Source organism: Lytechinus variegatus, chromosome 6 (assembly GCF_018143015.1).
Source record: "Lytechinus variegatus isolate NC3 chromosome 6, Lvar_3.0, whole genome shotgun sequence".
Lineage (NCBI taxonomy): Eukaryota > Metazoa > Echinodermata > Echinoidea > Temnopleuroida > Toxopneustidae > Lytechinus > Lytechinus variegatus.
The window spans coordinates 11,808,749-11,871,496 of NC_054745.1; the positions used below are offsets into that span (position 1 = coordinate 11,808,749).

At 36.8% G+C, this 62,748-nt stretch overlaps 3 protein-coding genes across 3 annotated transcripts; 1 reads left to right on the forward strand and 2 right to left on the reverse strand.

Moving 5' to 3' along the window:
- The first annotated feature begins 11,511 nt into the window (after positions 1-11,511).
- On the forward strand, positions 11,512-17,794 carry LOC121417006 (ephrin-B2-like). Its single transcript, XM_041610543.1, has 4 exons — positions 11,512-11,795; positions 12,374-12,475; positions 13,483-13,659; positions 13,961-17,794. Exons 1-4 carry the CDS (start codon positions 11,525-11,527, stop codon positions 14,098-14,100), a joined length of 690 nt encoding a protein of 229 aa, XP_041466477.1. The 5' UTR covers positions 11,512-11,524; the 3' UTR covers positions 14,101-17,794.
- A 7,142-nt stretch (positions 17,795-24,936) lies between these two features.
- Positions 24,937-29,053, reverse strand: LOC121416834 (galactosylceramide sulfotransferase-like). The gene is made up of 3 exons (XM_041610351.1): positions 28,911-29,053; positions 26,700-26,885; positions 24,937-25,950 (listed from the first exon to the last, which is right to left on the reverse strand). The coding sequence occupies exons 1-3, from the start codon at positions 29,051-29,053 to the stop codon at positions 24,969-24,971; spliced, it is 1,311 nt and encodes a 436-aa protein (XP_041466285.1). The 3' UTR covers positions 24,937-24,968.
- A 14,325-nt stretch (positions 29,054-43,378) lies between these two features.
- On the reverse strand, positions 43,379-44,344 carry LOC121416835 (galactose-3-O-sulfotransferase 3-like; the record flags this gene model as incomplete). Its single annotated transcript, XM_041610352.1, has 1 exon — positions 43,379-44,344. A coding segment is annotated over exon 1 (966 nt), but the record flags the coding sequence as incomplete, so codon positions are not given.
- Positions 44,345-62,748: the final 18,404 nt, after the last annotated feature.

Consider the following 62,748-nt stretch of genomic DNA (forward strand, 5'->3'; position numbering starts at 1 on the left):
TTTTGGATATTTACGATCTGCGGACCTGAGATTGCTCATAAATTCATCCCAATTTACACCCCTGGTTTCGTTTGTTGATGTTGCCATCAGCCAGTTGCCCCCTCTCGAAACTAGACTTGACCCCAGAAGTTTTGTCTAAAAAGCAGGTTAGCATTAATGCATTGTTTGCATTGGTTAGAATTTATTAGCCAGGTTTAGAGACAAACACATCATCCTTTGTTTTGTGAAAGTTGTCATAGTGTATGAGGTTATTATCAGAGAATGTTGGCTTAATACTTTAAGTGGATGAAAATGCTTGTTCGTGTCACTGATGTTATAGAATTTTTTGTCTTTTCACTCATTTTTAAGTAGAAAATGTGATTCTTAAAAATTTAATTATAATTCATACCTAATATACAAAGCATTCAGATGATAATTATGACATGAACAGTATGCTATGAAAAATTAAACTTGAAAATCTATTTTGTTTCGACAAAATCTCAAGATAGTGCTAAGAAAAGGACACTAAAAAATTATCAGCTTGCTCTTACCACAAGTGAACGCAACAACCAAAAATTAAACGATTAAAGAAATATACAAAAAATACATTTTTTTTCTCTAGTTGGGGCAGTTGTTTGCTTTGCTATGAGATTCTTTCCCAACAGTCACTTATTCCACGATAGGTATTTTATCGGAGGCTGGAATTAGAAAAGGTTACAAGTTGGGAGACCTGGAACATTTCAAAACGGGCTATCTAGCTTGGATGACATTTATAAGGTGATTGGAGTAGCTGGTAGAGGGTTCATTATGATTCTACACATATCTGTTATTAGTCTGGTGGAGTGTATGGGGATGATATATGATGTGATTGACTGATAAAGAAACAGGGAGAAAGAGAGGAAGAGAGAGGGGAAGATGGAGAAAGGGGTGGGGGCAGAAGGGATGATGAAGAAGATGGGGGGTAAGAGAAAAACAGGAAAGGTGTGGAGGGGATAGATGACTGACATTTATATAGGATATAACAAGGAGAGAGGGGGGGGGGTCCAGCTGAAGGAAGATGGAGAAATGGGGGAGAGGAAGAGGGGGGGGGGTAAGAGAGAGATGATGGACTTTTATGTAGGCTGTAACTAGAGTGAGATAGAGAAATAGGGTATGTATGGAGAGAATGGGTGAAAGAGAGGGGGAAGAGGAGGGGATAGGAAGATGGAGAAGGGGGCGAGGTGAGAGATTATGGACTTTTATGTAGGCTGTAACTATAGAGAGGAAGGGAGAGGGTGTATGTGTGTGAGAGACGGGGGGGGGGGGGGGTACAGAAAGGGTGATAATGGAAGGGGAGGGAAGAAGGGGCGCATATGTAATTAGAAAGAGAAAAAGGGTGGGGATAGAGGTGTAGGGGAAGGACCTAGTGAGAGAAAATGGAAGTGGCTGTGGGGAGGGGTTGGGCATGGACGTTAATGACGCTTGTGAGTGAGAGATAGAAATAGAGAAAAACATAAGAGAGTTGGGGGAATGGGTATGACGTGTGTGAGAGAGTGAGAGAAAGATTTTTTAAAACTATGAGAAGGAAGAAGATAAAAACCCATCAAAAGAAATATGAAATTAAGGATGTATGGAATAACAGAAATAAGATGGAACAACAGTTTCTTACGTATTTATTCTGTTTTCCATCTAATAAAGCTTCCCTTGTTTAAATTATAACACAGTCTGTCAGTTCTGTGTCATATCTTTCACAAAGGTAAACAAAACTTTTTCAGAATTATGTGGGTCCATAACACAAGTTGAGATCCAGTTTATATTACTATGTTTAATTTGTGAAGACATTAAATCGTGGGGGCATGAATGTGGAGTTATGGTCTGCATTAATGTTCCATCACATTTTTTTTCTCACTTCTCAAACACATCTGCAAAATGTGACTTTTATTGCATCAGTGAATGTCATCTACGTGTCATTATTTTGTTCCACAAGGACATTTTTGAGATTGTGAATGATGTTGATTTTGTCTTCTTTTCCTCCGCTCCCCCTGAATATTCAATAAAGAAGCATCTTCTCATCTCAAAGGTATTCTCTACCTGTAGGATGTACATTCTGAAAGAGAGAGGTCATCTCCAGGTGTTACCCCCAAATCGATAAGTCCTCAGTCATTGATCTTTGGGAACTGGTTGAGGGGTAATGTGATGCGCCCTTATACCACCTGACGGGGGAGCGTACAGGCCACCTTACACCCCCGCTCATTAGCTTGTACTACGTGCCGTGCAAGTTTATGAATCAGAGATTGAGAAAAATGGGTCATGAGTGGCGGGGAAGGGGCACAGTTTTGAGGGGGAGGGGGTGATTGCATGTACATGTTGGTAGAAACAAGTTCATGGTGGAAAGAAGGGGAATGAATCTGTACTGTAAGGGTAATAAAGTGCGCCTCTCTGCCACCAGATTCTGACACCCTGGGGTGTATCTTGCACCTCTAATAATTACCTGGGTTTATTGTCTACCTGATTTGATTAGGATAGGGGTGGAAGAAATTAAAGATTCAAGAAGGAAGAGTGGATCATCAAGACGTTCCCCCTGTACACCTCCAATCCCAAGGTGTTTTCAACCAGTTAGCAGCTGTCAGTGTGTCCATACTCAAATTTTTATGTGTTTGAAATTCTTTAAAAACAAAACTTGGATGTGCTCAATATTTTGCTGTTAATGCCATTCTGAAATGCAGATATGCTCTTTTGATTTTATATATTGAGATCGGCATTCTCAATGAAACAATTTTCATTTTCTGTGAATAATCAATGATATATATATATATTTAAGAAAAATGATGATGAATTTGTCATTAAGCATATTGCCAGTTATATGTACAAAATGTAATGCTCTCTCCTTCAAATCCTTGCTCAGTAGACAAATATTTTCAGAAACTTATGAACAGCCATATTTTTAATCTGTGTTTAGGATGTACGATTCAAAACACTCTGCCCCAAATAAAGTCTTAACACCATTTGATAGTCTCACACATGTGCTTGCCTGAGGGATACTGCAGGTGCTAGATTTAAATCCATCCTCAGGTGTGTTGGGGTTCATGAATATTCATGAGTGACTCATTGCCTTATGAATTATTCAAAGCACTAGTCACCCAACTTGGAAACACTTCTCCTTCCATTCACAACTCTGGACTAGTCTCTGAAAAAAGACCCTTGTCATATAAACATCCTTAATTATCACCTTAAAAATTCAAACATCTGGAATTAAGACTCATCAAAATCAAATTGCTTTTGCCATTAAATACATCTTTTGCAATTATAAATCATATATTTCCATAAGCCAACTTTCAAGGCTCACAAAAACACTTTGTTCTCGAGAAATTGTTTCAATGAAAATGGAGTCTGAGAAACAAGTCTGAAGTGGTAGAAAGTATATTGGTTCGAAGTGGAGTTGGAATCGAAATTGACTTGGTAAGTGGAGAATTCTCTGGTTCAAAATTTAAAGGGAAATTCTTCCTATTTCTCCCCTTATTTAGTGAAGCTCTATTTAACCTCATCTATTGCCAATACAATTTTTGCCTTTTACATGACAAATGTAAAAATTACAGACGATTGTCTCATTTTGGAATCGAACAATGAAAATTCAATACGTGGATGGTTTAGTTATTTGTGGTCTTGTAGAAATTACCAACCATACTTGTATGCAATTTCATTTTGATTAGAGGAAAATGAGAATAATTTCAGTATTTTGTCGTTTATTTCAAATTTTAGTCCAAAAGTACAAGTGACACCCAATGAATTGATTTGAGAGAATTGTTTTATTGCTTTGCAATTTCATGCAAGTCTGTTTACTGGGTGATGCTATTAATGTATGAGAAAATGTTTGTGTTGAGAGCGAAAAGGGCAATTATGCCTATCCATGGTGGATGTTTTCATAAATTTGTTGATAAGTTAGGAATGACATTATGTACGACTGGCTAATCACCTAGGAACATGTTCCAGTTGTATGTAACTTTATGAACAGCTTCGTGATTACCAAACACCGATGGCATCACACACCTAGTATTTTTTTTGTTTTATATAAAATTTCAAATGTTTGAATTTTCATATATTTAATGATTAACAAGCTCTCTATTACATATTAATGAGAAGAAACTGTTCTACAGATGAAAGAATGCAAATCAATTTTCAAAGTTTTATTAGTTTTCTTTTTATATTTTGGCCGTTGGGTATTTTGACCAATATGGCAAATTATGAAAGTTGCCATTGAAATGAAAAAAATGTTCTCTAAAAAAATTTCTTCTCCCCCACCCGTAAGGTTTCGTCCATTTCCGAACAGTTTCATCCCATAGCCCAGGGTTATGACTTTGCGTTGGCAGAAAATGTTGATGGATGTTGTTATGGGTTTCATGTTTCTTATTAGCCGGGGCCATGTACTTTTCTTTATTTATACATTGAAAACTCTATTGCGAATGTTCTGTCTTTTTGCCACTGTTTTATGTGTATGTTTGTTGTGTCATTCACGTGACAATCAAAATTATAATTTAAGTAATAATCACTTCATGATAAATAGAAATAAATGTGAAGGGGGCATCTATAAATTCATTTGCTATGCCATGCTAGCTCATCAGAGTAAGTTGAACTTGCTTTAACTGATACAATGTGGTTCACTTCCATTGGAGCAATCTTGTATTGCTCATGACCTCTGACCTTTGCTTTCATTAGAGGTCGTGACCTTCAAATGAAGCTGTGTATGATTGAAACAGATGTCATCGGGTTTTCTGATCTTGGGAGTTCATAGAAAGAAATTGAACAATATGATTGTTGGGTATTTACATCAGGTGGGAGTTGGAGATTTATTGAGGAAGGTTGGGAGGATGAAGAGAGGAATGGAGAGGAAAGGGATAGATAGGAGAGAGGGAGAAAGAGGAAGGAAGAGGGTGGAGATAATTGATGAAGGTTGAGGGTGGAAATGGGAGAGGAGGGTGGTGTAAGAAGGGAGGGGAGACAGAGGGAGAGATGATTAGGGATGGAGAGGGAGAGATGGGGTGAAAGAGATGAATGGGGAGAGGAGAGGGATAGATAGGAGAAAGAGAAAGGAAGAGGGATGGAGATAATTGATGAAGGTTGAGGGGTGGAAATGGGAGAGGAGGGTGGTAAAAGAAGGGAGGGGACAGAGGGAGAGATGGGGTGAGAGAGAGGAGAGGAGGGAGGGAGAAAGAGGTAGATGGAGGGGGAAGACAGAAGGTTGGAAATTTATTGGTGAAGGTTGAGAAGATGAAAACCCCAGGATGGAGAGGGAGAAGAAAAGCTAGAGAAGGAGGGGAGAGGATGGGGGGGGGGGGGAGAGGGAGAGAAAGGGAGGGAGTGGAGGATGAGGATGGAGATGGAGATAACTGAAAGAAGTTTGGAGAAATAGGGAACGAATTAGTAATTGGGAAGAGAAACAAGTAAGAGGATTGTGACTTGAGAAAGAGAGACCAAGATATAATTATAGAGAGAGACAGAAACAGAGATTGGGGAGAAAGTGGTACAGATATATAAAGAGATATGCAGACAGACTGACTGACAGATAGCTAAAATTAAATAATGAGGAAATATGAATGAATAAGATTGAAGGTGGAATTAGAAGGGAATTATTTGAGGTATAAAGCATCAAGTTGGAAGTGGAGGAGGAAGGATGGAATGAAGGACAAAGGATGGATAGATGAGGATGGGGATGGAGAAGACGAGGTCAGAACCAAAGAAGACGGGATAGAGGAAGGCCCACAGAGTACACAGAGAAAGGTCGCACACATGATTTTGATTATATCAGCTAAATTTGATATCACTGATATTTTTTAGAGTATATCATATCACAGACCTCTAGTAGGTCCTTGATTATGTGCCTTATTTGTGTTAGCATGCATGGGCTGGCATCTTGGTAATACTAGGGAGTTAGGAGGCAAATTTTTTCGGAGGAAAATTTTGACCAGCACCCCCCCCCCCCAAAAAAAAAGGTTTTCAACCACAAATTAAGGATATTTCGTACCCCCAAAAAATTTGGCAAGCCCCCCAAAAAGGGTTTTTGAACCACAAATAAAGGATTTTTCGTACCCGAAAAATTTGACAACCAAAAAAATATGGCATTTTTACATTACAAATTTTTAATTTTGCTTCTCAAAAGGGGGAGGGGGCATATGCCCCCTCCCCCAACTGGATCTGCACCTGGGTGGTTCCATGTTGAATACGTGCATGTGAATTGTACTTCACCAGCCTTGCTAGGTTTCAGTTTTGTTGCCCATCAAAAGTTTCTTTTGGGAATTTGTATTTGTACCCATTTACCTCACCTGGGTTGAGTGCAGCTCAGTATGGATGCATTTCTTGCTGAAGGAAATTAATTTTGTGGCTGGGATTTTAACCCGAAACCTGATTGCAAGGTGTGAGTCAGAACTACTATACTATGACACTACAAGGGTTATTGTAGCATGCAGATGAGTGGTAGAATTGTACACCATGAAAGCAAGACAAAGACCTAATAACTGTCTAATTCTATTTCAAGAAGCACACCTTTGCAGAATATCCCAAATTCCTTTCTTTTTCGATGAGATACAGAGTAAAGTGTGACATTCTTTCTAATCTACCAGACAAAACCAACCACTTGAGTGACTCATCCAGCTATTTATTTAGAAGGAAGATCATGTTTCTTTTGAAAACTTTTAGCCAGAGCCATGTTAAAACTCTCACAGCTTCATTTTCACACATTAATGAAAAGGTTTTGTTTGCAACATAGAGGATGCCATTTATTTTGTGTAGTACTTCCCCCCCCCCCACACACACACAGATTCATGCCCACACATACACACATCTATATAAATGCTAATTATGTTGGTAAACTGTTTTTTTTTTCTTCTCTTTTATCCTTGTTTTCTTCTTTTGAAGACACCATCTTTCCTTCTGTGTGGTAAACAGAAGCAGAATGGATGCAATGCGTTTTCACACCTTCCTCCTCTTGAACATTTCATAAAATAGACAGTGAACAGTGAAACAGTGAATATTTTCACTGACTGCTTGTTTTAAGCTACTGAAATCCTCTTATCTGATTGGCTCAGAGCATTTGTAACTTCTACCTTTTGCCAGTGTGAAAGTATAGTATTCATTCTATCCCATATGTAGGAACTTATCAATTTTAAAGTTTGTAGGAATGTAAAAGCAACTTACAAAAACTTTTCAATTCACTTCAATTCAATTAGACTCAAGTTTGATATAGGCATATACATCAAATCATTCCCTCCACTGGCTTTTACATGAATCATTAAAGGGTTGGTCCAGGCTGAAAGTATTTATAGCTTAGTAAATAAGTAGAACTCACTGAGCAAAGTGCTGAAAATTTCATCAAAATCGGACAACAAATAGCAAAGTTATTGAATTTTTAAGTTTAGTAATATTTTGTAAAAACAGTCCTCATGAATATTCATGAGGTGGGCTGATGATGTCACGTCTCCACTTGTTCTTTTGTATTTTATTATATGAAATTAGGTTTATTCAATTTTTTTCCTCCAAGAACTAGAAAAATTTGATTGACAACTGATTTAGTGCATTAGATATTTATTGCTGCAACTTATTTCATTATAAGGGAGACATATTATTCGCACAAGTATGAAATAATGAAAAAATTATCATTTTATGTAATAACATAAGAAAACGGAAAGTGGAGATGTGACATCATCAGCTCGCCTAATGAATATTCATGACGACTGTTTTCCCAAAATATTGCTAAACTTTAAACTTCAATAACTTTATTGTTTGTTATCCGATTTTGATGAAATTTTCGGCGTTTTGCTCAGTGAAGTCTACTCCGTGTATTGAGATATATTTTCAGCCTGGACCACCCCTTTAACATAAACATTACATACTTGGACATGTCTATACATATGATAAACGTAAGGACAGGAATTTTCTTGGCATGCTGAAAAGTTACCCCAATGAGAGTTACCCCAATCTCATTGGGGTAAGTGTGGATGCAAAGACTTTGAATATTCTGCTTGAACAGGATCTCTTTATAATATTGGCCCACATCATGTTTTTTTCCATATAGGTAAAGATGTGAATGCACCTATAGTGTAAAAAGAGGGGAAAGAATATTTGCAAACAAGCTCAGTCTGTTACATACTCCTCTTGATCACTGTTCAAATAAATTGACAAAACCCCCACTTACTTTATTACAGGACAATGAAGACTGGCTTTGTTTACAATAGCCCCCTACTTAGGGTTGTGTCTACTTGCAGCGTGCGACCTGTATTGCAAAGCTACACTGTTAATTCATGTCCACTGCATGTTTACCATGGTTTGTGGTGGAACATAGCTGTTAACAGTTACTGATATCATAGCACAAAAACCACAGTATTTTTTTCTTTTAAATTCCAATGTTTCCTTGGTAGTTTCCATGGAAACATGCTATAAAATCAATATTGTTAACTTAAAATGATAATGACCACATGATAGTTGTGTATTCATTAAAGAATACTGCATAGAATTATAGTGCTTCACTTGAGGATGTATTTTATAGCTAAGTCTTTCACTGTATAACAAAGTGAATACAAGCTAATACATACTTTTTATGGAAGACAGGAGAATTAATCTTTCATGTTAAATCAGTAGATCAGTAATTTCAAGTTGTTGTTTTTTAATCTCAATATGATTTCTTGCTCTTTTTTAAGAAAAGAGGTAAAAACCCTCTGAAATGCCATTTTTTTCTCTTTGAAACAACACTATCTGTGGCTAGAAAAACACCCCAAGATATTGTGGAAAACTGTATTTTGCAAACTTGGTTTTATTACATGGTTTTAGTGTAGGAGAATCTTATAAGAAATCTACAAATTCTAAGTTAGGATTAAATTGTGGACTTCATAGTTTCTTACAAGTGATATCGGGTAGGTTTGGCTATAGAAATTTTACCAAAAACAATCATTTTGGACTAGTTCGAATGCGAAAAGACTGTTAAGTTATTAAGATTATCTTACCAATAAATAACTAGTGAATAAAACTTTGATTCATGAGACCCACCTCTTTATTGATGGAGCTGCTGAAAAATGATTGGCATTGAATGAGCTGCAGAGGGCAGCATTCCACTTTATTCTCCTGTGCACACATCTTTTTGCATGCTTGAAAGTACATTTCGGGTTGCATTTCATTTTCCTACGCTCTCTCTCTTTCTTTCTCTTTATTTTCTTCCTCTCTCTACAATCAATCCTTCTTACCTCCTCTCTCTAATTATGCCTCACTCACAATTTTGATGTCTTTTTCTTCCTATCATTCCTATCATTATTCTTTTTTTCTTTTTTAAATTTTGATGAAAAATATTTTTGTGCACAAGCAAGAGAGGAAGACAGATTAGAGCCATACACAGAAGAAATGAAAGAAATGAGAAAAGGAAGCAGAGAGAGAGAGAAAGAAGGAGAGGGAGAGAAGAGGACAAAATGCAAGCTATAATCCTCCAATACCAAACACAGACAAATTATATTAACACAAGGAATAAACCCTCGGGCAAAGTCACCATAGAAAAAGGGGGCAAATTTCCTCCACGATAAAGGAATATTTTCTTTTAATCAAGTACCGACAAGCCCCGTGAATGCTAATGAATATAATTTAGTGGGTTTACCAGGGTGCCGGAACATTGTCAAGCGGTCAGATGTGACCCTTTTTCATTTTGCGGTAGGGTTTATCGGTTCATATCGGCATCACGTTTTGATAATACATGTACTTTACCGCAACTTCACACTCTAAACAATAGAAGAAAAGGCTGGAATATGTGGATGTATTGTATGATTGTTCAAGTTTCTTTCATCCAACTTGTAGTAAAAAAAAAAGAAGAAAATTGTTGAATATTTCTTCTTATTTTTTTGGGGGGGGATCATCTTTTGTTTTAATCTACCCCCCCCCCCTTGATTCCTGTTGATTTGACAACAGTTGACTTTGTTGTCGACGGCGAGTTGTGAGATGGGTTGCAGGTTGCTATTGAATTTGTCATTGATTTCAAGCATTTGTGATTCATTTCAATTGATATGATATTAGGCCTTGATCAAAGCAAGCCACCATGTTCCTTGGCGTGATTTTCACTGATTTTCAGAGCTTGGTCTGCGGTTTATTCTTAGTTTTGTCCTTGCCTCTTGTGAAACTAAACTCAATAGGCGACTCTCCTTAAAGGGGAAGTGTACCCTGACAAAAAGTTTATTGTAAAAATAGCAGAAAAAAAAATTATTGGCGAAGATATGAGGAAATTCCATCAAAGAATAAAAAAGTTATTAGAAATTTTATTTATGTGATTTGTGACATCGTATGTGAGCAGCTTTCCTAAATATCAACTGGTAAAAAAAGTTAATGAAATGTCATTTTCTCAGAAAATTGAAAATGGTTTTTATTGTAATTTCAGTATAACAATAGACAAATCATTTTGCACCTGTTCCTAAAAAGAAAACAAAATTAAGTCATAAGGAACCATTAAAAAAATTGAAATTTGTGCATTTAACATTACATAACATATGGGGCAGATGCCTGTTTATGACGTCACAAATTCAATAATCAAAATTCTGATAACTTTCTTAATCTTCAATGGATTTTCTTCAAACTTTCACCTGTATTTTTAATCATTTTTTTCTGCAACAAACTTTTATTCAGGGTGAGCTTCCCTTTAAACTCATGTTGATATTGAAATTCTGTCAAATTGTGTCCAAGTACTTTCCCCTCCTCCTCCTCCTCGGCTCACACAAAGAGCTTATCTGCTGAACTTTCTCGTTGCCGCGGGCTACGAACCGTGCCTTGATCAGCCAACCACAGGCTTATCGTCCTGCCCGATCCTTTGAAAATTCTATTGTATCCCTGACGGGGCAAATCAAATTAAACTCCTCAGACTTGGAGTGTATCCTTTTTAATTGAATTTTTCATAGTATCAGCCTAGTTGAAGAACATGTTATGCTGTATGTGGGACTGAAGTGAATCTAAGGCCAGTGTAGTTTTTAGGGGGCACGGGGAGGTACCCTTTGTGCCATTTTCAGAGGTGCAAATATATTTTTGAAAATTTTACTTTCAAAGTTGAATGTGATACGTGACACACAAATGTCGCTGTCTGAAGTTATAAAGACAGGCTGTTTTGCTAAGAATGAGGTACAATTTTTAGCCCTTGGCTAAAGAATTTTTATGTAGTAGATCATGCACTAAATATAAGCTATTTCTGACAAAATGCTAATAAAGGCTTAGGGATCTTTTAATGTTAGGTTATAGTCAGCATATGTTCACTGATTATTAGCATGAAAAGGCAGGGCCCCTGGAATGGTTTTGAAAGGGGGAGGGGGCTAAATATGTTTAAAATTTGAGGTTTTGGGGCATTTTCACATTTTGTTCATGTATTCAAAGAATGATACCCCTGACAGGTAACATTGATAGTAACAGAAGAAAACTTTGGTACAAATTATTAAATTGACTCATTGTTACAATCAGTTGTTTTTCTATTATGCAACAGGGCCATATCCTCCATAAAAATACCCAGTTATTAACTTTCTGTTTGTCTCATTTCTTCCACCACAGTTTCACAAGCACTGGGATGAATATTTCTGTCGACATCAACGACCTCATCGATATCCAATGTCCACAAACAACAAATACAACAGAGGGAAGATTAAAAGCGCAATACCTCAAATTCATGCAAGTCTCTTACCAAGGTTACGAGCAGTGTTCGTTATCAGCGAGAAACCGCCATCTATTGTCCTGCAATCGTCCTTTCGTCCAAAATAGACTGACGTTACTGTTTCAAGAACATACGCCGTACCCCCGAGGTCCAACGTTTAATCACGATGAGGAATATTATTTTATCAGTAAGTCTCGATATCCTGATCGATCTCTTAATGAAAATCTGTGATATCAAAACATACTGACTGATACTCTTTTCCCAGCTAAGAGAAAAATGATGATGATGATGATGATGAGGATGATGATGACGATGAGGATGATGATGATGAAGATGATGATGATGATGATGATGATGATAGAGTTGATGGTAATGATGATGATAATGATGATGATGATGATGATGATGGTGATGATGATGGTGATAATGATGATAATGATGATGATGATGATGATGATGATGATGGTGATGATGATGGTGATAATGATGATGATGGTGATGGTGATGATGATGATGGTGATGATGATGATGATGAATGATAATGATGATAGAAGAGTTGATGATGATAATGATGATTAGGAGGATGATCATGATGGTAGCCATTATGGCAGAGGTGGTGAAGATTATGATTTTTTTCTTTGTAAGTACATCACAAAATATCAATGATGATACCAGCTAGGACCAAATGTTTTTTTTTCATTTGTATATCACTTAAAGATGGCATAAAAAAGTAACCATTCTCTTTGTCTCATTTTATTTTTGCAGCAACTTCAAATGGCACAGAAAATGGCATTGATAATACAAGTGGGGGTTTATGTGCAACACACAACATGAAGTTAAGAGTTTATGTCAAACCTAAACCAACAGGTAAGAACTCGCCTTTAAACCATAATGGCATGATCCTCCTTTAAATGATGTATGCACAAATTGTGGGACTGTCGATTGTTGGGTGGGATGGTCAAGATGTTTGCAGGCCGATTGCACATAAAATCATGAATGAAGTCAAAAGTTGATGTCGAATCTTGATCAAATTTTGGCAGAATTATGCAGAGATTATAGATTTTTCTAATAAAAGATATAATCGAGAGGGCTGTATTATGATTACTTGTAGAAACAAATGTATGTTATATATAAATAGTTTTGATTTGTCATAATTTTAAGCAACTTCTTGATTAACATTACTATTCCATATTCACCCCAATGAAAAAGTATTAACTGAACGATGATATGACATTCGAAATAATGTAATAGCTTTGATTTGTCAGGACTTTTGTTGGTGTAACTGGTGTTAGACAACGTTAGCACCGGTAAATCACTCAAAGTCGTGAAACTAATTATTAAATGAATGTTAAAGAATGATATATTAGAGTAGTTGTATCACCATCCATCAAGGTACATTTGATACCATTTGATAAACATGTTATAATAACAAATTTGTGTGAACAGTTTTAAGGTACTGGAATCATTTCCTTTGATTAGCTGATAGTAAACTTGGATATTTTTTATGAAACTGGACCCTAAGGTTTAACCATTAACTGATGTTGTTTATCATGTTAACTGTGTAGTGGAAAGAGTTTCATTACCCACAATGCACTGCATATTCCACACAATGCCTTGCATGTTAAAGTCATCATTTCACTGAAGGATTTCGGGTACCTTTGATGGGAGTTAGATGTTCCTCACCGATATAAATTTTATCAGATTTTTTCAGAATCACAGAGTCGGTGAATCATGATCCTGTCCATATGGCAGCTCAATAATGTAGTATATATCTTGGATGAATATGAATCTACCTACCAAAGCACATGTGAGATGGTGACTAGAATACCGCCTGGAAGATTTTCATTTTAAAATTTTATTTTCTTTTTGCTTAGTTCCAGCCACCACCGGTACTCCTACGTCTTCGACAATTCGCTCAAACTCAACACCACCCGACACGTCACGACCTGTCACAAGTGCGACAACAAGAACAACAACGAGGGAAACAACGACCCTGAGGACCACCACTACAAAAGCAACAACAACAAGAAAAACAACACAGTATACAACTGGTAATGACAGTGGTATATTTTATGATAGTGCATATCAGTGGGGGCATTAGTACAAATTATCCACCTTTGAAAGAAGAAAGGAAGGAGGATTGGGGGAGAGGGGATGGAACATAACAAAGAATATGTTTAAAATAATTGGATTTGGGCTATGAAAATTACATGTACATGCAGATATACAAATGTGAAAAAGTATATCCAATATTCTTGCACAATTTTGTCTTCATAGTTCAGCATAATATGATACTTTTGAAAACCTATATGTAATTTTGCTCCTAATTTATTTTCTTTCTCCCTTTTTTAGGTGGCCAGTCCTCCACGACACCAGAAACAAACGATATTGGAGACAACATGACGCGAGGAAGAGCAGACAGGAGGCACGTTTCAACGACCCTTCTGTTAGTTTCGTTGCTTGTTGCAGTCGTCAGATGGCTTCATCCGTGACCTTTGACCTCTTTTGAATGTTTTTTTTTCTAATTTAAAAGATAATGTAGTGTGTACTTTGTGCCTGTAGAAGAAAGGGAGGATTGTCGGAACATAGACGGCGATTAAGCCGTCCCTTGATCGGAGGTGCATTCCACGTTAAACCATTGGCTACCGGGTTTGGTCATTCCCATTGGCTTTTCCCATGGGCTATCTGTTTCCTGTATGCAGTAGATTAAATGAGGGGATGCGTTGTATACCACGTGCACCTGGGAATTTAAGTTTGATTTTAAAGTCAGAGATAACTCCCCCAGGTCTTACAAATTTTGATCCATTACCCCTGGCACAAACCATCTCAAAGCCATATGGAAAAATGTCAAATTTATCATTTAATGCTGAGCATTCATTTATTTATTTTTCTGCGAGCCACAAAAATAAATCCTCTCCTCGTTTCCAGTTGCCATTACCACTGGTGCATAGTTTTGTATATTACATGTTGGGGGTGCATTGAAGCACAGCCATCACCCAACTGTGTATCAGTATCAGGCAATAATAGTAACTATACACTAATTTTCAACAATAGGGGGCACTCTTAAAAAAAATCCACCAACGATTGAACTTGCCACTCAAATGATCAAACACCAGTCTACAATTTGGGGTGAAATAATTATTTATTCTGTTTAATTACAATTTAGAGGAATTTATTACTGCTTATGCACAAAGGTTTTACAAATATTTATATTTGATGATTTGTTCAAGGGGATTATGGGTAATCTAGTGCATATCAATACAATAGGCACTGTCTAATGATAACCTGCAGTTCTTGTATCGCGCATATCATGTTGTAATCTAACTTCTCTATGCGCTTCCAAATAGACTTGGATATTATTACCTTGGCTTTTACCCAGCAAGCCCTTTCAAGCACACAAGCATTTCAAGGAATCAATTCCTACCAGGTACCCATTTACCTCACCTGGGTCAAGTGCAGCACAAAATGGAGGAGCAATTTGTTGCTGAAGCAAATAATGCCACAGCTGGAATTTGAACCCACAACTCACCCATGAAATTACTTTCATCAAGTTGTGAATTTTTCCCCTTGATTTGATTTGGAATGCACCTCCCATGAATAACTCCATGTACATAGCAACAGAAATAGCATGAGAAATGTGACTATGAAATTGGAGGGAACGTTTGTACTTAAAAAAGATATAGCAAAGAAAGAGGTTTAAATACTTAGTACTATTAACATATTAAATGGCACTATGAATTCTCGAAAAATAGTTTAATTGGTTCTGCAATTGTTATTTCTGTGAAATCTACTCTCTTACATACCGAGAATGGAATAGCTCCTTTCCAGGGGCTGCGAAATGGGGAGGGTGGGGGGGTTCAACCCCACTTTTTTTCCAAAACTGTGTATAAAACCATAAAAATGACCACCTGATTGTGATTTTTGCATGATCAGCCCCCCCCAAACTTTCCAAACCGTTCCGCGGCCCCTGCTTTCTCGTATGTTAATTCACTAACAATATCGAGGTGAAATTGCAAATTGCAGACCTTTTTAACGTTAGAGAATCTGAAGGATTTATTGAGAAAGCCTTATTTGCAGAGGAATCAAAATCATTTTGACAATATTTGTCCAAAATGAGAGAGTTCTCCTTCTCTAAGAAGTTGTATTTGTACTTTAAAAAAAAAGAAATAATCTTTTATACTTGAATATGTCTCCTTCCCGAAAAAGCTGCAATTTTTTTCGAGGATAATTATACGAGAATAAGATATTTGGAGAGGAGAGTGTGTATGAGAGAGAGGGAGAGAGAGAGAGAGGAGAGAAAATAAATCTGAATGTTAATTGCTCATTATACTATTTGATCAACTTGCATTTGTAAACTTTGAAGAAAATAATATTTTGGATGACTATTTTGTACAGTTGTACATAAGAATATATTATTGCACTCGTGTTATGTAAAAACTTGATGCTATAAAATGGACTTTTTTTCATATGATAATTACATTATACATCTCTTGTTAAGAAAACTACTGTTTGTGTTTTTTTTCTCTAAATTTTATTTATATATGCCAAACTTTGTGTATCTTATTGCTTTAAATTTCTTTTGCGTATGTGTTTTTTTTTGTTCATTTTAGAAGCATTGTGAAATTGCAATGTAGTATATAATATTCAATTTGAAATGAAGGGAGATTGATTGTGTTGTCGGTTACATTCACAGACTAGTGTTATAAGCTACTGAAATGGTTGCATCTGATTGGCCGAGAGCAAATTTGTAAGTGAAATTCACCGACAAGAAGTTTCATGAAACACTCCCCAGAAATTGTGCTTCCAAAGCGTTTTTTATCTTACCTTCCCAAATAATGGTAGAGTCCATATTGACATGGTGTGAATGCACATTTAGGAGAGTCCACTTAGCTTGATAGGGGTATCACTTGAATTTAGAACAGAGGGGTGTGCAGCACAAATCAAATAAATTTCTTTTTGCCATGCACTGCTCTTTTTGTATTAAAATTATGAATTTCATTAAAATAAAAGAAAATCCAACATTGCTTCCTATGTTTTCTATTTATGACAATAATATAGTAAAATTTTGAAATGTGGTCTTGTGATTATATCAAAAGGGGACCAATAACCTAAAAAAGATATTGTTTTCCTCCAAATATTTCACTTCATGTTTCAATGATTTATATTCAAATTGTCACCTAAGTAGAGCATCTGAATATTCTTTTACTAAAAATATATCTTCTTTAATGTTTCTATCGTGTATGGATGAAACAAGATCTATTTATAAGAGTATTGGTTTATGATGAATACAGTAGAGTAGACTTAAATGAGACATTGCCTGTAACAATTATGATATATTTATTTATACCTTGAACAAGTTGTATTCTGAACTGCACCTGTATTCTTATATATGGGACTGTTACAATGAACATTGTCTCCTTATTTAAAGGTTAATTCCTAATTGACTGTCCATAAAGAAAATAGATATTTAAACCTTGGATGAAAGTATCATAATACTGAACTTGGTGATTGGGTTATATTTTAAAATTTGATTTAGGTGATAGGATGTTGAGGGATGTTGTGTTATCAATTTCATTCATGAGGTAAAACATTTTGATGATATAAAGGTCACATGATGTGGTCACATGACATCATTATGGTCACCTGATAAAGTGTCTGATTACATTCAATCTAACGAATAGCGACACTGCTGTCAAACTCTAGCCGCTGCTTGAACAGATTCAGGGTAAACCTCATGCAAACTTGTTAATTCTAAAGTGATAGCTATGAAAGATTTAACCAAACCCACCCGTCAATTCATGTTGAACATTTTTTTTTCTGATTTTTTTTTTTTACTTCGAGACGATGATGTACCACCAACTTGATTTCTTGACTTTTTCATTTCAATTTTATTATTTGTCTTGGAATTATCTTATGATTTTCAATTATTTGCAATGACAAACCACCAATTTCTTTTCTTGATTTTCTGTTTGTATGTTATCTTTTCAAATCTGTGATTGGGCATTCAGTCTGATATTGGTTCCAATGCAATGATAGTAAAATTGCCTTAGCATTTAAGTAATCATGAAGCATTAAATAGAAATTGATTATAGTAATAAAAGTGATAAATGTTATCTTAGACAAAAATCATGATTATTCCATTCCATATCAACTTACCAAAATAAAAAATATATATCAATAATGGTTTGAAAATATAATTCAAAATTATCAAAATTACTCAGTAATAAATTCCATATGCTTTCCAAGAAAATGTTGGTTAGATTTCACTTGTAAAAAAGTAATTTCTCTGCATGTAGACCGATTTGAAATTAAATAATAGTATTGATTTTAAAAGAAATGGTGCCCTCTACTGACATCATTATGTTAGTATGATGCATTGATATACCTGAAAGGATTTAGAAATTTGTTATATGGGCAGACATTATTTAGTTATTCCAATTAAACCACTTGCTACTGAATTCAGTAATTCCCATAGGATTTGTACAGGGATCACCTGATTCCAGTAGGCAATGGGTTAACCTGTTGACTACTTAGATCTGTGATTCCTATAGGCTTTTAACAGGGATCACCTGATTCCAGTAGGCAATGGGTTAACCTGTTGACTACCTAGATCTGTGATTCCTATAGGCTTTTAACAGGGATCACCTGATTCCAGTAGGCAATGGGTTAACCTGTTGACTACTTAGATCTGTGATTCCTATAGGCTTTTAACAGAGATCACCTGATTCCAGTAGGCAATGGGTTAACCTGTTGACTACTTAGATCTGTGATTCCTATAGGCTTTTAACAGAGATCACCTGATTCCAGTAGACAATGGGTTAACCTGTTGACTACTTAGATCTGTGATACCTATAGGCTTTTAACAGGGATCACCTGATTCCAGTAGGCAATGGGTTAACCTGTTGACTACTTAGATCTGTGACTCCTATAGGCTTTTAACAGAGATCACCTGATTCCAGTAGGCAATGGGTTAACCTGTTGACTACTTAGATCTGTGACTCCTATAGGCTTTTAACAGAGATCACCTGATTCCAGTAGGCAATGGGTTAACCTGTTGACTACTTAGATCTGTGATTCCTATAGGCTTTTAACAGGGATCACCTGATTCCAGTAGGCAATGGGTTAACCTGTTGACTACTTAGATCTGTGATTCCTATAGGCTTTTAACAGGGATCACCTGATTCCAGTAGGCAATGGGTTAACCTGTTGACTACTTAGATCTGTGATTCTTATAGGCTTTTAACAGGGATCACCTGATTCCAGTAGGCAATGGGTTAATCTGTTGACTACTTAGATCTGTGATTCCTATAGGCTTTGGACAGGGATCACCTGATTCCAGTAGGCAATGGGTTAACCTGTTGACTACTTAGATCTGTGATACCTATAGGCTTTTAACAGAGATCACTTGATTCCAGTAGGCAATGGGTTAACCTGTTGACTACTTAGATCTGTGATTCCTATAGGCTTTTAACAGAGATCACCTGATTCCAGTAGGCAATGGGTTAACCTGTTGACTACTTAGATCTGTGATTCCTATAGGCTTTTAACAGGGATCACCTGATTCCAGTAGGCAATGGGTTAACCTGTTGACTACTTAGATCTGTGATTCCTATAGGCTTTTAACAGGGATCACCTGATTCCAGTAGGCAATGGGTTAACCTGTTGACTACTTAGATCTGTGATTCCTATAGGCTTTTAACAGAGATCACCTGATTCCAGTAGGCAATGGGTTAACCTGTTGACTACTTAGATCTGTGATACCTACAGGCTTTTAACAGAGATCACCTGATTCCAGTAGACAATGGGTTAACCTGTTGACTACTTAGATCTGTGACTCCTATAGGCTTTTAACAGAGATCACCTGATTCCAGTAGGCAATGGGTTAACCTGTTGACTACTTAGATCTGTGATTCCTATAGGCTTTTAACAGAGATCACTTGATTCCAGTAGGCAATGGGTTAACCTGTTGACTACTTAGATCTGTGATTCCTATAGGCTTTTAACAGGGATCACCTGATTCCAGTAGGCAATGGGTTAACCTGTTGACTACTTAGATCTGTGATTCCTATAGGTATTTAACAGGGATCACCTGATTCCAGTAGGCAATGGGTTAACCTGTTGACTACTTAGATCTGTGATTCCTATAGGCTTTTAACAGGGATCACCTGATTCCAGTAGGCAATGGGTTAATCTGTTGACTACTTAGATCTGTGATTCCTATAGGCTTTGGACAGGGATCACCTGATTCCAGTAGGCAATGGGTTAACCTGTTGACTACTTAGATCTGTGATACCTATAGGCTTTTAAGAGGGATCACTTGATTCCAGTAGGCAATGGGTTAACCTGTTGACTACTTAGATCTGTGACTCCTATAGGCTTTTAACAGAGATCACCTGATTCCAGTAGGCAATGGGTTAACCTGTTGACTACTTAGATCTGTGATTCCTATAGGCTTTTAACAGGGATCACCTGATTCCAGTAGGCAATGGGTTAACCTGTTGACTACTTAGATCTGTGATTCCTATAGGCTTTTAACAGGGATCACCTGATTCCAGTAGGCAATGGGTTAACCTGTTGACTACTTAGATCTGTGATTCCTATAGGCTTTTAACAGGGATCACTTGATTCCAGTAGGCAATGGGTTAACCTGTTGACTACTTAGATCTGTGATTCCTATAGGCTTTGGACAGGGATCACCTGATTCCAGTAGGCAATGGGTTAACCTGTTGACTACTTAGATCTGTGATACCTACAGGCTTTTAGACAGAGATTATCCGGTGGGTGTTTCATAAAGCTGTTCGTAAGTTAAGAGCGACTTTAAGAACGACGGGTGATCCTTTCTTTTGGTAAATGCTATACACAAAAGGATCACCAGTCGTTCTTAAAGTCGCTCTTAACTTACAACAGCTTAATGGAAGTCCCCTGGTTCCAGTAGGCAGTAGGCTAACAAAAGAATCTTGAAAACTTCTCATTATCTAATGGATACCATCTTAAAGTAGCCTCTTGGTTCTCTAGAGGAAAGATTAATGATAGCACAATAATTTAAAAGTCTGTTGACTAGACTAGCCTGCAAAGACTAGTCTTGTCCACAGTCCTTAAACATTATCCATCACATTGATTATTAAACCCTCATATTAGTTATATAAACCCTCCTATTTTATTTAAGCTCCATTTGGTATAGACACAGTACTATCATTGGATGTATTTTGAATTCTAATGTCATCAGTGTATTATCCAATGTGATTTATAATGATTTTTATATTGTGAAACAATATATATCATCTTTCTGTATATTAACGGCAATGTACAGATTGGCAAGGCTGTATAAAGAAAAAAACAAAGTATAGTATTTTTTACTTTTTTGTTTGGAACAAACATGGGACTATGTATTGGCTGTAATCTTTTTTATATATTGAAAACAAAATGTGCGAGCATGTGATTTTGCAATGCAGTATCTAAACTGTTTTTTTTTCTTCTCATATATATATATATATTTATATATATATTTTAAGAAGATTCAATTTGTAAAGAATTCTAATTTACATCTCATTGTGTATTAATTCCTGTCGCTTTTGTATTTTTAATGTAAAATGCTGTATTTATGTTTTTCTACCTTTCTGTTTTGTTTTTCATTTCTTGTTTCCATGAAAACACAGATTCTGTTTATCTGCCCCTTATAAGTAAAATCACGAGGGATGGAAGTTTTGGTCACAAAAAACACTGCAACAGTGGTGTTAAAAATTACACAATTAGAATCTCTTGCAGTCACGTCTTGAAGGTTTCTGCACAATTTCTTTTCTTCTTGGATGTATTTTCATTCATAGGAACAATCTTACGTGCAACACATCAACGTTCAGGATATTTTTTTAAACAACACCTGTGCCATTGTTAACCAGTGTAGTAACGACTTATTATATCAATAAATTCTTAACACACTGTGAGGACTACCCATCTTATAATACATCCTATTCTTCTTTCCCTCATTCAGATTTTACTTCAAACTGCATTGTTAAAGAATATTGAGTTAATTTCCAGCATATTTCGTATTTAAACTGCATTTGAATTAAATTTGCACAAGACATAGAATAGGAGAGTGGTAGGGATCTGCTGAAAAGAACAGATTGTCCACAGTGTATCCATAGTGTGTTAAAGAATATGAACACAGCATCTTCACATTGTGTTACACAATGTGTTTACAGTGTGTTCACATTGTTCACACAATATGTTTACAGTGTGTTCACATTGTTTCACAATATGTTTACAGTGTGTTCACATTGTTTACACAATATGTTTACAGTGTGTTCACATTGTTTCCAGTGTGTTCACAGTGTGTTACACAATGTGTTCATCATGTTAATAATGTGTTCACATATTGCACCATATTTTTGATGAATTTAGGCCTAGCAGATCTCTCTAACTAGTGTGTATGGTATATCATTACACATCCTTTCCCATGGCTAAAACTATCTAAATAGAAATGAAATATTAGTTGAACAGCGCCATCTATGTCAGTATCCAGTGCTGACAGGAACAATAATTATTGAAGGAAGTATCAATAGCAAGTACATCTGCATTTATACAGATGCATTATGATTATTATCACATTATCAAACACATTTTTATGGCTTCCAAACTGTGTTGAATGAAAGAATATCAAAATGGGAATTTTCTTTAAAACTTCAAATTGTACGACTTATGAACAATTTTCCTCCTTTGTTGATTTGCTTTCAAAGTCCGATTGTGGTGGTTTGATGGAGAGAAACATAGTATGATGTCATTTTTTTTCTTGTTTCCAGTGGTTTATTATCATGTATTGAATTGTATAAATGATTCCAGCAGATGGTCTTTCTGGAATACAAAATGGCAAATGTGAATAAATAAAGAGATAAATTCTGTCTCTCAATTTAAACTACGACCGTTAGTTGTGTCTTATATTTTGATTTCCCTGAAATTCTTCTATTTCCATTTCCTTGTGATTCTTCATTGCAAACTCCAAATATAGGAGTGTTAGGGTGAAATAATGATAATGATGATGGGATGTGATGATGATAGCGATGGTGATGCCGATGATGGTGATGATGGTGGTGATGATGATGGTGATTATGATGATGGTGATGATGACTATGATGATAGAGATGATGCGATGAAGATGATTGTGATGATGGTGGTGATGATGGTGATGATATTGATGATGTGATGAAGATGGTGATGGTGGTGATGATGATGATAATGATGGTGATGGTGGTGGTGGTAATGGAGATGATGATGATGGTGGTGATGATGATATAGATGATTTGATGAAGATGATGGTGATGATCGTGGTGGTGGTGGTGATGATGATGGTGATGATTATGATAATAATGATGGTGATGATGATGGTGGTGATGATGATGGTGATGATGATGGTGGTAATGGAGATGATGATGGTGGTGGTGATGATGATATAGCTGATTTGATGAAGATGATGGTGATGATGATGGTGATGATGATGATGGTGATGATAGAGATGATGTGATGAAGATGATAGTGATGATGGTGATGATGATGGTGGTGATGATGTTGATGATGATGGTGGTGATGATGGTGATGATGATGATGAGAGAGATGTGATGGTGGTGGTGGTGATGGTGATGATGATGGTGATGATGATGATGATAATGATGATGGTGGTGGTGATGATGATGGTGATGATGGAGATGACTGATGATGATGATGGAGATGATGATGACTGATGATGATGATAACGGTGGTGATGATGATTATTATGATGATGGTGGTGGTGATGACTGATGATGATGATGATAATGACAGTGATAATGAAATGGTGGTGATATCAATAGTGATGTTGGTACTGGTGACTGCGGTAGTCATCACCATTCATTCATCTTTATGCATTTTCATATCGAAATGTACATTTTCATATCATCGTCACCACCACCATACGAAACAAAACAGAAACATTGTGTCTAAACTGTCTGTACAACAAAATATTAGAAATAATTACAAGAAAAAAACAAGAAAGATATCAATCTCTCCTGATTTGAATTTATATCCTCAAGCAATGTATTATACAAAAACTTACAAATTGCTTCTTGTGTAGATTAATGGACAAATATTGAGTTTACTTCCAGAAGGTCAAGCAAAATTTCTGTGAAATTTTTAAGAGGCTACGTACTTTATTTACTTTGCAAGTTTATGTAGGCTTTACCATCGTGTTTTAATTAAAAATTAATTTTTGAAATTTATGGGAATTCATGGAGTTGCTTCGTCATGGTTTGCGAGTATGCAAGTATTTATTATAAGAATAATAATGGACAATAAATACTTAATAAATAAATGTATACAGATAGATATAAATGCTACAATAAGAACTTGATTGGCAAAGAAAACTTTCAGAATTATTTTTGTTATATTTTCATGCATATTGTATATTATCCTCGCCGCCCAGGCCCCGTTGCATTAGACTTAATACAATAAAAACTTATCCAATGGTAACTTCACTGAAATCCTTGATTCTGATTGGCTGATTGGCATTGTTACCATGGTAGTTAGCATTAAATGGCAATGTTACTTTAATACTAACTTTTATGCAATGGGGCCCTTGACTAACATCCTCGGCATCCGCGATGGCTAACCATTGCCACTGCCATGCAGATTAATGTCCACATTATTGAACGAACTATGATTCGAAATGGCCTATCACGGTCATCGTTTCATGCGTATGTAGCTCAGTAGACTGACGAGGAACCAATCAGAATTCTTCTTTCAAATAAGTGATTTGTAACTTAACTTTGCGTTAAAGGTCACGTCCACCCCAGTAAAATACTGGCTTGAATAAAAAGAGAAAAATGAAACTAGCATAGTGCTGAAAATTTCATCAAAATCGGATGTAAAAAAAGAAAGTTGTGACATTTTAAAGTTTTGCTTATTTTTCACAAAACAGTAATACGCACAACTAGGTGAGTCAGTCGATGATGTCCATCATTCATTATTTCTCTTTTTTTTAATTGTTTGAATTATACAATATTTCATTTTTATAAATTTGACTATAAGGTCCAACTTGACCGAACCATATATTATCTTGATTATTAAACAATGTTAATTCTACATATTCAGGGAGGAATTAATCATTGTATCACTTGACAATGAGGACAAACTTAGAATATTTCATATGATGAAATACAAAAGAAATAGTGAGTGGATGACGTCATAGTCTCCTCATTATAGCAGCCAGGATGTGCATATAACTGTTTTGTGAAATTAAGTGAAACTTTAAAATATCATAACTTTCTTATTTTAAATCCGATTTTGATGAAATTTTCAGTGTTACGCTTGTTGAATTTTTCTTTTTTCATTCAAATCAACTTTTTGTTGGGGTGGACTTGTCCTTGAAGGAGCGAAGGTCTGATTTCTGTCTATGAAAGACTCGCCCGAATGAGCCAAAAATATCCTCTCTCATTATGTTACAAAACTGGGTCGCGTCTCTTTTGGCTAATTCATTTAATATCTTAGAATGAAATCCATCTCGTTTGATCTTGCCTTTGTCAGAACACTCTGACTTGACTTCAATCAACATTTGCCTGAAATGGTCCAAGTCTTTCTTGAAATCCGGTCCGTAAGCCTCGATCTTTTTCCACAGAGATTCATTGAAGCGCTGATGAAGGAGCGTGTCTGCTCGATTAAACGCGCGGATCTTAGCCCGCGTTTCCTCCGGCAGCGTGTCTTTTTTCTTTCGCTTATTTTGTGAAGTGTACAATATATCGATGTAATCCCAGCAAAATGCTTTCTTCATGACGAGCAAGGATTCGTCAAAGTATTCGTTTACGATAACGAAGTCCAGTTCATCGACTAGTCGATCGAGTGTCATATTAACAAGCGTTTCGTTGTCCCGCTGCATCAAATTCAGATCGGTGCTTAGATCAAAAGTTTGGCTGTTGTGCGCAAAATGCCAAATCACGTCCCCTCTCTTTTTCAACGCATTAATGTATATTTGTGGCTGTCGGAGAAATTCGTTCACTGCATCGAGAGTAGAATTGTTCTTATCAAACGGCAATTTCAGGGAACCATTTACTGTAATCATCTGGAAACGATCTTTGGCGAAGTCAGAAATTGGTTTCCTGAAATTAAAATGATAATATGCTGAAATCCATTGGTCGGCGGGATCGCGAACGCTCGAAACATAACGCGTGCCATTGGCCATGAACTGATCTAAGACATCGCGATAAAATCGTACGTGAATCGCACTTGTGTCGTAATTCTTATATCTCGCGTAGTCTCCTTCTTTTACTCCGAGAGGTGGGAGTAACATCTTGACCACGTCAGCTTTTCGTAAGTCCATTGTTCTGTAGGTTCAAATTAAGTAGTTATAGAAGTTGCATTATAAATCTTGTTAAATAATTTATACAACGTACGAGTTCTCTTTTGTGATTTTTGCTCGTCATAAACACATAGGCGACGTAAGAATAATAACGACTCTTTCAAACTGAAGGGTATTTGTATGATCTATGATCACACGATGTTTAGGAGATCTTTTCCATTGAATTTATCAGGATAATTGAGCGACTGTAAACATTCGTCGATTAGCTTTATTTCCAAAGATGTTACATTTGTTTACAGGGTAAAATTCAAAACAAAGACGATGGACATGCATTAACAATGTATATTTGACAAATAAAGGGGCATTCCAGAATGAATGCATGCCCGATGTACCTTAGAAACGGATCTAACAAGCCCGAGGAGAAGCAGAGGGCATTCAATATGTACTGTTACAAAAACAATAATTATTGTTAATCATGGTGATTTTAGCTACAATAAATGACAGGTCACGTGATTGATTTCAGCCAATCATTTGATTAGAATCATTTTTTTTTTCAATTGCAGATGCATGTATAATTGCTCATGAATATCTATCGTTAGATAGGAAAGCAACTTATAGAAATCGAAGAAATTTATAGAAATAAAAGAAAAGTTTTTACAAAACTTACATTACAGATGCAAGCTATAGGCCTAGGCTTAGTTCGTCAACAACAAAAAATAGATGTGCGGGGACGGGGACAGATGGGGGTGGCGGGGGTTTTATTTGCAAACTCACCTGAAATGCCCCAAAGCTCCATTTTTATTGAAGATAAAAGATGAATTATGGTAGAAACCAAACCGGTTGAAGAGAGTTTCAAGCGTGGTGGACCCGGTCTTATGAGTTTTGATGTACACAACATGCTTGATGACGTCACAATGCGATCTCGGTTTAGTGGATTGTGACGCATTTGCTTCCAAATACCTGCACAGAGAGAGAGAGAGGGTGTGAAAGGGATTTTTTTCTGATCCACGACGGATCAAGAATATTGTAGATGTTTTGTCAAGTGCACTTTTTCAATTCTTTTTCAATTCTTTTTTATTTAATTTCCATTCAAAACATAATACAAAGTAATATAAAACAATACAAATCAAATACAATTTTACAGAATGGCATTCTTACTTCGTAAAAAAAACAGTATAATATAGAGCATAAATGGATATGGAAATGAGGGGGATCCACTAAAAAGCAAAGCTTGTCATCACTTCATGACAATGAACAACCAAGAAGTCTTTGTCGAAAATAAAGTGAATCAAATACCCTTTTCATAAACCTATCCTCCAATTAGCCGCCTAAGAGTAATGCGGATAATTCAATAAAAATTGCGTTCATAAACTCCGAAAATAAGCCGCATTATTTTTACGACCGCCCGTCCTGAAAAAGGCGGATAATCGCCATGACAACTGGACACGCCCCCTCCGATGCGGTTGTGTTTGAAAAGGGTGACCTTGTGACCGCACCATGGCAATTATTCGCATTATTTGGAAATGCGTTCATAAACTCAAAATCTTATCCCGATGCTGCTATTATGCGGATAATAGCAGCATCAGAGTAATGCGGATAACTCTTGTCCTCCTCCAATTTTACGACCAAATTATGCTGCTATTAGCCGCCTAAATTTATAGTAATTGGGTTTATGAAAGGGGTAAAAGAAGTTTCGCTCGTCTTTGACTCTGGAAAAAAATTGTCAGCTCGAACCATGGCACGAAACTGCTGTTCCGGTTTACCAATTTTCGGCAAAGGTCTCCCAGAATAATTGTCATTTGACGGGCATTTGTGTTCTTGAAGGAAAGTCATGGTAATGGCACCCCTGCTTCGTAGGGCCATGCATTTCGTCCAACAACCATTTGGTCCAACAACCATTTCGCCCAACAACCATTTGGTCCAACAACCATTTGATTCAACAACCATTTCGTCCAACAACCATTTGGTCCAACAAACATTTGGTTCAACAACCATTTCGTCCAACAACCATTTGATTCAACAACCATTTCGTCCAACAACCATTTGGTCCAACAACCATTTGGTCCAACAACCATTTGGTCCAACAACCATTTCGTCCAAAAACCATTTCGTCCAAAAACCATTTCGTCAAAAACCATTTCGTCCAACAACCATTTAGTCCAATAATCACTTCGTCTATTACCATTTCGTCTCATAATCAGTTGATCTACTATCCATTTCATTTTCATTTATGGTATGGACTAACTGGCTATTAGACGAAATGGGGAGTGTACGAAATAACAAATAGACCATGTGGATAATGGACTGATGATAGATTAAATGATTGCAGATGAATTGGCATTAAACGAAATGGAAATAAACCTTCTTGAATATACGCCGTGCTTCGGCGACAGCTTTCATGAGACGCCCGGATATAGGGCCCGCGGCTTTGCAGGAAGAGGTGCGTTTAAATGCAAAGCAAAATATTAAGAGTGAGCCTAGCCTATAATCGAGGCGGAGGCTGCAGTTATTGTCTTTGCTGTTATGATGAACGTAAGCGATATGTCTGATCTGTCAAAGACTACGCATTGTGGCTGCATAGTCTTCGCCAGATCAGACGTAGGATGAGTCCTGAATGTGAGCTGGAAACTTGGTTGGAAATCAAGTTGCGATTGATTTTTATAGTTAAGTTTGATTCCAACTCTTTTTTACAATTAGTCCTTTGTGCTGACGGCTTTGAACATAGCTCAAAGAGCATACTTTTGATTCAACTCTATCTACAGTAATTTATTCGTTTAAAAAAATCTTTATTAAAACTCAACCCGCGAGATAAATTATAGCATTGTTTTCAAATAGTTACCATAATTATTTCCGAAATACATTAGTCTAACCATTACTGGGTCAGGAGTCCCTGGGTATCTAACGACAGGTTATCCTTTCGATTCAGCCTTGTTACTATTATATTGCCCCCCCCCCCGCCTTTTATCATTAATTTTCTCTTCTTACCTCTGTCGGATAATCGGATAGTAGATTCGCGTAGCCGGATAGTAATCTTCGATTCCATTCTTCTGTGTTTTGTTCACCAAGATGATAATTACTGACAAAATTGTCAAAAATCCAAGCGCAGTCCGACACACTTTCTCATCCATGGTGATCTTCTTTTCTGTGGTGAAAAATTTATACACAGCAAAAACTGTGGTGTTAACCGGTGTACATAGAGGACCACACCAGTTGTTTTAGACCGGTGTTAAATTGGTGGTGTTAGTTTTACACCTCTTGGTGTTATTACAACACCTACGGTTGTTACATATACACTCTTTGGTGTTATGTTCAATCTCTAGGGTGTTATTTGACACCTCGGGGTGTGATCATTTTTTGACACCAATTGGTGTCAGTTTTAACACCACAGTTTTCACAGTGAAATAGCCCAAATGTCAGCACGGAGTGTTTCACACATTTGCGTGCGTTATAAAAAAGGCATGACCGCATTGGTCAGATCATGTCAAGAGGACGCGCACTACTGCAAATTTATCCCGGGGGGATACCATGCGCGACCATGGGTCTCAAAAAGCACCCTAAACACGAATTTTCCAGATTCTGAAAATGCACCCCTTAACAAGTATTGGCGTACGTGTGAAACCCTACCCTTAACAAGTATTATTACAATAAGCCCGCTCCAAGGCCGCCGGTTTTGTCTCGCCCGAGGCACACCCCAACCATTTTTTTTGGTCGAGTGCCCCCCCCCCCGGGCGCGCGCTTTAGGTTTAAAATACTGACCAATCAGTGCGGTTCTTGCAGAATTGCAATTCATCGCTAATCGCTAATCTTTGGGTTATGGAGCCCCAGGTCTGAAAACGAAGATATATTTATTTCAAGTATTCCTATAATTATTCAATCAAATCATTCACCCCCAAATTTATTATACTATACTAGCGCCATTGGTTAATAAGGGCCAACTTAATGTAAAAGAGGTAAATAAACTATGCAACTTTGAGGTTACGTTTAACTGTCTTTAATAACCATGACCGAGAGACCAACACATGGTGGCGCGCTTACACTTAGAAAATGTAACATCGAATCATCAGTATAATGTTAAAACACACACTCCAGGCGTGACTGCCTATGACTTTTCCCTTTTAAGTCCAGGATAGGCCCCATAGAAAGTTGTCAAAACCTTGTTTTTTCATGTATACAATATAGTTTAAAGATAAATTCCAGTTTTGGTAACGATCTCAAAATGACTTTTGACAGAATCTGATATAATGACCACCCAAGTGTCTGTTTCAATGAATAAAAAATATGTGCCAAAGGATTCTGGAAGAAATTGTGTAATTGCTGAGAAATAAGCAAAATAAGCGCGGAGTCGGTCACTTCCGTCGGGTCTTTATTCCAGCAATATTAATACACTGTCCCACGTGTGCCTATCTGTGTTGGTGATCTTCAGTGTGAACATTTTTCAGCGTAGATTTCAAGATTTCACAAAGTTCAGCTTATGTAAGTGTACCATATCTAGATCCTCCATGATATACTGACAATTAAGCCTGGTTTTACAGACTTTCTCATGAAATCAGTGTTTACTGCAACTCCTGGCATTTCTCTTTAATGGCGTCTCGTCAATTCGAGGGTGCTGATTACGAATCTGAATGATGCCACTCGATCGTGTAACCTTGAGCATTTTCCGAAAATTGGCAAAATCCAATATGGCCGCCAAAATATGCAAATTACCCAGAATCATAAAAATACAAGCAGATTGGCTATAAAATGTATGTAATCGTGTTGCAGGAGTGAAATACTCTCCGAAAAAAGAACAAACCATTTTTGGAACAAATTATTTTCTTGATAGGCCTATTCAAAATGGCCATAGACCGCTGTATTCAACATTGTGTACAACATGAATGTGGATAAATAATTTCACAGAAGTGAGCACTTAACGCAAGTAATTGTGATTTTTTTTTTGTGAACTGATGGATAAAAACACGATTGCTACCGAAATGTATCATTTTTATGTCATGTTTGTAATAAATGAAGATTTTTAGCATTAAAAAAGCCACTAAACGCCCTGACAGTATTATGTATAATGTTGAGTGGGTACTAAAATGCATATTATTAAGATATGCGAGTGGAATACTGGCTAAAAACACAATTTTGATGAAATATATTTAAGATGCAATTCATGTGATAAATGCTCTATTTTAAATTCAAAATGGCCGCCATAGGCCCAGTATACATTATGTACAATGCGAATGGAGAAACTAATATATTTTGTGAACAATTATGTTTTTAGTCAGTATTCCACTCGTTTATCTTAATACTATGTTTTATAGTGGCACTCTTGTGATTTTTTGGCCCCCTTTAATACTATTTGGACCAGTGGCAGCTACTTTGAATATAAACCCATCAAAAAAAGTTTAGAAATCTGTGGCCATTAATTTTCCCAACTCCCAAATTTACATAATGCATTTTTACATCATTCAAAAGATCATTTAATTCTCTTAAAAATGATACCATGCTTGTTATGATCATGCAATCACGAAAAGAGCAGGATTCAAAAGTGTTGGATGAGGTCTGAATTGAAAAGCTGCTAAACGAGAAAAAAAGGTTTGGAACTCTGAGTTTGGCCATTAATTTCTCCCAAGTCCCAAAATCACTCAATGCATATTTGATATCATTCAAAAGATCATTTAATTGTCTTTGAAATGATACCATGCTTGTTTAGATCATGCTATCACGAAAAGAGCAGGATTCAAAAGTGTTGGATGAGGTCTGAATCGACAAACTGCAAAACGAGCAGAAATAGTCATGAAAGGTCAATACAGAACATGATTCATTTTACTGTGTCTGATAGAGATGAAATCCATTCAAATCAAGCCACTGCTTCTGTAGTGATGGTTCTGTGAGATGACATGGTTTGAGTCGTATCTTGAAATACCCATGCATGTTTGTTTGTTATGTGTTTGCATGTGCAGAGGTGTGTTTGATTCCATGTTAATGTTGATGTTATGGTGCATGAAAACAAAAGAAACCGCTGAGAAACTCACTCATCACCACTGAAAAAGAACAGTGACTTTCAATATTGTGTCAGTTTGCAACATTGAAATTTAACCTTGCCCCACATTTCAATACACTGCCCCTCCATGCATGTGAACCATAATCATACTATGTAGGATATCATTTTAAACAAAAGTAAATGATTTATTTATTGGTATTAATTACACATTGATATTTACTAAAACCGAGTAGAAATTATCGATCAAATTCAGATTTCTAAACTTTTTTTTGAGGAGTTTAGTATACAACAATTTTCCCATACATGACATAATAAATGATATATCTTATTATCATTGATGGTCTATTTACTTCGTCCATAGATCACAATTACTTGCGGTTTAGGGATCATTTTTGTGAAAATTATTTTTCCCTATTCATATATACTGTGGCTACCGTTCACCAATTTCGATTTCGATTTTTTCCCCAATTTTGTGAGCGAAATTCGACCCTCTTTCCCTACCGCTCCACGACCGCTCCAACAACGCTCGGGCGGTGTGACCAGGCCTTTCGTATGGCGGCCCGAAAGTTTTGAGCATCAAGAAAAGAAATATATTTTCAAAAAAACATTATTTCAGAGAGTATTTCACTCCTGTAACACAATCACATACATTTCATAGCCAGTCTGCTGGCAATTTTCTGATTTCCATGGTAATATGCATATTTTTGCGGCCATAATGCAAGGTGTTACATAAGCACTTGCCCGATTGCCCGGGGCAAGTAAAAGTGAGAGTCGGGCAAGTGTTTTGAAGTAAAGACCAAAACTACTTGCCCAAATTGGGCAAGCAAAATTCACACAGTAGAATGACCAAGATTAGGGCCGATTTGATATTGACCATAATTTTGGTCATGGAAGTCAAAATAAATTCACTTTGGAAAAAGAAATGCAATAAGTTAGATCAATTAATGTCAAAAAGAGAGAAAAAGGTCAATGGTTTATAAAACTGCAAAACTTTCTTTTGAAGAGGTAAAACTTTTTTTTCAAGGATTTTTTTTTCGGGCAAGTGAAATAGATTTTTGGGCAAGTATATTTCAACTATTTAAGGATTCACTTGCCCGACTGGGCTAGTGCATCTAAAAAAATAAAGTAGCACCCTGCATAATGGATTTTGCCAATTTGCGGAGCATTCTCACGGTTACACGAGTGGCATCATTAAGATTCACAATCAGCGCCGCCTCGGATTGACAAGGATCCTTAAAAAAATATTGTATATATGAGAAAAAAAGGTTATGCCTCTTCTATATATCCGAGACTGTGTTTTCACAATATAACAACTGTATAACAATATGATTCGTAGTACGATCACTACCAAGTAAAAAGGTGTTAGTCCAGGGGGCCCGTTGCAGAACGAGTTGCATTTAAACGCAAGTCAAAAAATCAAGCGCAAGTCCCAAATGCGCGCTGTTGATTGGTTGAATATTAAGTTGCGCATGATTTTTAGAGTTTGCGATTGATTGCAACTCTTTCTACAACGGGCCGCTAAAACCAATATATCTACGTGTAGGCAGCGATATATCATAAGTTAAAGGTCAAGTCCAGTCCAGGAAAACACTGCCTTTAATGAATAAAGAAAAATCAAACTAGCATATTGCTGAAAATTTCATCAAAATCGGATGTAAAATAAGAAAGTTATGACATTTTAAAGTTTCGCTTATTTTTCACAAAACAGTGATATGTTCATTTAGGTGAGTCAGTCGATGATGTCCATCACTCACTATTTCTTTTTTGTTTTTTATTGTTTGAATTATACAATATTTAGTTTTGTATAGATTTGACAATAAGGACCAACTTGACTGAAGTTACCATATAGTATTAAACAATGCTAATTCCAAATGTTCAGGGGGATTAATCGTCGTGTCACTTGACAATGAGGAAAAAATTTCAATATTTCATTATAACAAACAATAAAAGAAATAGTGAGTGGATGACGACACTCCTCATTTGCATACCAGCCAGGATGTGCATATAACTGTGTTGTGAAATTTAGCGAAACTTTAAAATGTCATACCTTTCTCATTTTAAGTAAACATTGTGTTTATGTCTGGAGTAAAGCGTCTTATTCCAATACCCCCCCGAAAAAAAGATTAAAAAACATAAGCCTATATTATGCATGATACAACATAGATAGAATAGTCAGTGCGTGACGTCATCATCTCCCTCATTTGCATATAGAAACAATGTTGTAAATTGAACTGTTTTGTGCACATTATGAAAATGAAAAATCCAAGTTTTGATTAGTTTTTCAGTGTTATACGCTTGTTCGGTGTTGCTTTATTCATGTTATTTATACAAATCAACTTGTTTGGTTAGACGCCACCTTTGAGCATGTTTAGAATGGTGGGTTGGGCCTACATCTATACCGCAATTCATTAAAAAATATAGCTATACTCATCACACAATGTCACACAATGGATAACCTCGAAGTCTGTGTGTATGTTTTTTTATGGGTGAGGTAAGAAGTATCCAAGAAAAAAATATTTTCTTTCCTTTTCAACTCGATACGTCCAAGCCTTTTGATATCAATGCCAGTTTTCACCAACTTCCATCTTCGCGACTTCCCCACGTACCTGTTATTGTAACACTTATACAGATACTGCCTACCTAGAGTTTGAATGTAGCTTTTCATTTCCCCACGGAGTTGCATTTTCCCCAAATATATTTATATTTATTCACCCGAGGGAATAAATATAGCACCGGATAGGAGGTGAAATATTATCTAATAGATAGACCATGAAATCAATAAATGATTAATAATATTCAATAAATAATTAATAAAAATATATTTCCCCTTTTCCCTTTCCTGTTCTTTTTTCACTCCATCAATTCTTTTTCCTCGGTCGTGGATTTCATTATTATTATTATTACTATATTTCTATCATTATTACTACAATTATATTATGATTATTGATATTATTATCATTATCAATAATATTATTATTATTGTTATTATTTTATTCTGAATCCTATGAATTAATGTTTAAATCTCAAACGATTTAAACTCATATATTTTAGCTTTAAATTCAAATCCACAAGGTTTAACACGTTTAAATCTAAATCTAATGATCGACTAACAGCTACTCACAGCTTTTCTGGATTTATATTAGATCCTTCAAATCTGCAGTGTACTGATTCAGTCATTGCTAAAACATTCTGAGGGGGATACATGTTTAAAACCCATGCATAAAATATATGCAATAAATATCCAGATAATAAACGGGAAGGGGGGGGGGGCAGTCGGTCCAATTATTGCATAATTCATCCTTGATGATAATGTATACATGTTTTCATACAATATTGCAAAATGTTGTGTCTCAAGAACTTTTATTTTTTTAATCAACTTTTAATGAAATTTTCAGCATTTTGCTAGTTGAATTTCTTCTGTTAATGGCAATCGAGTCTTTTCACATTCTTGGAGGGCACAGTTTGAAAAAAAATACGATAACATCATCATCGCAGGGGTCGCGGAAAGGTTTGGAAGAGGGGTACTGACCATGCAAAAATCACAATCAGTTGGTTATTTTTCGTTTTTTGTACACGGTTTAGTTCATTATTATATACGAAGACATGCTAACAACCTTTTTTCACCGAAATAATGCAAACTATTGAAATGTCATAAAAATATTATTGTTATTGTTGTTCCTCGTCCGATTTTGATAAAAGTTTTTACTCGTCGGATTTGACTCTGTTTGAATTATACGATTCTCAGACACCTTCAAACGATAAAAAAAATGAATAATGAATAAAAGATGCAGTAATCCTACCTGCTTGGCGAGGCAGTTAAGCTTCTTTCTCAAATGAACGCAAGAAAGTTGGTGAGATAGTTGTTCCGATGGTTGACTGATCTCAGTGGGAAAAGGATAACCCACGAAAGCTAGAAAGCTTATTTTCAGTGCATGGGGGTCCTCGGCATGTGTAGAATAATAATGAAAAAAGGTGACTAACTCAAATAGGTCCGATTCGCAGTGTCGTTATGTGTGATGCCGAGTTGTATTTATTGCGATATTTAACACAAAAGAGAATGAGTAAATGAATAGGCCTGCTCGTCTTCAGTTCCGCAACTGAACGACTGGAGGCTGGTTCAGCAAACTTCTCACATAGCCTTTTGTGAAAAGCACCCCCCTTCTGGTGGCATCGTAAAGGTGCGGTGCGTCGCGTCGCGTTCACTGAAACGCGCCCTTTCGTCCAAAGCCCCCCCCCCCAGTTTGGACGAAAGGGTGTGCTTAATAATAATGAATAAATAAATACAAATATGTATAAGAAAGTTGAATATAAGGTATTTTGTCAAACATTGCCAATTTGCACGTAAAATAGTGGATTTTCAATCATTTAAAGCATTGACAATTTGAGGAAAAGAAAGAAAAGTTCAACTAAGAATAATAATGATAATAATAATAATAATAATGATAATAATAATAATAATAATGATAATAAAATCAGATACCCACCCTTGCAATAAGCCACTTGGTGCCAATTTTTCACTCCAAATTCATTTCCATAAATTCACTCTTTGGGGTGAAAATTATTATTATTATCATTATTGTAATTATTATAATTGTTATTATTTTTATTATTATAAGTATTATTATTATTATTATTATACACACAACACGCACACATACACAACAGATACATCTCACAAAATATACTGAGGCAGGGTCTCAAGTGTAAAATATAGTAAGGTAGGGTCTGAAGAGTTAAACGTTGTGAATGCTGACCCGACATCAATTTTGGCCTTGCCCTTCCAGCACACATCTGCCGTAAGTTTTATAATTTGGGGGACACCAAATATCTCCAGGTATACGAATGTTTTCCTTTGTAATAAATACACACCTGCAAAGTATAAAATTAAAGGTAAGTTACTTTTTTTATTTGAAAGAACCTTGAAATCAGTCATAATTTTTACATGTATCAATATTACACCATAAAACATTTCCACCGAAAAATCCTCATGCAGCATGCCTTCATTGTTTTTTTTTTTTTACCTTAAAAAGAATGTTTGTGCCATATGATGATTTATGTTCCTATGCAAATTTCACATATCACTCGTCTTTTTTGTTTGTTCAGCTTTCTTATAAATATTTGTATTTATTTATTCATTATTATTAAACACACCCTTTCGTCCAAACCGGGGGGGGGGGGGGGGGCTTTGGACGAAAGGGCGCGTTCCAGTGAACGCGACACGACGTGGCGCTCCCAACGCACCCTTTCGGCCAAGCCGGGGGGGGGGGGCTTTGGACGAATCTTCGCGTTCGCGTTGACGCACCCTAACGCGACAGCACCCACCTTTCGAAATAAGCCCCTCAGATTTCGCACTATATGCACTTTGCGAAAACCACTTCACAGGCGATGATGACGTCATTACGATTTGGAATTGATGTTGCCTTTAATCCTACAGGGAGGCTCGAACCAAGGACCTACTACTCAGGTCCATGCTCGAACTTGAATTTCGATTAAAATAATTCATTAAAATAGACAAAATGTTTGTATATCAAAATATAAATGATAAAAACAATGTCATGTTTATACTCTTTCATGATTGATTTTTCGATGATTTTTTGATGAGCTAAGATTTAACACGTGAGTGAATGGGGGTCTGTAATACTCATGAGAGTCCCATAGTATGCGCCGGGATTTTAGCCTTGTGAGGTACCTATCACGATTGTAAAGATAAAGCTAGTCCTTAAGGGGAATGAAACCTTTGGAATACGTAGGCTTGTGTCGAAACAGAAAAATCAAAGAATAAGAACAAAGAAAGTTTGAGAAAAATCAGATAAATAATGGGAAAGTTATGAGCATTTGAATATTTCAATCACTAATGCTATATGGAGATCCTTCTATTGACAATTCGACAAGGATGTGTGATGTTACTTGTGAACAACTTTCCCTTTGACATGTTTGGTGGACTATAAAATACCCTAAAATGTCTCTTTCTGCTTTTTCATGTGGTTATACAAACTCTTTATCCATGATATATTCTTTAAAATTCTGTATTACATGCCCTCCTATAGAGTCATGAATAATCTACTGAACACATGAACTACTGACTTGTTCACAAGTCATTCCCCTGCGAAATATATACTACTAGTATTTAATGGTGAGAGTGACATCGCACATCTTTGTCGCATTGCCAATTTGATGATCTCCATAGCATTAGTGATCGCAATATTCAAATGCTCATAACTTTCTCATTATTTGTCCTGTTTTTTCTCAAACTTTTGTTGATCCGTTTCTTAGATTTTCCTGTTTTCACACAAGCTATCTTGTTCCAAAGGTTTCATTCTCCTTTAGGACCATAACCAACGCCAGCATGTCCAGATTTTAGTTCTTGATTCAAGCAGAGAAAATGTGAGTACACTCCCCTTCACTTATTGGGCAGTGCCGGACCCGCCCCTGGCCAAAAGGCAACAGGGTCCCTTTTCATCAAGAATTTATACTGCAAATTTACTGTATACCAATCACATGATTTCAGTAGCTCCATACAACTATTAAGGTGTTTGTGCAAGCCCCCCCCCCCCCCGGGGGGGGGACACTTACATTGACGAGTGGATACCGTGCGCGACCAAAAAAAAAACACATAAAAAGGATGTCTTTTTCACGATGGGGCACGTTACGTACGTAACGTGATAAGGGTGTCAAAAACACAAAAATAATAACAAAAGGTATCTATTTCGCTAGGAAAATTACGTGTTTAGAGTCGAATTTGCGGGGATGATAAAACAAAATTAAAATGTTTAGGGTCGAAATTGCGGGGATGATAAAACAAAATTAAAATGTTTTATAAAGGATGTCCTTTTGCCCCAACACTACGTGTCAGAGTCCGATTTGCGCGAGGTGTAGAAGGTGGGGTCGTACTAAACCAAATAAGGTAAAGCCGACGACTGAAGGACCCGTAACAATAAAACATTCCTGTACTTGTTTAGGGGTTAATTTCAAGGAATATTTGCCAAGAGTATCGTTTTGTTTCCAATACTTGTTAAGGGTAGGGTTTCACACGCCAATACTTGCATTTTCAGAATATGGAACTTACGTGTTTAGGGTGCCTTTCAGACCCCATGGTCGCCCATGGTATCCACTCGTGAATGGAAGTGCCCTCCCCCCGGGCCCCAGGGGTGCAAGCGCATTTGATGAATTAACGCAATCTCACTCATTTACCACACCTGGCGAAAAGGGATTTTCAGTACGTTCATTGGTTGTAAGAGGTCCATGGTTTGAATGAGGTGAGAGTACTATAAAACAGCCTTTGTCATTGGATATTACTCCATAAAAAGGTGTGTCTTATGCAGAGATAACATGGCGGTTCTCAGAATACCAAAACGAAGAGATTTGAATGCAAGGGTACTTCATTTTATTATGATTTTAACCGTTTTTTATTTTTATATCTCAATATACTACTCATTGATTCACGACGAACTACTTCATACTTGTTATTAAAATATGTGATTCAAATTAAAATCTGATAAATTGCACTTCAAACCATTTAGGATCCCTCGCCCGAGCTCCCCGGCCGCAATTAACAAGATGAAGGGGCACCCTAACTTCACGCTCGTTGTAATGCGCTTCGCGCACATTAATTTTTAATTTCTGGGTGCATAGTTGTCTCAAAACAAGTCGACTTGCTGAATTTCAACGACTCATCATATTTTCTTCTTGTTCCAAACAAATCGACTTGCCAATAAAGTTCAACAACTAATGATTTGATTAAATTGCATTCTTTCCCCAAACTTGTAAGCAGTGGCGTACCTAGGATTTTCCACAGGGGGGGGGGCAAATTCGTCCGCCCAAAAAATTGACAAGAAAAAAAGAGGTCTTCGACCACAGGTATAGGATTTCGTACTAGAAAAAAAAGGTATTCAAGCTAAGCTCGTCAGTGGGAGGGGGGGCAGACTGCCCCCTTGCCCCCCCCCCCCCTAGGTACGCTAGTGCATGTAAGTCAACTTTCCCAAAAAAGTTTGAACAACTCTTCATTTTTCGTCTTGTCCCTACCAAGTCGATTTCTAAGTTGAAACACGTTGTCTTCTTGTCCCAAACAAGATTGAAATTGGAATTGAAATCGGAACTATTACTAATATTGTAAATTTAAATGGAATTGGAATTAAAGTCAGTACTATAAATAAAGTAAATGAATAAATTTTCACAGCATCAACTGTCCATTGTATATAATTATCATCGTTATCAATTGTTATTTTCATTGTCATTATTGTTTTTATATATCACCGCAGTTCAGTGGCGGGTCGTGACCCAGAGGAGACAAAGCATTTCCGGGTCACGGTCCGCCACTGCGACAGTTGCTGAATTAACCTAGCTATTTTCCGGGGTAAACCAGGCTCTCATCTTACAAAAAGTTGCGATTGATCCGATCAATCGCAACTATGGAAAGCCAGCAAAGTCAACATAATGCATGATTGTAAAAAAAATGGAATGATGTATATTCATAAATTCCTCGATTTCTTGACAATTTTGTTTACAAAGGGCATTTTGCAAAGTTCCTGTAGAAAAAAAAATTATGACACTGATGGATTTCCATATAGAGTTACGATTGATTGGATCAATCGTAACTCTTTGTAAGACGGGGTCCAGAGCTGCACCTCAAAAGAAAAGAGGGGGGGGGGCGTCGCTGAAAAATATAATTTTATCATTGAAAATGAAATAGATATAAAAATGAATTCATTTCATTTTTTTCAAGTAAAACAGTCATACACATACTGGGCATCCAGAGAGCAGAGGCAGAACAATATCACAACACACGCTGCATAAAACAATAATGTAAAATGATAAAACTAATGGTACATTTAAACAAATCCAGTGTACATTATGAAATTATGGTGAAAATACGCAGTTCAGCAGTTATTTTCATGATTTTGGAGATATGTGAAACATATACGATTGCATTATACGTTTCAAACGGGAGGTCTTGCATTATTTTGTCTATTCCGGTAACCAGGGCCCCGTCTTACAAAGAGTTACCATTGATCCAACTATCGTTACTATGGAAATCCATCAGTGTCATAATTTTTTCTAGAGGAAATGTGCACAATGTCCTTTGGAAGCGCCGTGGTGTAGCGGTTCTGACTCTCGCCTTGTAATCAGAGGGTCGTGTGTTCGAACCCCACCATCGCCTAGCGTCCTTTGGCAAGGCGTCAATCCACACTTTGCCACTCTCACCCAGGTGCTTGTTGGGTACCGGTAGGAAACAACCGTCATTGTGGTTGGTTTAGCAAGTGTGCGCCTAATAGGCTGCTTGAAATGCTATGAATCCAGTGCAGGAGCGTAGCCGAGGGGAGGGGGGCGGTGCCCCCGCCCCCAACGTCCCCCCCCAAAAAAAAGGGAAAAAGAAGGGAGAAAAGGAAGAGAGAAGGAAGGAAAGGGAAGAAATGTAGCTTTGTGTGTTTTTCGTTTCATTATTTTTTTTTTCTAAAAATAGAAACTCCTTTACTCTTGCTCTAAATTTATATACATAAATTTTACTTCCGCACTGCGCGCGGTTAAATATTGCAGTTCTCCTTTGTTCCCTCACCCTTTCTCTAACTCTGTTTTTCCATCTCAGCTATGTGTGTTTCTTGCCAGTCAAAGTTCAAACATATACATTGGGGCATGAAACTAGAGTAAGGATAGGCCAAAGTATATGAAGTTTTTTTTTTTTTAATTGATCGCGCAACTTCTGGTCTGGTCGGCTCCGGGCGGGTAAAATCTTTATATAGATTTCTGCCGTCACCTCCATAAAGGCAACTTTTCCCGCTTTTCATCTCATTACTAAACAACCATTATTTTGGGGCAAACAGGTTTCTAATTTAAAGAGAGGAAGGTATAAAAATTAGTGTCGTATTAAATAAAAACGTACAATATTTTTCTTTATCAAATTCTACTAAACTTCATGTCATTTCCCTGCACATTCATCTCCTGTCCTGTTTTGCGCCCTCAGTTTGAAATTTTGACTCTTGAGTTTCTTTATCATTCAAAATGAAGCGCATCAGGAGAAGTCAAAGAAATAATACATCATCCTGTTTTACATAATTTCATTAAATCACAGAAGTACCAACTTAGAAATAATTACAAGAAAAAAAACAAGAAAGATATCAATCTCTCGTGATTTGAATTTATATCCTCAAGCAATGTATTATACAAAAACTTACAAATTGCTTCTTGTGTAGACTAATGGACAAATATTGAGTTTACTTCCAGAAGGTCAAGCAAAATTTCTGTGAAATTTTTAAGAGGCTACATACTTTATTTACTTTGCAAGTTTATGTAGACTTTACCATCGTGTTTTAATTAAAAATTAATTTTTGAATTAATGGGAATTATGGGAATTCATGGAGTTGCTTCCTCATGGTTTGCGAGTATGCAAGTATTTATTATAAGAATAATAATGGACAATAAATACTTAATAAATAAATGTATACAGATAGATATAAATGCTACAATAAGAACTTGATTGGCAAAGAAAACTTTCAGAATTATATTTGTTATATTTTCATGCATATTGTATATTATCCTCGCCGCCCAGGCCACGTTGCATTAGACTTAATACAATAAAAACTTATCAAATGGTAACTTCACTGAAATCCTTGATTCTGATTGGCTGATTGGCATTGTTACCATGGTAGTTAGCATTAAATGGCAATGTTACTTTAATACTAACTTTTATGCAATGGGGCCATTGACTAACATCCTCGGCATCCGCAATGTCAAACCATTGCCACTGCCATGCAGATCAATGTCCACATTATTGAACGAACTATGATTCGAAATGGCCTATCACGGTCATCGTTTCATGCGTATGTAGCTCAGTAGACTGACGAGGAACCAATCAGAATTCTTCTTTCAAATAAGTGATTTGTAACTTAACTTTGCGTTAAAGGTCACGTCCACCCCAGTAAAATACTGGATTGAATAAAAAGAGAAAAATGAAACTAGCATAGTGCTGAAAATTTCATCAAAATCGGATGTAAAAAAAGAAAGTTGTGACATTTTAAAGTTTTGCTTATTTTTCACAAAACAGTAATACGCACAACTAGGTGAGTCAGTCGATGATGTCCATCATTCATTATTTCTCTTTTTTTTAATTGTTTGAATTATACAATATTTCATTTTTATAAATTTGACTATAAGGTCCAACTTGACCGAACCATATATTATCTTGATTATTAAACAATGTTAATTCTACATATTCAGGGAGGAATTAATCATTGTATCACTTGACAATGAGGACAAACTTAGAATATTTCATATGATGAAATACAAAAGAAATAGTGAGTGGATGACGTCATAGTCTCCTCATTATAGCAGCCAGGATGTGCATATAACTGTTTTGTGAAATTAAGTGAAACTTTAAAATATCATAACTTTCTTATTTTAAATCCGATTTTGATGAAATTTTCAGTGTTACGCTTGTTGAATTTTTCTTTTTTCATTCAAATCAACTATTTGTTGGGGTGGACTTGTCCTTGAAGGAGCGAAGGTCTGATTTCTGTCTATGAAAGACTCGCCCGAATGAGCCAAAAATATCCTCTCTCATTATGTTACAAAACTGGGTCGCGTCTCTTTTGGCTAATTCATTTAATATCTTAGAATGAAATCCATCTCGTTTGATCTTGCCTTTGTCAGAACACTCTGACTTGACTTCAATCAACATTTGCCTGAAATGGTCCAAGTCTTTCTTGAAATCCGGTCCGTAAGCCTCGATCTTTTTCCACAGAGATTCATTGAAGCGCTGATGAAGGAGCGTGTCTGCTCGATTAAACGCGCGGATCTTAGCCCGCGTTTCCTCCGGCAGCGTGTCTTTTTTCTTTCGCTTATTTTGTGAAGTGTACAATATATCGATGTAATCCCAGCAAAATGCTTTCTTCATGACGAGCAAGGATTCGTCAAAGTATTCGTTTACGATAACGAAGTCCAGTTCATCGACTAGTCGATCGAGTGTCATATTAACAAGCGTTTCGTTGTCCCGCTGCATCAAATTCAGATCGGTGCTTAGATCAAAAGTTTGGCTGTTGTGCGCAAAATGCCAAACCACGTTCCCTCTCTTTTTCAACGCATTAATGTATATTTGTGGCTGTCGGAGAAATTCGTTCACTGCATCGAGAGTAGAATTATTCTTATTAAACGGCAATTTCAAGGAACCATTTACTGTAATCATCTGGAAACGATCTTTGGCGAAGTCAGAAATTGGTTTCCTGAAATTAAAATGATAATATGCTGAAATCCATTGGTCGGCGGGATTGCGAACGCTCGAAACATAACGCGTGCCATTGGCCATGAACTGATCCAAGACATCGCGATAAAATCGTACGTGAATCGCACTTGTGTCGTAATTCTTATATCTCGCGTAGTCTCCTTCTTTTACACCGAGAGGTGGGAGTAACTTCTTGACCACGTCAGCTTTTCGTAAGTCCATTGATCTGTAAGTTCAAATTAAGTAGTTATAAAAGTTGTATTATAAAATCTTGTTAAATACAACGTACGAGTCCTCTTTTGTGATTTTTGCTCGTCAATAAACACATAGGCGACGTAAGAAAAATAACGACTCTTTCAAACTGTCAATAAAGGGTATTTGTATGATCTATGATCACAGGGTGTTTAGGCAGAGATCTTTTCCATTGAAATATTCGTCGATAAACTTTATTTCCATAGGGGTTACATTTTGTTTACAGGGTCAAATTCACAATAAAGACGATGGACATGCATTAACAATGTATGTTTGACCAATAAAAGGGCATTCCAGAATAAATGCATGCCCGATGTACCTTAGTAACGGATCTAACAAGCCCGAGGAGAAGCAGAGGGCATTCAATATGGACTGTTACAAAAACAATAATTATTGTTAATCATGGTGAATATTTAAGTGCCCGAGCAAATATTGTGATGTTGGTCCTCGTGGTATTAAGCTTTTTGGGGGGGCAGGACGCATAAACCTTTTTGGAAAAAAATAAAATAAAAAGCGAACAAATCGACCGAGCTTGTCTTGGCGCTCTTTTGCATTTACTTAACTAAAATTTAAGGAATTCGTGCACACTTTTGTAAAGGTTATCATTTAAATATTTTCTTTCAAGTTTTGTTGGGGCAACTGCCCCCCCCCCCCCGCCTCATTTGCTGCATACGGCCATTTGGTTCCTTCATATTTTGATAAACCATTACGTGATACATTTCAGCCAATCACTTAATTAACTATTAACAATAAATGACAGTTCGCGTGATTGATTTCAGCCAATCATTAATTTGATTAGAATCCATTTTTTTTTCAATTGCAGATGCATGTATGATTGCTCATGAATATCTATCGTTAGATAGGAAAGCAACTTATAGAAATAGAAGAAAAGATACAATTTGTTTTTACAAAACTTACATTACAGATGCAAGCTATAGTCCTAGTTCGTAAAAAAAATGTGCGGGGACGGGGACAGATGGGGGTGGCAGAAGTTTTATTTGCAAACTTACTCGAAATGCCCCATAGCTCCATTTTTATTGAAGATAAAAGATGAATTATGGTAGAAGCCAAACCGGTTGAAGAGAGTTTCAAGCGTGGTGGACCCGGTCTTATGAGTTTTGATGTACACAACATGCTTGATGACGTCACAATGCGAACTCGGTTTAGTGGATTGTGACGTATTTGCTTCCAAATACCTGCACACAGAGAGAGAGAATGTGAAAGGGATTTTTTCCGATCCACCACGGATCAAGAATATTAGGTGCGTCTTCACCAGCTCGAGCTTGAAGAATAGCGCGCTATTCCTGATCCAGTGAATTAGCCCGATCAGAGAATAGCGAGCTAATTTTGCAATGAAGACGGAAATAGCGCGCTCTTCTGATCGAAAAAAAAAACACCAAAATCTTGGACTTATTTTCAGAATAGCGAGCTAATTCGCAAAATAGCGCGCTATTCTTTTCGCGTCTTCACCAGCTCGAGCTCAAATTTCGGGTTTATCGATCCCACCATGCACTGCAACAATCAATTTCCGCTCTTACAACAACAAAACACACGTGTACGCACCACTGATTGGTACGCACACGTACTGTGTACGTACGCAAACGGTGAGACGGTCCGAATGTTGGCGCGGTAAAATTTTAAAACCGCGCGCTTGTTCCTTTGAAGCGCGCATGCTCCAGTTTCGGGCTTAAACTCGAGCTCGAGCTGGTGAAGACGGGATCGCACACTCCCACTGACTTCGGGCTTATTTCTCTGATCCCACATTAGCGCGCTATTCTTCAAGCTCGAGCTGATGAAGACCCACCTATTGTAGATGTTTTGTCAAGTGCACTTCATGACAATGAACAACGAAGAAGTCTTTGTCGAAAATAATGTGAATCAAAGAAGTTTCGTTTGTCTTTGACTCTGGACAAAGATTGCATTTATTTGTCAGCTCGAACCATGACACGAAACTGCTGTTCTGGGGCCTGTTGCAGAAAGAGTTGCAATCAATCGCAACTCTGAAAATCATGCGCAATTCGATTGCCAACCAATCAACAGCGCGCATTTGGGACTTGCGATTGATTTTTTGACTTGCGTTTAAACGCAACTCTTTCTGCAACGGGCCCCTGGTTTACCAATTTTCGGCAAAGGTCTCCCAGAATAATCATTGTCATTTGACGGGCATTTGTGTTCTTGAAGTAAAGTCATGGTAATGGCACCCCTGCTTCGTAGGGCCATGCATTTCGTCCAGCAACCATTTCGTCCAACAACCATTTGGTCCAACAACCATTTGGTCCAACAATCATTTGGTCCAATAATCACTTCGTCTAATCACCAGTTCGTCTATTACCATTTCGTCTCATAATCAGTTGGTCTACTATCCATTTCATTTTCATTCATTTCGCCCAGTTAACACTTAGTCCAATTAATGGTATGGAGTAACTGGCTATTCGACCAACTGGTTACTAGACGAAATGGGGAGTGTACGAAATAACAAATATACCATGTGGATAATGGACGAACTGATGATAGACTAAATGATTGCAGATGAATTGGCATTAGACAAAATGTAAATAAACCTTCATGAATATACTATAGGCCGTGCTTCGGCGACAGCTTTCATGAGGCGCCGGATGGATATAGGGCCCGCTTTGCAGGAAGAAGTGCGTTTAAAGGTAAATGCTAGTTTTGGTAACGATATCAAAGCAAAGCAAAATATTAAGAGTGAGCCTAGCCTATAATCGGGGCGGAGGCTGCAGTTATTGACTTTGCTGTTATGCTGAACGCAAGTCTTCGCCAGATCAGACGTAGGGTGATCGAGTCCTGAACGTGCGCTGTTGATTGGTTGGAAATCAAGTTGCGATTGATTTTTATAGTTAACTTTGATTCCAACTCTTTGTCAATAAGTCCTTTCTGCTTAGTTCCAGGAAGTTCGAGAAGTCCAATAGAAACTGTGTGTGTTATTTCTGTCAAACTCCCGGGGGGGCCACTTACATTGGCGAGTGGATACCATGCGCGACCAAAAAAACACGTAAAAAGGATGTCTTTTTTCACGATAGGGCACGTTACGTACGTAACGTGATAAGGGTGTCAAAAACACGAAAATAATGAAAAAAGGGTATCTATTTCGCTAGAAAAATTACGTGTTTAGGGTCGAATTTGCGGGGATGATAAAACAAAATTAAAATGTTTTAAATTGCCCCAAAACTTCGTGTTTAGAGTCCGATTTGCGCGAGGTGTAGAAGGTGGGGTCGTATACTAAACTAAATAAGGTAAAGCCGACGACCGAAGAACCCGTAACAATAAAACATTCCTGTACTTGTTTAGGGGTTCATTTCAGGGAATATTTGCCAAGAGTATCGTTTTGTTTCCAATACTTGTTAAGGGTAGGGTTTCACACGCCAATACTTGTTAAGGGGTGCATTTTCAGAATATGGAAATTACGTGTTTATGGTGCTTTTCGAGACCCCATGGTGGCGCATGGTATCCACTCGTGAATGGAAGTGGCCCCCCCCCCCCCCCCGGGGTCAAACTTCAATACAGGCCACTTAACCAAAATAGCACGGCCGTCTATGACGTGACGGGTTTCATGCAAATAGAGGGCGTTATACACATCACTTCGTGGGCCTGGGATATATTTTGGGAAAAACCTAAATATAACCAAGGACCAAGTGTAAATCAGCTGATTCAACTCTATCTACAGTAATTTAGTAATTTATTCTTTTAAACATTCTTGATTAAAACTCAACCCGCGAGAGCATTGTTTTCATATAGTTACCATAATTATTTCCGATTAATACTTTAGTCTAACCATAACTGGGTCAGGCCCTGGGTCCCTGGGTATTTAACGACGGGTTATCATTCCGATTCAGGCTTGTAACTATAATTGCCCCCCCCCCGTTATCATGTTATCATTAATTTTCTCGACTTACCTCTCTCGGATAACCGGATAGTAGTATCGCGTAGCCGGATAGTAATCTTCGATTCCATTCTTCTGCGTTTGGTTCACCGAGATGATAATTACTGACAAAATTGTCAAAAATCCAAGCGCAGTCCGACACACTTTCTCATCCATGGTGATCTTCTTTTCTGTGGTGAAAAATTTATACACAGCAAAAACTGTGGTGTTAACCGGTGTACATAGAGGACCACACCAGTTATTTTAGACCGGTGTTAAATTGGTGGTGTTAGTTTTACACCTATAGGTGTTATTACAATACCTACGGTTGTTACATATACACTCTTTGGTGTTATGTTCAATCTCTAGGGTGTTATTTGACACCTCAGGGTGTGATCATTTTTAACACCAATTGGTGTCAGTTTTAACACCACAGTTTTCACAGTGAAATAACCCAAATGTCAGCACGGGTAGTTTCACACGTTTGCGTGCGTTATAAAAAAAGGCATGACCGCATTGGTCAGATCATGTCAAGAGGACGCGCACTACTGCAAATTTATCTCGGGGGGGGGGGGGGGGTGGATACCTTGCGCGACCATGGGGTCTCAAAAAGCACCCTAAACACGAATTTTCCATATTCTGAAAATGTACCCCTTAACAAGTATTGGCGTACGTGTGAAACCCTACCCTTAACAAGTATTAGAAAAAAAACGATACTCTTGAAAAGTATTCCCTGAATTGACCCCCTAAACAAGTAGGCCTACAACGATATGTTATTGTTATGTCACTGCCGTCGGTTTATACCTTTACCTGATTGTGTTTAGTACAGCCCCACCTCCCACATCTTGCGCAAAATCGTACTCTAAATACGTAGAGTTGACTGTTGGGGCAAAAAGTACATCCTTTTTTATTAGTCTTAATTTTTCACACCCTCCCAAATTTTACCCTAAACACGCAGCTTTCCTATAGCTAAAATAGATACCCTTTTTTCATTATAATTATTAGTGTTTTTGACACACTTATCACGTTACGTACGTAACGTGCCCTATCTTGAAAAAGACATCCTTTTTACGTGTTTTTTTTTTGGTCGCGCATGGTATCCACTCGTCAATGTAAGTGCCCCCCCCCCTCCCGGGATATTTATACTCGTCGGCATTTAATAATTGAATCTGAATCATTAAATCAAAGGCCTCATTAAATCTTTGTCAAACATCCTTGGGGCTCCGGAACACAAAGATTATCGGATCAATCGCTAAATGATTTGACCAATCAATATCAATGTTACACGCGCGCTCCGGGGGGGGGGGGGCTCAGTATATAATGCATAGTGGGTATGTGCCACGGAGGGGACCCCCATTTTACACTCAAATTTCCGTTCCAAGGCATAGCATTTTTGTCTTATTGAGAAAAAGAGCAAAGAAACCGCTCCAAGGCAGAGCATTTTCTTCTTATCGAGAAAAAAGATGAAAGAAATCCGCTCCAAAGCTTCGCAAATTTTTCGTTACGCCGTTCTGATCGTATTGATCTGCTACAATGAGCCGCAATTTTGGTGAAAAGCGGCTGCAGAGCTCACCCGGCGGAGGCCGCGCGAGCTGCATCATGCACGCATGACCGTTACATCGGGATGCATACGCGCTCACACTCTGGCGATCCGTTCCAAGGACCCCCGTTTTCACAAACATTTGTAGTTCCGAAGCCCGTTCCGAGGACCCTCCTTTTTACAATAAGCCCGCTCCAAGGCCCCCGGTTTTGTCTCGCCCGCGGCACACCCCCACCATTTCTTGGTCGAGTGCCCCCCCCCCCCCGGGCGCGCGCTTTAGGTTTAAAATACTGACCAGGGGGCCGTTTCATAAAGCTGTTCGTAAGTTAAGAGCGACTTTAAGAACGACTGGTGAACCTTTCTTACGCGCTAAACCATCGCCAATGAATATTCCATTTGCCACAAGAAAGGATCACCAGTCGTTCTTAAAGTCGCTCTTATCTTATGAACAGCTTTATGAAACACCCACCAGGGACCAATCAGTGCGGTTCTTGCAGAATTGCATTCATCGCTAATCTTTGCGTTATGGAGCCCAGGTCTGAAAACGAAGATATATTCATTTCAAGTAATCCTATAATTATTCATTCAAAACATTCACCCCAAATTTATTATACTATACTAACGCCATTGGTTAATAAGGGCCAACTTAATGTAAAAGAGGTAAATAAACTATGCAACTTTGAGGTTACGTTTAACTGTCTTTAATAACCATGACCGAGAGACCAACACTTAGCACATGTAACATCGAATCGTCAGTATAATGTTAAAACACACAGGCGTGACTGCCTTTGACTTTTCCCTTTTAAGTCCACGATAGGCCCCATAGAAAGTTGACCAAACCTTGTTTTTTCATGTATACAATATTTTTTAATGGTGTCTTGTCAATTCGAGGGTGCTGATTACGAATCTGAATGATGCCACTCGATCGTGTAACCTTGAGCATTTTCCGCAAATTGGCAAAATCCAATATGGCCGCCAAAATATGCAAATTACCCAGAATCATAAAAATGCAAGCAGATTGGCTATAAAATGTATGTAACTGTGTTGCAGGAGTGAAATACTCTCCGAAAAAAAAAACGATTTTTGGAACAAATTATTTTCTTGATATTCAAAATGGTCGCCATAGACCGCTGTATTCAACATTATGTACAATATGAATGTGGATAAATAATTTCACAAAAGTGAGCACTAAACGCAAGTAATTGTGATTTTTTTGTGAAGTGATGGATAAAAACACGATTGCTACCGAAATGTATCATTTTTATGTCATGTTTGTAATAAATGAAGCATTTTAGCATTAAAAAAGCCACTACGCCCTGACAGTATTATGTATAATGTTGAGTGGGTACTAAAATGCATATTATTAATATATGCGAGTGGAATACTGGCTAAAAACACAATTTTGATGAAATACATGTATATTTAAGATGCAATTCATGTGATAAATGCTCTATTTTAAATTCAAAATGGCCGCCATAGGCCCAGTATACATTATGTACAATGGGAATGGAGAAACTAATTTCCACAAGAATAAGAACATAAAATGCATGTAATTGTGATATACGAGAAAAATTGTCTAAAAACGGGTTTTCTAGCAAAGCATATCATTTTTTTGTCGTGCATGAGATAAATGCTGTATTGTTATATTCAAATTGGCCCCTATTGGCCCTAACAGTATTATATACAATGTAAATGGGGACACGTCATTTTGTAAGAATTTGGATTTGCTTGACTATGAAATCCATATAATCCTTTTGTATGAGTAAAATATTATTTTTATGAAATATAGCATTTCTTCTACCATGTAAGTGATAAATACTGTATTTTGACATTCAAAATAGCCGCTACAAACCTTAACTAAATTATGTTACATGCTTTTAGGGAAACGTATTTTCAGTGGGAATCATAAAATATGCATGTAACTGTGATGTAAGAGTAAAAATATTGTCTTAAATATGATTTCTAAAAAAATACATCATATGTTGGTCATGGAGTTAATAATTATTATTGTACTTTGAAATTCAAAATGGCTGCCATAGGCCCTAAAAGTATTATGTACATGTTTATTGTAATTTGGTACATGTAATTTTGACAGAATTTGGCTTTGTTTGACTATAAGTATTGCATATAATTGTGATGTAAGAGTGAAATATTGTCTAAAAGCGTGGTTTCTACCGAGATATATCATATCTGGTTTAATTAAGGTGATAAATGCTGCATTCTAAAATTGAAAATGGCCACCATAGATAGGTCCTTACTGTGTACAATTTAAAGGAAATGTACCAATACACTTGTACAGAGATATGATGGTAATTCAACAAATACCCCCAATGTGGCCAAAGTTCATTGACCTTACATGACCCTTGACATTGATCATGTGACCTGAAACTCGCACAGGTATTCAGTGATAATTGATTACTCTTATGTCTAAGTTTCACGAGTCAGATCAATAAACTTTCAATGTCATGATGGTAATTCAACAGATACCCCCCAATTCTGCAAAAGTTCATTGACCTTTGACCTTGGTCATGTGACCTAAAAAGCGCACAGGATGTTCAGTGATACTTGATAACTCTTATGTCCAAGTTTTTATGAACTAGGCCAATATACTTTCAAAGTTATGATGGTAATTCAACAAATACCCCCACTTTGGCCAAAGTTCATTGACCCTAGATGACCTTTGACCTTGATCATGTGACCTGAAACATGCACAGGATGTTCAGTGATACTTGATTATTATCATGTCCAAGTTTCATGAATCATATTCATAAACTTTTAAAGTTATGATGGTAATTCAACAGATACCCCAGATTCAGCCAAAGTTCATTGACAATAAATGACCTTTGACCTTGGTAATGTGACGTGAAACTCATGCAGGATGTTTAGTGGCACTTGATTAACCTTATGGCCAAGTTTCATGAACTAGTTCAATATACTTTTTAAGTTATGATGTCATTTCAAAAACTTAACCTTAGGTTAAGATTTGATGTTGACGCCGCCGCCGCCGTCGGAAAAGCGGCGCCTATAGTCTCACTCTGCTATGCAGGTGAGACAAAAATGATGTTTTAAAGACAGTATCCAATTTATTCATCATAAATAAATGCATTTAAGTGCTCACTCTTGTGAATTCTTTGGTCCTCTCTCTCACTGTACATAATACTTTTAGGGCCTTTGGCGGCCATTTTAAATATCAAAATACAACATTTCTCACATACATGGTATATTTAAGTAATATATTTTGTGAACAATTATGTTTTTAGTCAGTATTCCACTCGTTTATCTTAATACTATGCATTATAGTGGCACTCTTGTGATTTTTTTGCCCCCTTTAATACTATTTGGACCAGTGGCAGCTATTTTGAATATAATCCCATCAAAAAAAGTTTAGAAATCTGTGGCCATTAATTTCTCCCAACTCCCAAATTTACACAATGCATTTTTACATCATTCAAAAGATCATTTAATTCTCTTAAAAATGATACCATGCTTGTTATGATCATGCAATCATGAAAAGAGCAGGATTCAAAAGTGTTGGATGAGGTCTGAATTGAAAAACTGCTAAACGAGCAAAAAAGGTTTGGAACTCTGAGTTTGGCCATTAATTTCTCCCAAGTCCCAAAATCACGCAATGCATATTTGATATCATTCAAAAGATCATTTAATTGTCTTTGAAATGATACCATGCTTGTTATGATCATGCTATCACGAAAAGAGCAGGATTTAAAAGTGTTGGATGAGGTCTGAATCGAAAACTGCAAAACGAGCAGAAATAGTCATGAAAGGTCAATACAGAACATGATACATTTGACTGTGTCAATAGAGATGAAATCCATTCAAATCAAGCCACTGCTTTTGTAGTGATGGTTCTTTGAGATGACATGGTTTGAGTCGTATTTTGAAATACCCATGCATGTTTGTTTGTTATGTGTTTGCATGTGCAGAGGTGTGTTTGATTCCATGTTAATGTTGATGATATGGTGCATGAAAACAAAAGAAACCGCTGAGAAACTCACTCATCACCACTGAAAAAGAACAGTGACTTTCAATATTGTGTCAGTTTGCAACATTTGAAATTTAACCTTGCCCCACATTTCAAGACACTGCCCCTCCATGCATGTGAACCATGCCATGTAGGATATCATTTTAAACAAAAGTAAATGATTTATTTATTTGTATTAATTACACATTGATATTTACTAAAACCGAGGAGAAATTATCGATCAAAGTCAGATTTCTAAACTTTTTTTGAGGAGTTTAGTATACAACAATTTTCCCATACATGACATAATAAATGATATCTTATTATCATTGATGATCTTACTTCGTCCATAGATCACAATTACTTGCGGTTTAGGGATCATTTTTGTGAAAATTATTTTTCTCTATTCATATTGTACACTGTGGCTAGCGTTCACCATTTTCGATTTCGTTTTTTTTTTCGAATTTTTCCCCCAATTTTGTGAGCGAAATTCGACCCTCTTTCCCTACCGCTCCACGACCGCTCCAACAACGCTCGGGCGGTGTGACAATTTTATTGCGGCCCGAAAGTTTTGAGCATCAAGAAAAGAAATATATTTTCAAAAAATATTATTTCAGAGATTATTTCACTCCTGTAACACAATCACATACATTTTCATAGCCAGTCTGCTGGCAATTTTCTGATTTCCATGGGTAATATGCATATTTTTGCGGCCATAATGCAAGGTGTTACACAAGCACTTGCCCGATTGCCCGGGGCAAGTAAAAGTGAGAGTCGGGCAAGTGTTTTGAAGTAAAGACCAATACTACTTGCCCAAATTGGGCAAGCAAAATTCTCACAGTAGAATGACCAAGATTAGGGCCGATTTGATATGACATTGACCCTAATTTTGGTCATGGAAGGCAAAATAAATTCACTTTGGAAAAAGAAATGCAATAAGTTAGATCAGTTAATGTCAAAAGAGAGAAAAGGGTCAATGGTTTATAAAACTGCAAAACTTTCTTTTGAAGAGGTAAAACTTTTTTTTTCAAGGATTTTTTTCGGGCAAGTGAAATAGATTTTTGGGCAAGTATAGTTTCAACTATTTAAGGATTCACTTGCCCGACTGGGCTAGTGCATCTAAAAAAAATAATGTAGCACCCTGCATAATGGATTTTGCTCATTTGCGGAACATGCTCACGGTTACACGAGTGGCATCATTAAGATTCACAATCAGCGCCGCCTCGGATTTGATTTGATTTGACTTTATTTTACATATTTCACAAGTACAAACAAAATTTGAAAACAACATCAGAAAACTCATGAGAATACAAATCAGACAAGGCATAACAATGAATTCAAATTAAAGAGAATAGCGATTTGGAATTAAAGACAAATAAAAGGAGTGAAATATGAGGGAACCTGCATAATAAAGCAAGGCTTGTTAAGTCTGCAGGATCCAGAAAAAAATTCGGTCTTAATGAGGAGAGGACAGGTGAGAAATTGATTATAACAAAGTAATGCCAAAATGTGACGATTGTGTAAGGAATACAAAAAAAGTAATAAAATATATAAGTAAAAAAGAGTCCGCCACTCTATCACTATTATTTATTACTCATTACTCAGCCAGAGCGTATTAACAAAGTACATGAATATAAAAGTTTACAAAGGGAAATTATAAGAATTGATAAGCATCGCTTTTAATTTACGTTTGAATATATTAAGTGAGGTACTCTGTACCATATCATGGGGAAGATCGTTCCAGAACCTGGGCCCTTCAAATGCGATTGTTCTTTGAGCAAGGAGAGTGCGAGTACGCGGAAGGTGATAGGAGTCACTTAGCCGGGTGGGATATGTGTGGATTAGGTTGTTCCTTTGAAACATAGAAACAAATGTATCAGGCAATTCACCTCTTGAAAGCTGAAACATAAATATACCAACTTGAAATGCATATATATCAGAAATTCTGAGTACTTTATTTTGGAAAAATAATGGGTTTGTATGGGAATAAAAACCAACTTGATTAACCACTCTAATTGCTCGTTTTTGTATCGTGAATATTTTATCAATTAAGGTTGTATTGCAATTACCCCAGGCCTATATTCCATAATTCATATGGGATAGAACAAGTGTATAATATAATGTTTTTAAAATGTGATCAGGAAAAAATATTTTAGTTTATTCAAAATGCCAGTGTTACGAGAAGATAACTTACATATATAATCAATTTGACATTTCCATGATAATTCATGATCAATGTAAAGACCGAGAAATTTGGTGGAATTAACTTGTTGCAAATTAAAATTGTTTATAATTACATGGTCCGGCAAAGAATTCAAAAAGTTACTGAAAAGCATAAAATTTGTTTTGTTTACATTGAGTGACAACTTATTCGCTTGAATCCATGTCTGAACAGACCGCAATTCCCTATTCAAAATGGTAAGTAGTAAATTAGGGTTACGGTGTGACAAAAAAAGGTTCGAGTCATCCGCGAAAAGAATAAATGATAGGTCATTTGATGAATTATTAAAATCATTAATATACAACAAGAAAAGCAGTGGGCCTAGGAGTGATCCTTGCGGTACACCGCAAGAAATAGTTTTCATTTGAGATTTATGGCCTTCTATTGAAACAAATTGTTTTCTGTTAGTTATACCCCTTTTCCACTAGGGCCAGGACAGCGTCAGGACAAGGCGCGGAATGTAATAAGTACAATCCGCGACCCTTCCGCAACCTGTCCGGACATTCCTAGGAGTGTCCGCATGCTGTCCTAAACCCTTCCTGGTGTTCGGGAAATCAAAATTTGTCCGCATCCAAATTTTGGTCGAGACCAAAATTTGGACGCGGATATTGAATTCCTGACACCTTCGGGACCCTGTCCTGACGATGTCCTGATGATGTCCTGCCCTTCCTAAACCCTTCCGCGTCTTCCGGAAACCATCCGCAATCAGGTCAGCTTCAAGAAGGAAAGAAGAAGCCATGCGGATTTTATCACGAACATGCGGATTGGAATAAGAAGGCAAGCGGACAGTTTCAGGAACGTGCGGACAGGAATAAGAAGGCAAGCGGACTGTTTCAGGAACGTTCGGACTGGAATAGGAAGGCAAGCGGAGTGATTCAGGAATGTGTGGATCCAATGCTAATATGTATGGAACGAGTACACAAGTAGCAAAAACCATTTGCAAAAGCACTAGATGGGGCAACGGGATAATACAAGACAAGAAAATTACAAAAAGTAAAGAAGTACGGGGTCAAGGGGCCTAATTACTATATACTAAACAAACCTGAGAACCTAGTATTCAAGCAGTGTTTTAAACATAATTACGCGAGCGCAAGGCACGAGTATTTCAGGCATTATCTACTGATCTGAAAAGTGGACTTTTCAAATATTTCTTGCAATAGTTAAACTGGCAATGATGCGAGCAGATTATTTTATTCTGTACTGAACATAAAAAGATGTTTCATGCAACGTTTGATTATGAACTAGATTATTTTAATGTACTCGACTGAAAAAGGGCCGTATAGGCAGCGCTTGACTTTACAAATAGGACAAATATCATAACACAATTAATAATACAGGTGTAGATTCCAAACTGAAATTCAAGTTTATATTCTCATTACATTTTAAGCACTTTGTTTGATCATGAATGAGGTGTCATTAATAAGAAATAATAATAAATGGTAGCAAGTTTATAAATATCGCTTTTCTCAGAACGGCTCAAAACGATTTACAGCAGGGGCAAAACGATTTAACCCAGGATTCATTTCAATCCCGCATGAAAAGTGCACAATTCCCACACCCTGGGAAGCATTCCTTGCATTCATCCCGGTCTAAAAATGGCGCTGGCAAATTCAAGCATACAATAACTTTCGCTTCCAACCGGGTACCCATTTTGCACCTGGGTGGAGAGTGGCAAGGTATGCAGTATGTCTTGCCAAAGGACGGTTTAGACGAACACACGACTCCGTTTACAAGGCGGGAGTCAGAACCACTATACACCACGACTCCTTACAAAAAAATAGGCCTTCCTGAAAAAAGTCGTGCACAGAGCATGTTTCTCATAAACATAAAATATGAGCGCGAAGCGCGAACTTACTTCTTTCAAACATCAAGGACGAAAAAGAAAAGACCTAAGCATTTTTCGTAAAAAATGAACAGCGTGCACAATCTTCTTATGATTAAACTATTGAAAGTATGAAGCGTGAAATGGACCATTATTTTTTACAAATTGAACTAGCTGCCAAACGTAGATATTCTCCCCGTCTGCAGGTCTGTCAATTTCTTCACTCTTCTTCCTTTTTCCCCCTCTTCTTTGGTTACTCCATTTTTCCTATTTTTACGCAGTCAATAGGGCGTTGCGATCGCATTCGGCCTCCTGGAATTGCCCATTTACATTTTCTTACTTAGTCTATTTCAATTGGTACAAGAGGAGGCAAAGGCGATTAGACACTGGATTCACATTTTGTCTAAAAATTAAAACTGATATTTCTAATCTTACACTTTCATAATCTCGACCAATTATTTTCTGTTCATTATCGCGATTTTTTTTCCTCGATTCTATTTCACCTTATTTCATTCATCTCCTTCGTTTATTCCTATTTCTTTTGTGCTGTTTGTATATCTCTTAATACTGGGAGGGGTAAGCCAGCAGCAGGGAGAGGAGGGCTGCATCAGCACAGCACCCCTTTTTTCTTTTCCACCATATCATTTTTTTAAGTTTCCCTTTCCATTTCACTTATTTTTCTTCTGTTTGTATTTTTTTAAAGGGGGAGCAAGACCACCTCACCCCTTGATCCGCATGTGCCTGTCGAATGCAATTTGCATCCTAACTTCCTGTTTTCTTCCTCTGTTGTAATATATGATTATGTATTAATTTGTAGACAAAATAAGAAAGTAATGTTATAAAGACAGCCCCGACTTTGCTATGAACATATGCAGTCTTTTTAAAGTTACCTTAGTTGAAAAAAATCAAGTTCCGAGATAATTTATTGTTAATAAAAATGCACAATCTGCTTTCAAAAGTGAATACTACATTACATTACACCGCTAACACACTTTCCTTTATCCTACATATTTCAACTATCAAATATGGCGAGCGCGAAGCGTGAGCTGAACATTTTTTTTTTCATTCCTACCTAAATACTGGGCATTCTAAGCACCTTTTAAAAGCATGAACAGGAAAGGAGTATGACTATACACTTGATGTGAGCGCGTAGCGCGAGCCGAAACGAAATTCGACATATCACGTTTTGTAAATCAGGAAAAGGATGGATAATTGGATAGATGGATAATATTCCTACATTAATAATGATATTTGGTAATCTGATCTGAAACTGGCACAAGATTCGTATCTAAATAAACATGCGTGCGAGTGCGAAGCTCAAGTTTATATTTTTATCATTACATATATTTTGAGTTGCGACCGGGACATTTTAAGGACATTTTTTGTCTTCATATGACTATGATGACTATCTTCCTAAAAAAAAAAACGGACAATGATTATTAGGAAATCATGAAAATATTGTTACACTACTTATTAATCAAATGAGGGCGCGAAATTGATATTAAGGTCAGATAACTGGACATTTTGTAATCATGAATAGGATGCATGGGTTGATATATTTTTAACAAAAATAATGCGAGCGCAAACTGTGAGCCGAAAATTTTAATAAACTGTCATAAAAGATGAATTAAAAATAATTTGTTATACAATTGATACAGGTATACATGACTCCCCAATCAAAATGCAAGCGAGCAGCTTTAGCTTATACTATTCAAAATCAGACCATCCTAAAAAGGGATGTTTTTTTAAAAATATATGGAATACACGAAGAGAATAGTTATTTGACAAATCAAATAATGCCAGCGCGCAGCGCGAGCGGAAAATGTTCATATTTAGACCATAAAATATAGTCATTTTTCAGAAAACTATAAAATCAATTTGTAAATCAAACAAATTGAAAACTTAATGTCCGAGAAATGTTTTGTATATTTATTTCCAAACTTGATATTTTAAGCTCAATATAAGTCTATTGAGCAAGTTATACATCATTCTCTTCCAGACATGATTAGTTAATGCGAGCACAAATCGTGAGCGAAAATTTAACATAGTGACATGAAATCCCCCCCCCCCCCCTCATCTTATATAATTCACTCGTCTTTCTCCTCTTGTTTTCCTCTTCGTTTTCTCTTCTCTTTTCCCTTCTGGTTCTTTTCCCTCTCTTTCCATTTCTTTCTTTTTTGCTCGTTCCAAATATTGGGGAGGGGGGGGGCATTTGATATCAAATGCCCCCCCCCCTACCAAAAAGTGAGGGGACGCGTCGCCCCTGTCCCCCTGGGATGTCCACCAATTTATGCAATTTGATTTAAAATAAAAGAAAATCCTAAAGTCTTTGTAGTCGAAGAAAACCCAAATAACACCCCTAAATTCATAAAAAAATATATGAATGATAATTTTCATGGAGTATTCGCAAGTTGTCCGATTGTCCTAGTCCTTGAATTTACCACTCGTGACGTTGTCCTAAATGTCTCCGGTTCTGTCCTAATACGATCTGCATGCTGTCCGCACCGAACGCCGACAAATTTATTTAGATAATCTTGTCCTAGGACAGTCCCAGGAGTGTCCTTCGACAATACGCAGACAGTCCTGGTTGTGTCCTAGGACAAGATCATTTGCATAATCTTTTACGGAATTTGGTTGCGGACAGCATGCCGAAATGACAAAAGTAGCTTCCGCAACCCTTCCTGGTCTTGTCCGCGCCCTAGTGGAAAACCGCCTTAAGGTAACTCGTGAACCATTCCAAGGCCTTTCCACGCACACCATAATGTGATAACTTGTAAAGCAAAATATCATGATTAATCGTGTCAAAGGCCTTGGAAAGGTCCAGGAATACACCAACTGTGTGCAGAGAATTATCAATAGCATTTGCCACTTTGTGAATAAAAGAAAGTAAGGCGTGTACAGTAGAATGTTTTTTTCTAAAACCGAATTGGGAATCGCATAATATATGAATATCAGATAAGAAATTTATCAAACGAGAATATATTAATCTTTCAAGAATTTTAGACAGGGAAGTAAGGAGTGAAATTGGACGATAGTTGCTGACAATCCGTATTGACAAGTATCCTTAAAAAAATATTGTATACATGAGAAAAAAAAGTTATGCCTCTTCTATATATCCTAGACTGTGTTTTCACAATATAACAACTGTATAACAATATGATTCGTAGTACGATCACTACCAAGTAAAAAGGTGTTAGTCCAGGGGCCCGTTGCAGAAAGAGTTGCATTTAAACGCAAGTCAAAAAATCAATCGCAAGTCCCAAATGCGTGCTGTTGATTGGTTGAATATCAAGTTGCGCATGATTTTCAGAGTTTGCGATTGATTGCAACTCTTTCTGCAACGGGCCCCAGCACAAGTGTAAAACCAATATATCTACGTGTAGGCAGCGATATATCATAAGTTAAAGGTCAAGTCCACCCCAGGAAAACACTGACTTTAATAAATAGAGAAAAATCAAACTAGCATATTGCTGAAAATTTCATCAAAATCGGATGTAAAATAAGAAAGTTATGACATTTTAAAGTTTCGCTTATTTTTCACAAAACAGTGATATGTTCAATAATAGGTGAGTCAGTCGATGATGTCCATCACTCACTATTGCTTTTTGTTTTTTATTGTTTGAATCATACAATATTTAATTTTTTATAGATTTGACAATAAGGACCAACTTGACTAAAGTTACCATATAGTATTAAACAATGCTAATTCCAAATGTTCGGGGGGGGGGATTAATCGTCGTGTCACTTGACAATGAGGAGAAAATTTGAATATTTCATATTTTATATAACAAACAATAAAAGAAATAGTGAGTGGATGACGACATAGTCTCCTCATTTGCATACCAGCCAGGATGTGCATATAACTGTTTTGTGAAATTTAGCGAAGCTTTAAAATGTCATAACTCTCTCATTTTAAATAAACATTGCGTTTATGTCTGAAGTAAAGCGTCTTATTCCAATAACCCCCCCCCCCGAAAAAAAAAGATTAAAAAAACATAAGCCTATATTATGCATGATACAACGCAGATAGAATAGTCAGTGCGTGACGTCATCATCTCCCTCATTTGCATATAGAAACAATGTTGTAAATTGAACTGTTTTGTGCACATTATGAAAATGAAAAATCCAAGTTTTGATTAGTTTTTCAGTGTTATACGCTTGTTCGGTGTTGCTTTATTCATGTTATTTATACAAATCAACTTGTTTGGTTAGACGCCATCTTTTAGCATGTTTAGAATAGTGGGTTGGGCCTATACATCTACACCGCAATTCATTAAAAAATATAGCTATACTCATTACACAATGTCACACAATGGATGACCTCGAAGTCTGTGTGTATGTTTTTTTTATGGGTGAGGTAAGAAGTATCCAATAAGAAAAAAAATATTTTCTTTCCTTTTCAACTCGATACGTCCTAGCCTTTTGATATCAATGCCAGTTTTCATCAACTTCCATCTTCGCGACTTATCTCCCCACGTACCTTTTATTGTAACATTTATACAGATACTGCCTACCTAGAGTTTGAATGTAGCTTTTCATTTCCCCACGGAGTTGCATTTTCCCCAAATATATTTATATTTATTCACCCGAGGGAATAAATATAGCACCGGATAGGAGGTGAAATATTATCTAATAGATAGACCATAAAATCAATAAATGATTAATAATATTCAATAAATAATTAAATAATTAATAAAAATATATTTCCCCTTTTCCCTTTCCTGTTCTTTTTTTCACTCCATCAATTCTTTTTCCTCGGTCGTGGATTTCATTGTTATTATTATTATTACTATATTTCTATCATTATTATTACTAGGATTATATTATGATTATTGATATTATTATCATTATCAATAATATTATTATTATTGTTATTATTTTATTCTGAATCCTATGAATTAATGTTTAAACTCATATATTTTAGCTTTAAAT

Coding starts and splice junctions, on each gene's coding strand:
- LOC121416834 (XM_041610351.1), bottom strand. CDS start 29,053: ATGGATGAGAAAGTGTGTCGGACTGCGCTTGGATTTTTGACAATTTTG. Junction 26,886..28,910: donor TATCCGATTATCCGACAGAG/GTAAGAAGAGAA, acceptor CTCTCTGTGCAG/GTATTTGGAAGCAAATGCGT. Junction 25,951..26,699: donor GGAGCTTTGGGGCATTTCAG/GTGAGTTTGCAA, acceptor TTGAACCTACAG/AACAATGGACTTACGAAAAG.
- LOC121417006 (XM_041610543.1), top strand. CDS start 11,525: ATGAATATTTCTGTCGACATCAACGACCTCATCGATATCCAATGTCCA. Junction 12,476..13,482: donor TGTCAAACCTAAACCAACAG/GTAAGAACTCGC, acceptor CTTTTTGCTTAG/TTCCAGCCACCACCGGTACT. Junction 13,660..13,960: donor AACAACACAGTATACAACTG/GTAATGACAGTG, acceptor TCCCTTTTTTAG/GTGGCCAGTCCTCCACGACA.